The 56,684-nt window shown below is 56.0% G+C and overlaps 4 protein-coding genes and 1 long non-coding RNA gene across 8 annotated transcripts; 3 read left to right on the top strand and 2 right to left on the bottom strand.

The window, feature by feature from the left end:
* Positions 1-7,136: 7,136 nt before the first annotated feature.
* Positions 7,137-11,182, bottom strand: LOC121076337 (cytochrome P450 1A5-like). The gene is made up of 6 exons (XM_040570579.1): positions 9,706-11,182; positions 9,045-9,168; positions 8,406-8,495; positions 8,196-8,319; positions 7,869-7,955; positions 7,137-7,709 (listed from the first exon to the last, which is right to left on the bottom strand). The coding sequence occupies exons 1-6, from the start codon at positions 10,561-10,563 to the stop codon at positions 7,403-7,405; spliced, it is 1,590 nt and encodes a 529-aa protein (XP_040426513.1). The 5' UTR covers positions 10,564-11,182; the 3' UTR covers positions 7,137-7,402.
* A 1,473-nt stretch (positions 11,183-12,655) lies between these two features.
* On the top strand, positions 12,656-16,627 carry LOC121076335 (cytochrome P450 1A4-like). The gene is made up of 7 exons (XM_040570576.1): positions 12,656-12,783; positions 12,955-13,820; positions 14,292-14,421; positions 14,648-14,737; positions 14,823-14,946; positions 15,069-15,155; positions 15,762-16,627. Exons 1-7 carry the CDS (start codon positions 12,705-12,707, stop codon positions 16,066-16,068), a joined length of 1,683 nt encoding a protein of 560 aa, XP_040426510.1. The 5' UTR covers positions 12,656-12,704; the 3' UTR covers positions 16,069-16,627.
* A 1,086-nt stretch (positions 16,628-17,713) lies between these two features.
* EDC3 (enhancer of mRNA decapping 3) lies at positions 17,714-44,721 on the top strand. 3 transcript variants are annotated; one of them, XR_005823468.1, is made up of 8 exons: positions 18,077-18,460; positions 19,948-20,129; positions 21,520-21,833; positions 28,799-29,134; positions 37,800-37,953; positions 39,443-39,660; positions 40,791-41,757; positions 41,887-44,721. XR_005823468.1 is itself a non-coding variant. In XM_040570575.1 (7 exons), exons 2-7 carry the CDS (start codon positions 19,966-19,968, stop codon positions 41,123-41,125), a joined length of 1,521 nt encoding a protein of 506 aa, XP_040426509.1. In that variant the 5' UTR covers positions 17,714-17,816; positions 19,948-19,965; the 3' UTR covers positions 41,126-44,721. The 3 variants fall into 3 exon arrangements, 2 of the variants coding, with proteins under 2 accessions (XP_040426509.1, XP_040426508.1); XM_040570575.1 differs by lacking the exon at positions 18,077-18,460 and adding an exon at positions 17,714-17,816 and having other exon boundaries at positions 40,791-44,721; XM_040570574.1 differs by having other exon boundaries at positions 40,791-44,721.
* A 262-nt stretch (positions 44,722-44,983) lies between these two features.
* On the bottom strand, positions 44,984-54,700 carry CLK3 (CDC like kinase 3). 2 transcript variants are annotated; one of them, XM_040570556.1, is made up of 13 exons: positions 53,798-53,876; positions 52,829-52,977; positions 51,400-51,613; positions 49,275-49,368; positions 48,943-49,009; positions 48,116-48,232; positions 47,482-47,648; positions 47,000-47,094; positions 46,493-46,622; positions 46,304-46,386; positions 45,982-46,061; positions 45,598-45,688; positions 44,984-45,373 (listed from the first exon to the last, which is right to left on the bottom strand). In XM_040570556.1, exons 2-13 carry the CDS (start codon positions 52,975-52,977, stop codon positions 45,188-45,190), a joined length of 1,473 nt encoding a protein of 490 aa, XP_040426490.1. In that variant the 5' UTR covers positions 53,798-53,876; the 3' UTR covers positions 44,984-45,187. The 2 variants fall into 2 exon arrangements, with proteins under 2 accessions (XP_040426490.1, XP_040426491.1); XM_040570557.1 differs by lacking the exons at positions 44,984-45,373; positions 45,598-45,688; positions 45,982-46,061; ... (3 more) ...; positions 47,482-47,648; positions 49,275-49,368 and having other exon boundaries at positions 48,204-48,232; positions 53,798-54,700.
* Positions 54,701-55,016: 316 nt separating this feature from the next.
* Positions 55,017-55,676, top strand: LOC121076358. Its single transcript, XR_005823473.1, has 2 exons — positions 55,017-55,101; positions 55,266-55,676. It is a non-coding gene; the product is annotated as an uncharacterized LOC121076358 (long non-coding RNA).
* The last annotated feature ends 1,008 nt before the right edge of the window (positions 55,677-56,684 follow it).

The following is a 56,684-nucleotide window of genomic DNA, read 5'->3' as shown; positions in this document are numbered from 1 at the left end:
CCGCCTTTCATCCCTTTTTCCTTCATCTTCTCTCCCTTCTTACATCGCCTTTGGCCCCTTCTTCATCACCATCGGTCCCTTCTTATACTGTCTTTACTCCCTGCTTATGTCACCTTTGGTCCCTTCTTCATCACCTTTGGCCCCTTCATCACCTTGGCTCCCTTCTTACATCATCTTCACTCTTCCATACATCATCTTTGCTCCTCCAGACATCGTCCCCCTGTACTCTGCTCTGGTGAGGCCGCACCTCGAGTGCTGTGTTCAGCTTTGGGCCCCTCACTACCAGAAGGGCATCGAGGCCCTGGAGCGTGTCCAGAGCAGGGCTACAAAGCTGGTGAAGGGCCTGGAGCACAAGTCCTGTGAGGGGTGGCTGAGGGAGCTGGGGGGGTTTGGTCTGGAGAAGAGGAGGCTCGGGGGAGGCCTCATTGCTCCCTACAGGTACCTGAAAGGAGACCGTGGGGAGCTGGGGGCCGGCTTCTTCTCACAGATAACCGACACTAAGACCATAGGGGATGGCTGGATGCATGTACACGTGGGGGATGAGAGCAGCCCCGCAGAAAAAGGTTTGGGGGTTCTGCTCGGTGCCAGGCTGGATCTCAGTCAGCGGTGTGCCCTGGCTGCCAAAAGCCCAGCCGTGCCCTGGGGCTGCGACAGGACCCGAGGGAACGGCACGGAGCTGTGGCAGGGCAGCATTCGAAAGAAAACGAACCAAATTAAAAAAAAATCAAAGAAAATGGGCCGATTCGCAAGAAAAGATGCTTGTCACTTCCTGCCCCGTGCGGCGAGGTGCTGCGGCCATGTAGGGGCAAGCAGGAAGCCGGGGCACAGCGCTCGCAGCCCCCCGGGACCCCCCACATCCTGGGGCTCGTGTCCTCACTGGGGAGGGCACCGGGCTCTGGTGGTCACCGAGGGGGCAGGAGGGGACAGTGGGGACACGCTGGCTCTGGGGACACGGTGCTGGCAGCTCTGCCTGCAGACCAAGAATGATGCCACTGTGCCATGGGGGATTGCCGTGGATTTCCCTGCGCCGAGCACATTGTCCCCAGCGATGCTGAGCGGGTGCAGGATGGGTCCTGCTCGCCTGCATCACTTTTTCGCCACTGGTTCCTGCCCGGCCACCGAGCAGAGCGGTGCTGGGAGGAAATGAAAGCGGCTCGTGTGTCTGCCTGCACCAGAAATGCAGCCGCGGATGCAGGCACAGACCCGTGTGGGATCCTCTGCACCCTGCCCAGGGCAGAAGTGCTGCAAGAAGAGCGAGCAACTCACCTACAGACTGAAAAAAGACACAAAATCCCCAAAGGAAAGCAAGCCCGGCTGGTCCTGCAGCACCCAGAGCTCCAGGGGCGGTAGGGATGTGGGATCCAGACCCTGCCGGGTTCCCCCTCCCCAAATGAGCATCCCCCCAAAAAAAACCTCAGCGGAGGAGCCCAGCCTTTCGGGGAGGCAAGCCGCCCCGTGCTCACGCAGAGCTGGTGTGGCAGAAGCCACACGAGGGCGTTCACGTCCCAAAGCCAGCGCAGAGGGGACAGAAGTGCTCCGGGAGGGGACGAAAATGCTTCAGGAGCGCCCAAGCGATTTAGGATCCCGCACCGCACTGCCTGGTGCTGTGCCCTGCTGGCATTCAGCGCTGGCCCTCGGGGGGCTTCTCCCCCATTGCTGGCCCCCAAATCCCTCTTTGGGATTTTGCCCTCATTTCAAAGCCTCCCCTCGTTCCCAGGAGGGTTTTAATTAAACCAGAAAGGGTTGGGGACGCTGCCCCTCAGACCCCGCTCTGGTTTTGGGGACCGGCGGCGTCCCCGTCCCCCACCTTTCTCCCCTCCTTTCCTCCCCCCGTGGCTGGGGGCTTTGCTGTGGGGTTCCCCCCGTGTCAGATTTGGGGTGCAGGGAACGGGAGGAGAGGCAGGATGGGGGGCAATCCCCAAAGCCCCCCTGTCTCGGGCAGATTTGTGACGTCAGGGGACTGCCACCAGTCTCGGGGACAGGCAGCCAAAGGGAGGTGGCACAAAGGTGGGTGACACCTGGGGAATGTGCTTAATCCCCCAGCCAGGTTTCAGCACCACCTCCAGCTACTCAGCAGCTGTGGTTTTATTCCCCTTTGGCAGAAATTTGCAAGTTTGGCCATTTTTTACAGGCACCCAGGAGCTAATCCCTGTGGGGAGGTGGTTGCTGCTAACAGCTCTCCTGGGAATGAGCAAACAGCCGAGGAAAAGAAGGAGCCAGCGGCAGGAAGACTGGAAATAGGTTGGAAATATGGGATGGGCTTTTAACAAGGAGGGTCACTAAGTGTGGGAGCAAACCCTCTGTCCCCTTTCTCTCCCTCTAAAGCAGGACCCATAGTTTCCCACTGCAATTTAGCTCCTCAAAGAGTTTCCATCCCTGCTGGACATGTCCCTGTGGCTTCCAGGGACCTCCGCCGTTGCAGGGGGACCCGGAGTGGAGCTGACATTGCTCAGCCTGCTGACTCACCTTAAAACCTCCCATAAAAGCAAGTGATAAAAGCTCCCCCGGCTTATCACGGTTCCGGTTCCCATAAAGAAATCACAGCACTTGCAAGCTACCTGGGGAGTAAGCGGAGGCTTTAATTGAGGAAGATCATTAGGGAAGAGACAGAGATAGGGGATGTGTGCAATCGGGGCCGTCGTGGCAGTGATCAATGGATCTGCTTATCAGGAGCTGGCGGGGAAGGGGAGGAAGGGGAGAGTGTGTGGGTGCAGCACAGGGCACCTTGTGGGATGGGAGCTGCCACAAGTGTGTAAGGAGACATGTGTGCAAGGCCAGGCTTGTATGGCAGCTCTGCTCCCTTCCGGAGCTGCCCTGGGAGGTCTCCTTGCTGCTTGGCCTCTCTGCTCTGCTGAGCAGAAGGGATGCTGCTCCCAGCCAAATTGGGGGCTCTGGGGGCTCCCCGTGCCCCTTGGTGTCCCGTGTGGGATGCTGCCATCGAAGGGAGAAAGATGGAACCCCATAAAACTGTGTGTTTCACCTCCATCAGCGTGAAAAGGAGGGCCAGGTGGGAAGCCTGCCCAGTTTTCTCCCCTCCAACCCTCTCCCTTCCTTCCCCATCCTGGCATGGGGGTGACTTTTCTCCTTTTTCTCCTTTTTGTCCTTTTTGTCCTTTTTCTCCTTTTTCTCACCCTTTTTTTTTCCTGATCTCCAGTGCCAGGCTCTGCAGTCTGTCAGCGGTGACCCCAGGGGAGGCAATCAGAGGAGACCTTCCACCAACAAGGGGCTGTTTCACTCGGTAACGTTAATATTAATCTGCTTATCTGCCCCGGGGCTGTAAACCACTCATCTCCAAAGGGAAAAAAACCTACCTCTCTGTTCTTTATTTCTCCCTACTGATTGCAGGCCTTATCAGCAGCCACCGCCGGGACTCAGGGCAGCGGAGTCACGCGATGGCTCCAGCCAGCAGGGCTCTGGTCCTGCACCAGCGCCGGAGTCACGGGGCCAAGTCCACGGGAAGCTCCCCACCCCACGGCGTGACACGCGGCCGGGATGGCCCTGGTGGTCTTGCAAAGCACCAGGCTGAACACCGAGACACCCAGCCCCACGTCCGTGCTGGATTCGGGATGTCCCTCATGGAAAGGTGGAGCACGAGTCTATTGCCTTTACCTACACCCCTGTGGGACATAGGGGAGGTGTAATTTGGCCAACAGATCTCATGCATTGTTCTAAACTGTCCTTCCACACTTCCCCTGAGCTCAGCCCTGTCTCTCCAGATGTGGTTTGGATCTCGTGGAAGCACAGAGAGACAAAGAGCTACTCCCTTGCTTGTTTAACGGGTCTGAACACCTCCCTGCTCTTGTTGGAATCTCCCCGAGCTCTTGGGCAATCGGCTTCCCCATTTCCTTCCCTTTTGTTTTTTCTCCCTTCTTGGAAGTTTTTGTGCAACGCAGGGTTGTGTGCGTGCAATTGCCGGGGCCTGGCATTCAGACCTGGAGGGAGCTCTCATCGGCTGGGGTTTGGCATCCTGGCCCATGGGAACAGCTTCAAGAGCTGTGTGTTGCACCCCACGGTCCTTCTTGTTCCCATATCGCTGCCTGTCGGCCTTGGTGGGCCTTCTCCTCCAAAATGCTGGTCCCTGAAGAGCTTCTCCACCCCAGTTCACCTTAATGACCCCTCTCATTTTACTGAAAAACGAATCTGAGCAGCAGCAGAACCCCTGATATGTGAGGTTGTCTGGCAGACTCTCAAAGAGGCACTAAAGTGCCTTGAGTTAAACTACACTAATGCACGCAGCATGGGTAACAAACAAGAGGAGCTGGAAGCCATCATGCAGCAGGCAGGCTATGACTTGGTTGCCATCACGGAAACGTGGTGGGACCACTCTCATGACTGGAGTGCTGCAATGTCTGGCTATAGGCTCTTCAGAAGGGACAGGCAGCACAGAAGGGGTGGTGGTGTGGCTCTCTATATTAGTGATTTGATGTTGTGGAGCTTGAGGCTGGGAATGATAAGGTTGAGTCCCTATGGGTTAGGATCAGTGGGAAGGCCAACAAGGCAAGCATCCTGGTGGGGGGCTGTTATAGACCGCCGAACCAGGATGAGGAGACGGATGAGGAGTTCTACAGGCAGCTGGCAGAAGTTGCGAGATTGTCAGCGCTCGTTCTCGTGGGGGACTTCAACTTCCCAGACATATCCTGGAAGCACAACACAGCCCAGAGAAAGCAGTCTAGGAGGTTTCTGGAGAGCGTGGGAGATAGCTTCCTGATGCAGCTGGTTAGAGAGCCTACCAGGGGAGGTGCCCCGCTAGACCTTCTGTCCACAAACAGTGACGGACTGGTGGGAGATGTGGTGGTCGGGAGCTGTCTTGGGCAGAGTGACCACGAAATGGTAGAGTTCTCTATTCTTGGCGAAGTCAGGAAGGGGACCAGTAAAACCGCTGTATTGGACTTCCGGAGGGCTGACTTTGAGCTATTCAGGACACTGGTTGGCAGAGTCCCTTGGGAGGTGGTTCTGAAGGGCAGAGGAGTCCAGGAAGGCTGGGCACTCTTCAAGAAGGAAATCTTAATGGCTCAGGAGCGGTCTGTCCCCACGTGCCCAAAGACAAGCTGGCACGGAAGAAGACCGGCCTGGCTGAACAGAGAGTTGTGGCTTGAGCTTAGGAGAAAAAAGAGGGTTTATAATCTTTGGAGAAGAGGGCAGGCCACTCAGGAGGACTATAAGGATGTTGCGAGACTGTGCAGGGACAAAATTAGAAAGGCCAAAGCTCATCTGGAGCTCAATCTGGCTACTGCCATTAAAGATAACAAAAAATGTTTTTACAAATGCATCAACAAAAAAAGGAGGACTAAGGAGGAACTCCATCCTTTACTGGATGTGGGGGCAAACTTAGTTACAAAAGATGAGGAAAAGGCTGAGGTACTCAATGCCTTCTTTGCCTCAGTCTTTAGCGGCAAAACCAGTTGTTCTCTGGATACCCAGTACCCAAAGCTGGTGGAAAGGGATGGGGAGCAGGATGTGGCCCTCACTATCCACGAGGAAATGGTTGGCGACCTGCTACAGCACTTGGATGTACGCAGGTTGATGGGGCCGGATGGGATCCACCCGAGGGTACTGAGAGAACTGGCGGAGGAGCTGGCCAAGCCGCTTTCCATCATTTATCGGCAGTCCTGGCTATCAGGAGAGGTCCCAGTCGACTGGCGGCTAGCAAATGTGACGCCCATCTACAAGAAGGGCCTGAGGGTAGACCCGGGGAACTACAGGCCTGTTAGTTTGACCTCAGTGCCAGGGAAGCTCATGGAGCAGATTATCTTGAGTGTCATCACGTGGCACTTACAGGGCAACCAGGCGATCAGGCCCAGTCAGCATGGGTTTATGAAAGGCATATCCTGCTTGACGAACCTGATCTCCTTCTATGACAAAGTGACACGCTTAGTGGATGAAGGAAAGGCTGTGGATGTGGTCTACCTTGACTTCAGTAAGGCTTTTGATATGGTTTCCCACAACATTCTCCTCAAGAAACCAGCTGCTCGTGGCTTGGACTGGCGTACGCTTTGTTGGGTTAAAAACTGGCTGGATAGCTGGGCCCAAAGAGTTGTGGTGAATGGAGTCAAATCTGGTTGGAGGCCGGTCACTAGTGGAGTCCCCCAGGGCTCAGTACTGGGGCCAGTCCTCTTTAATATCTTTATCGATGATCTGGATGAGGGGATCGAGTGCACCCTCAGTAAGTCTGCAGATGACACCAAGTTAGGTGCATGTGTCGATCTGCTCGAGGGTAGGAAGGCTCTGCAGGAGGATCTGGATAGGCTGGACTGATGGGCTGAGGCCAACTGTATGAGGTTCAACAAGGCCAAGTGCCGGGTCCTGCACCTGGGGCGCAACAACCCCAAGCAGCGCTACAGGCTGGGAGATGAGTGGTTGGAAAGCTGCCTGGCAGAGAAGGACCTGGGAGTATTGGTTGACAGTCGGCTGAATATGAGCCAGCAGTGTGCTCAGGTGGCCAAGAAGGCCAACAGCATCCTGGCTTGTATAAGAAGCAGTGTGGCCAGCAGGTCTAGGGAAGTGATTGTCCCCCTGTACTCGGCCCTGGTGAGGCCGCACCTCGAGTACTGCGTTCAGTTTTGGGCCCCTCACTACAAGAAGGACATCAAGGTGCTCGAGCGAGTCCAGAGCAGGGCTACGAAGCTGGTGAGGGGTCTGGAGAACAAGTCTTACCAGGAGTGGCTGAGGGAGCTGGGATTGTTCAGCCTGGAGAAGAGGAGGCTCAGGGGCGACCTCTTCGCTCTCTATACGTACCTTAAAGGAGGATGTAGCGAGGTAGGGGTTGGTCTATTCTCCCACGTGCCTGGTGACAGGACGAAGGGGAATGGGCTAAAGTTGCGCCAGGGGAGGTTTAGGTTGGATATTAGAAAGAACTTCTTTACTGAAAGGGTTGTTAGGCACTGGAATAGGCTGCCCAGGGAAGTGGTTGAGTCACCATCCCTGGAGGTCTTTAAGAGACGTTTAGATGTTGAACTTAGTGATATGGTTTAGTGGAGGACTTGTTAGTGTTAGGTCAGAGGTTGGACTAGGTGATCTTGGAGGTCTCTTCCAACCTGGACGATTCTGTGATTCTGTGATAAACTTCCCCTGAATGAGGTCTTAGAGTGATACGACAACTCAGTTGGGCAATTAAAAACACAATGTGGACGCAAGGAAACAAGTTTAGAGGACTTGGAGAAGTATTAGTGTTTTTCCAAGACGTTTTCCCAAAATCTCCAAGATGAGCTTTGTGGTGCTAAGCCTAGATGCGATGGAATATCCAACAGCAGAAACACCAGACAATAAAAAAGGAGGAAAACGGTAGAAGGCAAACAAGATAAAAGGGATGCTTCAATGGCTTCATTTTATTGGGTGGACCTGCAAGGTTGTGCCACCCCGGGGTTGGTACGAGGGCACCCACGGCTGGGGATGAGCCTGCTGCTCAGCTCAAGCTCGCCATGGGGAAGCGCTGCTTGACCTGGAAGTGTTCGCATCGCTTATGCTTGATGACCAGTCCGTAGCGCGGCGTCATGTCCACCTTCCTGCCGTCGCGGACACTGAACTCCAGCTGCTGCAGCAAGGTGGTCAGGAAAAGGAAGACCTGCCTCCTGGCGATGAACTCCCCAATGCACCTCCTCTTCCCCAGGCCGAAGACCAGCACCTTCTCCCCATCCTCTTTGTTCACCTCAGTCCCTTTGGCATTGAGGAAACGCTCCGGGTTGAAAACGTGTGGGTTCTTCCAAAGTTTCCTGGGGTGGAGAAGGTCAGGTGCTGAGATGGAGTCTCCCGGCCACGGGTGCAGGGGGGCGCTCATGGGAGCCAGTTAAGATATCCCTGGATTTAGTAGATCCCTTACCCACCCCTTTTTCCCTTAAAGCAGGAGGCTTTCTGCCTCTGCAGGTACTCACTCATCATGGTTCACCTGCCACTGGTTGATGAACACGCAACGGCCCTTTGGGATGTAGTAGCCGTTCAGCACCGTGTCCCTGGTCGTGCTGGGTGGAGAAGAGAGGGCTGTGAGGTTTTGGAAAGCAAAAAGGCTCTTCCGCATCCTCACAGGACTCAAAGTTTGCCCACGCTGACCTGCACGGGAGTGGTGAACTCCCTGTGTCCGTGATGAAGCCATTATTGAACTAATTGATAGAATTTTCCCTGCTCTGCTGCTGGGCAGGCTGCACCACGGTGCCTCAGGTCCTCACCTTGGCAAGCCCAGCCCTTCCCCAAGCAGCACCTACCTGTGTGGGATGGTGAAGGGCAGGAAGGAAGAGTGCCTGAACATCTCCAGGATGAAGGCTTCCGTGTAGGGCAGCGTGCCTTGGTCCAACAGCCGCGGTCTCCTCTCCCGGCCGATGGTCTGATCTGCGGGAGGTGGGGAGGAGAAGCTGGTTGCGGCCAGCCCTCACCTCACAGGTCCCAGCCCCAAAAAATTGGGCTCATCAGCTCACCCAGTTCAGCCTGGATCCTCTTCTGGATGTCGGGGTACGTCACCAGGTACAAGAGGCACCAGGACAGGGCGGTTGTCACGGTGTCAAAGCCTGGGCGGAGAGGGGAGATCGTGCAGACCCCATGAGCGTCATGCACAACACGGGTTATGCATGACCCCATACGTGCTATGCTTGCTGCCAGACTGGCACGTGGATGGCTAAGAAGGGAGAAGACATCCTGGGCACACCGTAGGGCTTGGGTTTGTATCCTGTTGGAGGAAGCTTTGCTAAAAGGTTCAGTTCTCATTCGTCCTGGATCACCCTGGGGTTATGCCAGGTTTGTGCAAGATTTCAACTTCTTCGGAAGCGAGGGAGTTTCCACAGAGCTACTCAAGGGTGAATCAGGCAGCAGATGTCTCCCTCAGCCAGGAAAAGCCACCCTGACCGAGCTATCAGCTGTGCCCCTGGTGTGTTCCTGAAGCTTTCTTCCAGACCTAATATCCCACATGGTTTCTGGGGGTGTCCTAAGAAGGTCCAGAGCAGGGGGATGGGTGCTTGGACCCAAAGTGGCCACCCGGTGCTGGACAATTGGGGTCAGAGCTGTAAGGTGAGGAGCCTGAGGTGACCTGCTGTAGCTGAGGGAGCGGCGGGGCAAGATACCTGCTCCGAAGAGGTCGTTGACCAGGTTGACAATCTTCTTGTTAGGGATCCGCGCGGCGGTGCTGGCTTCTTTCTTCTGCAGGCACTGCTCGATGAGGGAGTCGGTGATGTCTCGGATGTTGTCCTGAGGGAGAGGAGAGGAGAGGAGAGGAGAGGAGAGGAGAGGAGAGCAGAGCAGAGCAGAGCAGAGCAGAGCAGAGCAGAGCAGAGCAGAGCAGAGAAGAGAAGAGAAGAGAAGAGAAGAGAAGAGAAGAGAAGAGAAGAGAAGAGAAGAGAAGAGAAGAGAAGAGAAGCCGGTGGCCAAGCAGAGCGTTGGGTTACCAACTGGAGAACATGATCTTTCAACCCCCATGGTGGTCCCTACTGATTTTGCAGCCAGTGGAAATGAGGAGGTGGCTCTGCAGGGCACCTGTGCAAGCAGCCTTGCTGACAGATCAGAGTATTGCCCAACCAACTGCTCTTAGCACACAAGGCCACCGAGGAGCATGCGTACTGGCCCGCAACACAAAGAGGTTACAGCTGGACAGGCTGTACTCCTAGATGGAACAATATCTGCAGGAACACCGATGGCCATGGCCACTCGGCTGCAGGAGGACAAACAAGTCCCCAACGCAGAATGGGACCCATCTCTGGGGCAGGCGGGGGTCCCCAAAGCTCTCACCTTGTCATACGTCTCGTAGTGCTCCTTGACAATCGCCTGCAGGAAATGGATGAGCCGCTTGTTGATGTCCTTAAAGAGATCCATGCTGCGGCTGGGCAGGTAGCGGAGCAGCGGGATGAAGTCCGAGAGGTTGCCAGCAGCCGCCACGTCCCCGAACTGCTCGCTGACGTTGACCAGGCTGAGCAGCTCCTGGTCGTTGTGGTCGTAGCGCTTGCCGAAGCACATGGCGCAGATGACGTTGGCCACCGAGACCACCAGGTAGCGGTACGGGTCGAAGCTCTGCTCCTCCTCCATCAGCTGCAGGAACTTGGTGACCAGGTAGGCGGCCTCCTTGGAGACGTGCTCCTCCAGGAGGCAGCTGGAGGACGACGTGGGGCTGGCGGCAATGGAGAAGGTCTTCAGGGCGTTCTGGGCCAGCCTGCGGCGCGCTTTCCACACATCCCCTGCGTCGGGGCTGAAGCCCAGGCTCTGCCCGTCCGTGATGTGTCGGAAGCTGGGGAGGTCGGGGCGCCCCATGAAGTCCTCCCCTTGCCTCACCAGCGCCTGCCGCAGGGTGTCCAGCCCGCTCAGCACCAGCACGGGCTGGGTGCCGATGGCCACCTCCATCACGTCCCCGTACTTCTGGCTCAGCCGCGTCAGGGCCAGGTGCGGGTCCTTCCTCAGCTCCAGCGCGTTGCCCACAACGGGGAGGCCGCGGGGGCCCGGGGGGGGCTTCAGCCCCTTGGGCACGCGGCGCCGCAGGGGCTGGGCGAGCAGCAGGAGCAGGCAGAAGACGGTGGCCGCCAGCAGGACCTCGGTGGCTGAGACACCGCCGGGGCTCCCCGCCAGCCCCATCGCAGCCTCCATCCCTGCTGCCATCTAGAAGGAGATAATGGGAAGCGAGGTGCAGAGGCAGGATTAGCACGGGGAACCCCAAACAGCCCAGGGAGAGCTATAGCATGAATTCTCCCACCCAGCTTTAAAACCTTCGACGTCCGTGCTCAGAGCCCCACACGCACATGTCCTCTCCTACCTGCAGGTCCTCAGGTCACAGAGGGCTGGGGTCCCAGCAGAGCGAGGAGAGGGGGTCCCAAACCCCCGGATGGGTTCCTCTCCTCCTGCCTCCTGCTCCACTCAAGGCTTTAAATAGGCGGCCGGGTGCTTATCTGCGGGGTCATGGCGAGGAGGACCCAAGGGACAGCTACCCATTAACAGAGGGGGCCGAGCCCCTGGAGCCAGCCCCGGAGCCCAGGGCAGATGTTCCCCAGCTCCACCACACTGGGGGGGGGGACGAGCAGGGTACCGCTGTCCCCACGGTGGCAGGACCTCGTGGCCGGGGCCAGCCTCAGGTTAACGATTGGCCAGGGTTGCGTGAGAAGTTGTTGGCATGCTTCCTGACCACGGCACGCGACTGCCGCCTGGGCTCGGCCCCACGACCCCGTCCCCCCCTCCAAAAAAAAACCCTGGCAGGGGCCATGCAGGGTCCCGGCTCAGCTGGAGGGAGTGGAGGTGTTCATTAGGTGGAGGGAATTTATTTTTCTTTTTGCCCCAAGTTTTCATCTGCTCTTTGGAAAGCACGGGGAGAATCGTGCCCAAGTGGAAGCTGAGCTAATATTTAATAAAGGCTTTCAACACCTGGCCCAAGCGGGATCATTAATAGCAGTGAGTAGGCTCATTAACGCTTGGCAGGGACAGTTACAAAACCCAGGCTGCTAAAATTCAGCCCAATAATTGCCCACGCTAACGAGAGGCACCGTGCGGACGGCTCAGACGGGAGATGCCTCCCAGCCCTGCGTGGGGAAGACGCCTGTTGAGACACAGGGGATTTGCTCAAATACATGGGAAACCCTAAAAAAAAAAAGGTTTTGGGAGGGTGAATGCCGCAATGGCGTGGTGCGGGCAGTGGGCACGGGGGATGTGGGTGCTAAAAGTGCACGACTGCAGCAGATGTGGGCCAGCTTTGGGTGTGCAAGGCGCGTGTGCACGGCGCTGTGCGGCAGCAGGAACCTATAAAGTACCTATAGACATATAGGTGTGCTGCAGGGGGACGGGACTGCGTGCCCTGCATGTCCTGTGTGCCCTGCGTGTCCCCTGCCACCGGGATGTTCCCAAGTGTGGTGGCACTGCTGAGCCCCCCCTATCCCCCTGTGGGCTGCCCCCCGGGTCCCGTGGGGGGGATACAAGTGGGACCGAGCCCCGTTACCCGCTGCGGGAGGAGGGGGGGGGGCGATCCTGCCCGGCGCCACCCTGACCCCGGGCCGGGCTCCTGGACGTGGGACCGCCGCCCTGGCCCTTTATAAGCCATTTCCCCCCCCCACACCCATAGCGTGACAACGAGTGACCGTCCCAGGTCCGTCCCGGCCCCTTCGCACGCGATGCTGTCCCCTCGCCCCCCCCGCCCCCCGACGTGACCCCAGCCCCCGTTGTCCCCGGGGGCCGGGGGGGGGACAGAGGGCACGGCGGCTTCTCACGCGAACCTGGCCAATTTTTAACCGGCAAGCCCCGGCCGTGACCCCCGGCCCCGCCGCCCCCCCCCGCGACGTGGCCCCCCGTGGACCTGCCCCGCGTCCCTCACGGGGGTCTGGGGGGGAGCCGGGCCGGATCCGGGATCCCCCTTTTAGGGCAAAGCCGGGTGGGCAGCACCGAGGGGTGAGGGACGGAGCCGGTGCGTGCCCCCCCCCCGGCGTGTTCGCGGATCCCCGTGGGGCTGCGGCTCCTTTAAGAGGCTCCCCGGTGGCGTGCCAGGGTGCCCAAACCTCCCTCCCGCTTCGCACGCGATGTCCCCCCCTTGTCACCCCCCCCCCCGGGACCTCCGTGTCCCCCCCCCCGGTGTCCCCGCAGCCCCTCGTGCCGCCCGGTGCCGTGCCGCCCGCCCGCCCCGTCGGGGCGCCCCCGGGGAGCGCCGAGGGGGGGGTCCTGTAAATCCCGGGGGGGCTGTTGGGGAGTTTGGCCGCTCGGCAGCTTTGATTAGGCTTCGGTCACGTGGGGGGAGGCGCCCCGGCCAATCGGAGCGGGAGGCGATGCATATAAAGCAGGGCCGGCGGGGCGCCCGGTACCTGGCGGCGGGATCGGGCCCCCGAAGGAGCGCTGCGCCCCGAGGTGAGCACCGCTGCGGGAGGGACCCCCCTGGAAATCCTAAAAAAAAAAAAAAAAAAAAAACAAAAAACCACCCTGACAGCATCCTGCTGGGAGCTCACACTTGTGGGGTGCAGGGGGGGCTTCTGTGGGGTCCTTGCTGCCCCTTCCCCAGTTGCCATCCTTCTCCCCAAGGATCCTCGATGGCAGCAGGGATGGAGGCTGCGATGGGGCTGGCGGGGAGCCCCGGCGGTGTCTCAGCCACCGAGGTCCTGCTGGCGGCCACCGTCTTCTGCCTGCTCCTGCTGCTCGCCCAGCCCCTGCGGCGCCGCGTGCCCAAGGGGCTGAAGCCCCCCCCGGGCCCCCGCGGCCTCCCCGTTGTGGGCAACGCGCTGGAGCTGAGGAAGGACCCGCACCTGGCCCTGACGCGGCTGAGCCAGAAGTACGGGGACGTGATGGAGGTGGCTATCGGCACCCAGCCCGTGCTGGTGCTGAGCGGGCTGGACACCCTGCGGCAGGCGCTGGTGAGGCAAGGGGAGGACTTCATGGGGCGCCCCGACCTCCCCAGCTTTAAGTACATCTCCAACGGGCAGAGCCTGGCCTTCAGCCCCGACGCAGGGGATGTGTGGAAAGCGCGCCGCAGGCTGGCCCAGAACGCCCTGAAGACCTTCTCCATTGCCGCCAGCCCCACGTCGTCCTCCAGCTGCCTCCTGGAGGAGCACGTCTCCAAGGAGGCCGCCTACCTGGTCACCAAGTTCCTGCAGCTGATGGAGGAGGAGCAGAGCTTCGACCCGTACCGCTACCTGGTGGTCTCGGTGGCCAACGTCATCTGCGCCATGTGCTTCGGCAAGCGCTACGACCACAACGACCAGGAGCTGCTCAGCCTGGTCAACGACAGCAATGAATTTGGGGACGTGGCGGCTGCTGGCAACCCCTCGGACTTCATCCCGCTGCTCCGCTACCTGCCCAGCCGCACCATGGATCTCTTTAAGGACATCAACAGACGCTTCAACTTGTTCATAGAGAAAATTGTCCAGGACCATTACGCCACCTTTAACAAGGTAAGAGCTTGGATGCTGCTCTGGGGCAAACCTTTCCCTCGCTTTGCTGCTTGTTCTCTTATTGCATTCTTTTTGTCATGGTCCCATTCGTTAAAAGCATTAAAGCATTAGAAGAGGGCACAGAAGTAGAGCTTTGTGCTTAATAAAATTGAGCTTCTGAGGAGGAAGCCCAAATCCAATTCTGCTGCTTATGGGACGTGGTAGAGCCTCTTGAGATGCTGACTTTGCTGCAGCTGGTTCCCAGTTCTCTAACGGAGCTGATCCCACCAGCTCTCCTCACCCGCCAGCTTGGCTCTGCAGCCTGTCCTCCACTGAACCCCGCTGCCCCTTGCTGGGTGCTGGACCCGGCACCCCCTGCCTCCAGCATCCCCCTTTGTGCTTGTGGGGGAAGGAAGAGTTGGTGCCTCCTGCAGCTGGGTAAGGGGAGGTTTCATCTGCCCTGGTGTCTCTGACCCCTTGGCTCTTCCCCAGGAGCACATCAGGGACATCACCGACTCGCTGATCGGGCACTGCCAGGAGAGGAAGACAACAGGGGAGGACACCCACATCCAGCTCTCCGACCAGAGCATCATCGCCATCGTCAACGACCTCTTTGGGGCAGGTGAGGCCATCTCCACGGGTGCAACCCCATCCCCTGGCCGTGCTTGGGGCTTTGGAGCTGCCACTGGGCTCACAGGCAGTCGTGATCACAGGAGGTGGCTTTTGAGGGGCAGCTGATGGGGGAAGCTCTCCAAGGCTGTGTGTCACCAGCCAACACATCCAGGGTGCTGAAATTTGTGAATATCCTGCGTTTTGGTAGCTAGATGCCTTTCTTTGTGTCCATCCAGGCTTTGACACCGTGACAACCGCCCTGTCCTGGTGCCTCATGTACGCCGCCTTTTACCCCGACATCCAGAAGAAGATCCAGGATGAGCTGGGTGAGCTGACGAGCCCATTCTTTGGAGCTGGGACCTGTGAGGTGAGGGCTGGCCCCAACCAGCTTTTCCTCCCCTCCTCCCGCAGATCAGACCATTGGCCGGGAGAGGAGACCGCGGCTGTCAGACCGAGGCACGCTGCCCTACACGGAAGCCTTCATCCTGGAGATGTTCAGGCACTCTTCCTTCCTGCCCTTCACCATCCCGCACAGGTAGGTGCTGCTTGGGGTTTTGGAGGTCCCAGCAAACAGAGCACCTCCAGAACTTGTGCTTGTTTCACCACAAAGCTGTGAGTTTCCTCTGAACCTCTCCCCTCTGCCCATATTTCTTCCAGGACGACGAAAGCCACTGCTCTGAATGGCTACTACATCCCCAAGGACACCTGCGTGTTCGTCAACCAGTGGCAGGTGAACCATGACGAGTGAGTACACCCTATTCGGGGGGCAGTCGGCTTGCTTGGGATGAAGATTGCACAGATCTGTCCTTAAGAGTCTGATCATCCTTAAAAGTCCCCGATCAAGTACTTTGGGTCAGAAGCTTTGCTCTGCAACAGGAGCATGATCTTTCCCCATGTCTGAGCGGCAGTTCCTTGGTAAGGTGCTGGAAAATCCCACAGCACGGCCAGGCTGGGACAGGTTGGGAGGTTTTAAGGGAGGATGCAAGAGGAGAAATCCCTCAGGTCTCCATCCTTCCTTTGTAAACCTTCCTTTGTAAAAGTTCCTGCCCGATTCCTGAGCTCCCATTTCAGCTGGAAGCGGAGGATCTCTCTAGATGTTACGTGCTGATTTCAATCATCCCTGGTATCTGCGTAGGCAAACACAATCAGAGGCTGAAGTGGAGGTTTCAATGGGCTGAGCTGATAGGGGCTGACATGCAGCTGGCATTTTGGGTGGGGAACAGAGGCCACAGCAGGCTGCCAATGTTTTAGGGTGGCGAAATGAGAAAACATTGCAACACTCCTCGCAAAGAGGACTCTCTTCGCCTGCCGTCCCCAGCGGCTTGCTCAGGTCTCTCCGTTCCGCTGCAGAAAGCTCTGGCAGGACCCCTCCGCCTTCAAGCCCGAGCGGTTCCTCAACGCAGCCGGGACTGAGATCAACAGGACGGAGAGCGACAAAGTGCTGACGTTCGGCCTGGGGAGGAGGCGCTGCATCGGCGAGTCCATCGGCCGCTGGGAGGTTTTCCTCTTCCTCACCACCTTGCTGCAGCAGCTGGAGTTCAGCCTGGCCCCGGGCGAGGCGGTGGACATCACCCCTCAGTACGGGCTGACCATGAAGTACAAGAAGTGTGAGCGCTTCCAGATAAAGAGGCGCTTCCTCTCCAACGGCTCACCGTGAGGCAGCGAAAAATAAAGGCAATAAATGACTTTTTGGGTCGGGCGCCTCCCCTTGTGCTCCCGGCGTGGAGCTGCTCCCATTGCCGCCTTGCTTCACTGCAGGCATCCTTGTCCCTCGTTGTGCTCAGGCTGAAGAGGAATTTGCACAATGAATCCCTGAGCGTTTGCACCCCGCAGATGCCCTAATGACTGGAAATGTGTAATTTAGGTCGTGCTGCTCACAGGTCATGGTGTTAGCTGCCTCCGAAGGAGAAGCCTCCTGGGCAATACCAAATGAACGAGAGCAAGGGACACAAAGCAATGACAGGCACAGTAAAACGCTTCTGGACTATGTATTTGCTGCTTCAACTAGTATTTTTTTAACAATATATCAGTATATTCTGACTAATAAAAAGAGGAACAGTTTGAGGACTGCAGGAGATGCATGGAGCAAGTCTTCCTGGCACACGGAGCAGGAATTTGTGCTGCTTTGTGCTGTTTTCTGGGGGCTGCATGGAAATGCATCCATCTGCAGAGAGAAATGGCGTGGGATTTCTAACCCAATAAATGCTTTTATGAAAGTTTCTTCCTCTTTGCTGCTTTTATTCCCCTTGGGGGTAGGACAGGGTCACACAAATCACATCTCCGTCCTTAAAGATCTAACAGGGCTGTGTTGAATTCTTCTGGGGGGAACGAAATGGGACGTTCACACGAAGGAGAGCTTCATTGTCCTTGGGGGTACCTGACCTAGGTGAGAAAAGACCTTTGAGATCAAGTCCAACCATCAACCTGACCTGTGTCCCGTCACCAAGCCCTGCCCCGTAGTGCCACATTTGAAGGATGAGGTCCCCTCCTGGTGTGTACGGAGAGGGCTGGGGTATCGATGGTGGTGCGTTTCCCTAAAAGCCCATTGCAGTGGTCTTCTCCACCCCATAAAGCAGCAAAGGGACCATGGGTGCTCCTGGTGCCCCCCAACTGCTCTGAGCTTCTTGGGTGCCTCTTAAAGTGATGATAAACACACAACGGCCACACAAACAATGAGCAGCTTTGTGTGTTTCAGGGATTTTTGTAAATTTTTTAAAAAGCGATCACAGTTGGCACATCACAACCTGAATCCAGGCCCTGTGTGGGAAGAAAATACTGAACAAAAAAAAAATCATGTTTGCCTCACTGCATCCTCTAAGACAAGCCTTCCTCCTGTTGTGACCTCTCTTGTGGAGATCACGGGGGTGAGGTGGAGCTGTCATGGAGATGGAAGAGGTATCATGCAGGCGTTACAGAGATGGTGGAGGTGTCATGGAGGTGGTGGAGGTGTTATGGAGGTATTATGGAGATGGTGGATGTGTTGTGAAGGTATTAAGGAGGTGGTGGACGTGTTATGGAGGTGGTGGAGGTGTCACGCAGGTATCATGGAGGTATTATGGGATGGTGGGGGTGCCATGGAGGTACTGTGGGGGTGCCACGGAGGCAGCACTGAGGTACCACTGAGGCACCTGGAGGTGTGACGCAGCAGGTGACGTAGCAGCCCCACCCCGCCCCACCCCGCGCATGCGCCCCTCAGCGCTCGGCGCCGCACCTTGTGCCCGCAGCCCGCGCACGCGCACCCCGACCGTCCCCCCGCGGCGCGCATGCGCCACGCTTCATTCCTCCACGCCTCTCTGTGGTCTCCCGCCGGCGGCTAGAGCGGCGCGGAGGGGCGGGGCAGGAAGTGACGCAGCGGGCGGGCGGCGCGGAGGCGGAGGGGCGGCGGGCGGTGAGCGGCGGCCGCAGGTGAGGCGGGGCGGGCCGGGGGGGCCGGGAGGGGCCCGGGAGGGGCCGGGCCTGGCACGGAGCCGCCGGGAGCCGAGGCCGCGGCGCCGGGACCCGCGCGGGACCGCTCCGGTGGCGGTCGGGGCCTGGGGGGAGCGGCCGGGGGCGCCGCGGCCTGGTCCCGGGCCTGGTCCCGGCCTCCTGAGGGCCCCGGCTCGGCCCCTCGCGGCCCGGGCTCGCCCCCTGCGGCTCACGCAGCCCCTGGGGCCGCCCCTCGGGCCCGCCGGGTCTCGGCCCGCTGGGGCCCGCGTCCCCGCGGCGCGGCGAGCAGCCCCGTGCGGAGCCAGCGCTGCGAAGGGCTTGTTTTAAAGCGCTCCGGCTGGAGTGGTGCGATAACGGGCTGCTCGGGCAGGCTGCGCCGTTGGGCTTCTTGAAAAACCCTCCGGAATCACGGGTGTCGCTAATAGCCGCTCAAAAGGGGCTGAGGGGGGCTGCGAGGGGCGTGCAAACAGGAATGCAGAATGTGCAGGTGTTGGAGGGGAGGTTCGGCTTTGCAGGCGGGGGTGAACAAACGAACACCTTCCTATTTCCTACCTGCGAGCGAGCGAGTCATTCGCTGGCTGCGTGGCTCTGTCCCTCTCCAAGTGACCAAGTACAAGAGCGAGGTGCGCTGAGGCAGTTCCCCTCCTTTGGGTTTGTTTGCAGGCAAACAGAGGGATCTGTTCGTTTGTGTATTTGTAAAGGGACGGGGCCTTCTCAGAAGGGGTCCCTTTGAGGTGGTGGTGTGCACTGAAATCTTTGCCTCCTTTTCAAAGAGATGTAAAAAGCAGGGAGGGGAAGGAGGTTTTAGCTGTGCCGCAGGCTCTCTGGGATGCATTATCGGTGTTCTGCGAGTACTTCTTATCAGCCGTCATCGCAGAACCCAGGTGGTGTTGTCCTGGGTTAACATAAATACACAGAAATGGGGAGGGGAGGAGGCTGGTCCTGAGAAACGTGTCCCTTAGTGACCAGATCCATGTTTGTTTCTCCTTGGAGCCTCCCTTACGCCTCCTGAAAGCTGGGGGAAGGGAGTTCTTATTGTTCCTGGTGGCATGCACGTGTTCTAGCTCTCTGTAGGTAGTTTTTTTTGTATCTTTTTCTTTTCCGTGAAGCTCAGGACAGAAAGGGCTTGAAGAGAACCGAAAAGTCTCCCGCAGAAGTGCGCTTTAGGTGCTGTTCGTCCTGGGTCGTGTCCCGCACTTCCTACCCCTGTGTGCCCCCTAACTGAGTGAATTCCCAGCGTGATCCATCTTCCGGGGGGTGACGGCACGAAAGGCAAATAACGTGCAGTGGCTGTTTTCTCCCGTGAGCCTGTCAGCTCCCCTGTGCCGCTGTGGTGCCAGCGAGGCTGTCACCTTCCCGGGGCTGTGTCTGCAGAGAGAAATCCCCGACCAAACGCCGCGCTTGGCGGCTCCGAGGTGTGCTGGTGCAAGTCCAGTCAAGCGTCAAATCTGCGAGGGAATTACACGGGGCTGAGGGTGTAACAAAACAAAAAGTGCGTCTCCTTGTTTCCGGTGTCCTTGCAGGGCTCGGTGCGGGTGCTGGAAAGCAGCGTGGCTTTGTTCAGCCGTCACATTGTGACAGCAATGCTAATCCTGGCCCTGGAGAGCACGAAGACTGCTGTGCTGGGCTCCAGCGCTGTTTTCTTACCCCCCTCTGCACCTGTCTGTGCTCTTTAAGGTGTTGGTTTTAGTTTGGAGGTGCTGAGGTCAGCATCCCCGCTGTTAAGTGTTCGCAAAAGCTGTTCTGCTCTGCTGTTTGCACACCAAAGCTTTACAGAGGGAAGAGAAAATTCCCTGGTTGAAGCTCCAGAGAGAACACACCCAGGCAAAACTCGGTGCTCTGTTTGGAAGCTGTTAGCCTTGAAATCCGTTACCAAACTATTTCTTCAGTTATGCAAACAGCGATAGGGCTTCCAAACGTGCAGGCAGGGCCCTGCGCAGGGGTTTAACGTGTTGCTGTGTGTGGATGTTATTTGCAGCCCACAAAGAAGAGAGGAGCTGACGAAGCCGGAGCCTGGGTGGGAGGGAGCGTGGCGGGCCGGGGGATGCAGCTGGTGCTGATTCGGGTTGTCGTTCCCTCCTCTTACGGCCAGGCCCGCGTCTCTTTGCAGCAATCGAGTCCCAGGATCATGGCTACGGACTGGCTGGGGAGCATCGTGTCCATCAACTGTGGAGAAAGCCTGGGGGTCTACCAGGGGCGAGTGTCTGCTGTGGACCAGGTCAGCCAGACCATCTCCCTGACCCGGCCCTTCCACAATGGGGTCAAGTGCCTCGTGCCAGAAGTCACCTTCAGGTTGGTGTCGGCATTTCTCCTGCGTTTTCCAGTCTGGGTGGATATTTTGGGTCGTTTTCCCCCAGAAACGTGCTCTTCGCCTTAAGTCTCCTTACGGGTACCGAGCAGCTTCAGATGAGAAGCGCCACTGGTGTTTCTCTTGGCCTGTGTGCAGAAGATTGCTGGTTTTTGGTCTCCGCTCTGGGTTGCAAGCGCTGTGAGGATCCGTGTGAGCGTGTACGAATATATTTGTGTGTGTGATTTCTGCGTATTCTGTGTGTGTGTGCACTCTTTGAGTAGTTGAGGGGTTGGCTCGCTCTTGATGCTTTGCCCTCAGCAACACGTGTTATTGAAGTGCATCAGGGGAAAGCAGAGGGGGGTCTCACTTAAAATGATGGCCAGCACAGTTAAATTCCACGCAGTGGTTAAATCCAGAGCCATCTTGTGTTCTTTGCTCCGTGCAGACAGGGAATGGTTTGGAACCAGGGCACTGGGTCAGTGCAGTGCTGTCGTGGCTCTCCTGAGTCCCTTCCCACCAGCTCCTGCTAACGCTGTGCTCAAAAAAAGAATAAATAAGAGTCACTTGGCACTGGACGCTTTCCTGTTACCTCTGCAACTTTCGTATCACGATAGCTAAGTGCCTGAGTCACCGATTTAAAAATAAGACCAAGTGCTGACTGCAGGGAATCATTTTCTCCTAGAAAACTCTGATTTTTTAAGAGACTGTGGGAAGGATGATTCTTTCGGGGCTCTTACTAACTTCCAGGCTGTTAGTTTTATATCCCGATTGGATGCAAACTTCACAAGGTTAAATTGAACACCCTAACTTCTGGTTCGTGTCTTGCAGTCAGTGCGGATGGAGGAGGTCTCCGTAACCACTTCTTTGTTTCACTTTGGCTCGTGCTCAGTGCTGCGTTGGTTTTTTTTTATCCTCTGTCTTGAGAAACAGCGAGCACATCCTTGTCTGAGCATGAATAGCACTAATTTAAGGAGAGTTTTTTGTAGGAAAGGATTAAAAGTAGTAGCACCCTCCAGGCTGAGGTTAATTATAATAGCTAGAAACTGCTGAATTAACGCAGACTTTCTCAAAGATCTGTGCTGGCTGCTTTCATTTTCTGCTTGACCAATCCCTGTTTCAGCTAGGGACAGAACCTACACCAAATCCAGGTGCAGTTTAGAAATACTTGAGATTTTATTTAAAGTTCATATAGTTTCAGGCGAATATTTTGATGTCTGGAGCGTAGCCTGTGTTTGAGTATTAAAAGGTTTTTTTCCCCTTCGTTTTATTGGCAGTGGCACCCAAAACCCACTGGGTAGTGCCGCATGATTTCCTTTCAAGGCTGTTTTTTGAAAAGTACCCTGACCACCAAGTTCCTGAATGTCTGTTTTTCTGTTCCTTTTGGTTTTTTAGGGCAGGTGACATTACTGAGCTGAAGATTCTGGAGATCCCGGGCCCGGGGGACAGCAGGTCGTGCGGGGATCTGCAGCAGACAGAACTGGGCATCCCGGGGGTCGGCTGCCAGGTGGGGCCCAGCCAGAACGGCACCGGCAAGATGTTGAAGAAGCCCATCTCCAGCAGCGCCCCGCAGAACATCCCCAGGAGGACGGACGTGAAGAACCAGGACATCATCATCTCCCCCCAGCAGCAGTGCTCCAAGAGCTACATGGATCGGCACGTGGAAACCCTGACTCAGTCCAAAGGCTTTCGGCGTAGGCACAATTCCTGTGAGTATGTGTTCTGCGTTCTGCAGCTCTCCTCTCCGCCCGGGTCACTGCCGCAACACGTGCCCCGGTTCAGCAAAACCATTTCAGACGGTTCTGGAAACTTGCGTTTGTTTCCTCTTGTACGTGTGCTGCCGCCTGAAGGGCTGAGTTTTACAAGTATAGGTCTTCCGAGGGTCTTCCACGTGTCTCAAGTTGTACAATTAGGTGATGTAACCTCTGCCAGAACCTGGTGGGAGCGTTCAGGCAGCGCCATTAAAACGTGCAGCACCTGCCTCACAAACAGGGGTGTGTGTACCGCACAACAAGCCCCTGTACGGCGATACAAAACGCTTCACTGGGTGAGAGTCGTCAGCTGAAGCAGGCTGTTGGGGCTGACCTGTCATTTCTGGCTTGCTTTGGTTATTTTTTATTTATTTTGTTTACAAAAGACGTTCTGTTTCTGTAAGCTTGCAGCTACCTTACCAAAAGGCCAGCAGGGAACGTTGTACAGAGCTGCTTCTCTGCTGTCCCCGTTGCCATTGCACTGCTGCTAAGAGTTCTTTGGAGGCAGATGCTCTCTGCCCTTCCTTGCTGTTGTTTCCAAGTGAAACACCTTTCCTGCTGGACGCGGAAGTCGCTGCTGCTCAGCTGAATAGCGAGAGCAGGGAACTTCAACTCGGGTGTGCTTAGCGCTTGCCCTGACCAACGTGGAGGAACAGCTGAAAGCGGCTGGTCCCAGTGGAGGCCAGATCCCTGTCTATCATAATACTTTATCAGCTAAAATTCGAGCGCAGGATTGTCTCCTTGGCTTCTGTGGGGTGTTGGCAGTGCTGTTTGCAGGGTGCGGGCCTGCAGTGAGCCTGGTTCACAGGCCGGGAGGGCTGCAGCGGAATTCACGGTGCCGTGATTTGCCCGTAAAGGCCGGTGTTACTTAGGCTGCACGCAGGCATGGTGCTCGTTGTTTCAGAAGCGTGTCTGTCCAAACTAACCTTCAGAATCATACAGGTAAGAGGGAACCACGTACGTGACTCTATTTATTAGGTTCAGGAGCGTTTTGGATCTGATGTTGGTTGCGTTGTGGGAATTTGACGAGCTTCCCACAGCCAACCTGAGTATAAACTCTTTTCCCCTCTTGAGGGCTGTTGAAGGAAAGCCTCTGAACTTTGAAATGCTGCAGACTGTTCTGTGTCTCTCTTGTGAGCGTGGTAGAACAAAGGGATGTTCACAAAAACTCTCCTCTTGCCGGCGTTGCTGAGAACTACCAGCCTTTATGTTTAGGGCATGTAAGACAAGATTTAAAAAGAGTAACTCCTCCGTGTTCTCCCCCGCTCTACATCCGTGTATAATCTAGTCTCACCCTTTTCTTCCCTCACTGCTGGCGTGAGGTTCAGAGGCTGGGCTGAAAAGAACAGGGAACCTGCTGCAGGAGTCCGGGAGGCAACAGGGAAAAGATGTATGGGCACAGGGTGGAAAGGAGGCTGTTGTTTATCAGTGGGACTGCAGTTCTACCGCGTCACTGCTCTGTAACTCTTTGCCCACCCCTGTTTCAGTCTGCTGAAGAGCAGCCCTGCTTGAGCGTGCAAAGAGCAACACGCTGGTGTTTTCTTTGCTGCAGCGTTTCTCAGAGAAGTGTGGTTGACGCCTGTTTACGTAAAAAGCCAATAATTCTTCAACCATTTCTTTGTCAAAGTGAATTTTCAAATCTAATTAGCGGAGATCTCACCCCGTGCATTAATCTGCTTCATCAGCATCAAAGGTTGCAAAATGTAGAACCGAATAATGCTAGTTCGTATGAGTTCCTCGTTCCACTTGTGTTTCCTGATTTGAAAACGGCCCAGTTGCCAGCCTGTTTTTCCTCTAAAAGGAACTAGAAACAACTGATGATGTTGCAAAGCTTTTCTATTTAAAGCCTGCACAACCGTGACCTATCACAACAGCCCCCTACGAGTCGTTACAAACGGTATTTGCTGTGCTGCGTTGGTTAAAAAACACAAATTAACGCGCTCTAATGAGGATGATGTAAGGATAGGATCAGCACGTCTCAAAGCCAGGCATCCGTTATTTTTATTTCTGTTCATAAAGCCCCAGCCAGCTCTCACGCTGTGCCACGGCTGGCTACGTTCGCTTTTTTTTGCCCTCAGAGCCCCCTGGGCTGCAATTATTGAAACATCAGTATACATCTAGTGTAGTTCCATGGCTTAAATGTTGAAGCATTAGTATATATCAAGCGTATTTCCATTATTTAATTCTTTCCCTTGCCTTTTTTTTTGTTTTGTCTTGAAAAGAAATAAAAGCAAGGTGAGCGGGGCCAATTAAACAGCGAGATCAAAGGCTGCGCCTTATCTGGAGAAGTTCTTGGGCCTCTGGAAGTTTGCCTCCCCCACCAACAGCTCTCGTTTTCTGAAACAGCTGCAGCTCTTCTGATTTCTGTTAATTTAATCCGTTTACAAGGTTGAACAGCCTTTTGTTTTTAAAGTATTTTTTAGAAGGACAATTTCTTCAGTTTCTTATTCCCTTCCGTTTTAAAGTGATTGCCAGACAGGGTTGGTAGGAGGAGGAAGGCCAGAAAGGCGGGGGGTGGGGGGGCGAAGACATGTTTTGAGGAAAAACTCTTTTCAAACTACAGTGCCAGCTACCAGGCTATCTGAAGTAACTCCTGCTTTGCTTTCTTCTTGCTGGACAGAGCCCGTGGCCGGAGTACCTCGCTTAGCACTGTTCAGGCAGCATCTGGTAGGTGTGGGGGGAGCAGCGAGCCTTTCAAACCGCTTCAGCACACCAGCAGCTCGCATCAGTTTTACAGAAGCCCGACAGCAGGTCAGATTTTCTCTTACAGGCTTTGTTTGAAACAGGTTGAACAAGGCGCGGATCGTAAATGAGGTAGAAAATTGAACTCTTCCTCTCTGCAGTGTGTGTGGCGAGCAAGGCAAGCGATGCCTGAAAGTCTCCAGCGGGGAGCAGAAGAGGTGGTGGCTGCAGGAATCGAGGGAAGGCCGGGCTGAGATGTCAGCCCGACCTGAAGCTGTGTGGTGCCTGGGCTGGATGCTGACCTCTTGATGCCCTTTAGCGTGCTAAGTCAGGGACAAAGTTCCCCCTTCGGAGCACTTGTGTGACAGAAATCAATAAACAACAAATAGCAGCCCAGATTACACAACAATGGATTATGCGCCCTGCTGGCACGGGGCTTGTTCATGCCAGGGCTGGCGGTAAAAGCTCCCGCAGGGATCTCGCAGGAAGGCAGCCAACTCGCTAGAGACTTTACGTTTGCTTGTGTGCTATACATAAAAGTGTTTCTTTTTTTTTTTCCAATGAGAAAAAGCTTGGGAAGTATTGTTTATCTTTCGAGGAAGGCGCTTTTCTGCGCAGTGCCGAGCTGCCAGCTCGATGGGGAGCCATGTGCTGTTCTCCTTAGCAAGCCGTGCACAGATCAAGGAGCTGGGCTGGGAGCTCTGGGTTTCGGTAGCCCTGGAAGGCAGTGGATCCTCCTGCTGGCCTTCTCTCTCATATTTTTTGAGTTTTCCCCCGCTCTGCGGGGTAACGCAGCCCGTCGGGTGGGTCAGCAGGATTGCGGGGTTGGCACCCGCTGGATTAGCGAGCTGCCCGGGACAATGCCAGCACATCTTGATTTGATGAGGTATGGTCTTGGCTCCCAGTCGTGGTGTCTGCAGGGAGCCCGGGAGCTTTCCAGCCATTGTTCTTCCAGCTTTCCTAACGCGGCGTTTTATCCTGTCAGCATTCGCACGCTGCTCGCATCAGCTGCTTCTCTCCCCTGGGCCCATCGCGTGGCGATGCTGCCGGCCCCTCGTTTTGTTTCGCAGGTCAGCTGAGGGGAGAGCGGAGCTGTTTGCAGAAGAACCTGGCAGCGAGTGTAAAACTCTTGTTGGGGAACAGGAGCAGAGTTGCCAAAACATTTGAGAGCCGCACAAGAGGCAGGCTTGTTTTCCCATTGTGCTCAGAGCAGGCTCCAGCTTCTTCATCTGAACTTTGAGTCCCTCGCCTATTGCTTCGCCTGGCAGTCAGTGAAGTGCTTGGAGGACTCGGCCAGTTGTGTAGGTCTGGGCTTTTGTTTCTCGTGCCGCTGTTAGCGGCGGTGTTAGTTGTGGTCCCTTCGTGTGGTGGTGGCTGCCAGCTCCAGCCCAAGCTGTGTGCAACTTCGGAGTGCTCTGTGTGCCACCTTTGGTTTGGGAATCCTTCGGGGCTACTGAAAAGCTTTCCCTTTCTCAAAGCTGTACGTGTGAATGACTGGTCGCAGCTCTGGGGCTGAAACCCTCCTTGCCAGGAGGCCTCACCCTTTCCCTCCCAAGTTGTGTGTAGTTGCTAGCAATCCTTGACTTCTGTCCTTCGGTGGCTTCTTGACAGAAGGTGCGTTACAGAAGTCTGGTCTCACCCAGTTGTTTATAAAAAATTCCAAAGTCCCGAGCAGCTTGAAAATCACTGCGTCTGAAAATGAGCTGCCTGCTGTAATTAGTAATAATTTCAAATAATTATAAATAGGCTCCAGAAAGGGAGTTCTGACAAAGTGTGGTGACGCTGACCGCGTGACGCCGCAGCGCTGGTTTCGGTTGCCCCAGCGTGCACAGAAGAAATGTTTCCTACTGGCCCTCGTGCTGAGAGCAGCAGCTTTGAAGCGGCTTTGTGCTACGGCTGGTGGAGTCTGTGACACGGGGAGGTTAGCCTAAATCCTGCAGGCAGGCCGCAGGAAAGCGGTCACTGGGAAGGGATTTGGTCCCTTTCTTTACAGGGAAGAAGGACTCCACAAAGCCGTTGGGAGGTTGGGGTCTTGTCACCCTCGTTTCAAGGTGTGAAGTACTGGCCTCTGGCTTGGCTGCTTTTTCAGTTGTTGCTGGGCTCGTGAATTACCGCGCGATTGGAGACGGAGCTGCAGCAGCTTTGGAAGGGAGTGCTTGAGAGCGTTGAGGTCTATTTTGTTCAGCTCAGGTACTGGAGACGCTCTGCCGGCCGTTTCAAAGAGCTTCCCTGCTGCGGGGGCTGGGAGAGCTTTTGGGCACCTCAACAGCAGAAACAAGTGACGTGCTGCCTAAAATAGGGGGAAAATTAACCAGGAGGGAAAATCCGTCCTGAGACAAAGCTTTCCTAATAGAGAATAAAGCCAGTTATGTGTTCCACGCTGCACCGTGACTTTCTAGGGATAAGTTAGACCTGGTGTTAGGGGAGCTCATGGTGAGCTCTGGCAAATTTGTTTTACAGCGTGACAAAGTCCTCGATAAGCACCCGAGAGTCCCAGGCGAGGCCACCTTCCAGGAAGGGGTTCCCAGCTCTGGGCTGCAGAGCCCCTGCTGGGTAGGGAAAGTGGAGGGAGCTGCTTTTTATGGCCTCTTCTCTAGAGGGTTTGGGTAATTGTAAGTGTTCTGAGCTAACTGCTGCAATTTAAGTTGTGTAATTGAGCTACTGAATAACTTTGTGGTAGAGAAATGAGTTCTGTTCGTTAACTTGGCCAAAATCGGCACGTTGGTCTCCAACAGACCGGTGCCTGCCCTGGTTCTGAAACGGGTGAGTGCTCCTGCAGGAGCTGAGGCGAGGCTCCTTTGCTGTCCAGGTGACCGATGGAGCAGAGCACTTCACGCCTGGGAAATGGGGGGAAGTGGGAGCTGAGATTTGGTGGGCCGCTTGTGGCTGCTCCGCCCGGCTGGCCCGGGGTTACAAATAAACCTTTCTAGACAGGGAGAGAAAGCAGTCTGCCAAGACCAAGCTGGACCTGTCTGCGCTTCTGAGGCTAACAGGTAACTCTGTGGGACACCACGAAGCTTTTGCATATTGCAGGTCTTTTGGGGTTGATTTCTAAATATCCTCAGATGACTTGAAGTTCTTCCTGCGCCCTCTCATTGATTGCCAATAACGTGTAAAACAAAAAAAGTTGCTTTTTCAGCCAGAGATGTGTGCAGGGTGATGGACGAGAGGCACGTGTCATCGTGGTGACTTGGTGGTAGTTTGTGTGTGTGTTAGCAAACAGGTTCTGTCTGCAAGCTCATTTGTATAAATAACATTCAGGGATGAAAAATCTCTCCTAAAACATGAGAAACGTTTTAGGGAAGCGAGCGCTTCTGGTGTGCTAACAGTTACTCCATCTGTTGGGCAGTGGAGGTGGTAACTGTAATTGCTGAAATCGTCCTGAAATATTTTCTAGTGTCTGCAGGTTTAACAGTGGGTATAACTAACAGGTTGACATTGTCTGGTCTTGACTGCGTATGGGTGACCTGCGGAACAATGTAAGATATAAATAACGGGGTATGTCAGCCTTGTGACTGCGTTTGGGTTTGTACCATCCCTCAGAATGAGACTTCTTCAACTTCGTGTGAGAGAAATCAGGCTGTCACAGTTACACAGATTGGAAATAATTCCCCTTAAACATGTGATATGATGAATAAGGAGAAAAATGCAGTATGGAGGAGGGAAAGGACTCCATCGTGGCTTACAGAAATACACACCTACTGCTGGCAAATGAGAAGGAAATATTTACTTTCAGGGGTCCTCCATCAGCAGGTGGCTTACCTGTTTCGGAAGAAAACACCCATGGTAGCCTCTGAAATTTAGGGAAGTTCCATGACGGTCTCGGGCCACGTGCCTGCACAAACACAAGCCCAGTGCAGTGGGAATAGTGCAGTTCTAGACCAGGGCTTGCTCAATACCTTAGCACTAGTATAACACTCTCTTGCATTAAATGAGCAGAAATGTTTATCTTGCTACTGGGGTCGAGCTTGTTTTTCCTGCCGTTGCCAGAGGAAAGTCCCTGAAATCTCTTTCCTGGTGCCTCGTGTTGTGTTTTCTGTTGGCATTACTCACGCCCAGATAAGCTAAAGATGAGGCCTGCGGGTTTTTTGGGAAACAAGAATCCCTCGAGTCAATAGACACCAAACGTGAGCTTTCCTCTTACAAAATTTCCTGAGAAAGCAGACAAGCAAACATGGCTTTTTCCATTGATGACACTTTTTCCATTTGTATATTTTCAACTTGCCTTTATTTTTGTTTAGGGTCGTCCAGCAGCCGCCATCCAAACCAGGTGACTCCGAAGAAGAGCGGCCTGAAAAACGGGCAGATGAAGAGCAAAGATGATGAGTGCTTCGGGGACGACATCGATGAAATCCCAGACACGGATTTTGATTTTGAAGGGAACCTGGCCCTTTTCGACAAGGCAGCCGTGTTTGAAGAGATTGAGACTTACGAGCGGAGGAGCGGCACCCGTTCCCGTGGCACCCCAAGCGAAAAGCCGGCTCGCTATCGGCACGACGAGAACATCCTGGAGTCGGAGCCCATAGTCTACAGACGGATTGTCGTACCCCAGAACGCTAACAAAGAGTTCTGCACTGGTATGCCAGATCCCTTACTGATAAGGATGCAAACTCTGCAGCTTTGCTGGGGCACACGTGGTGGATTGTTTTTCCCCCGGGGGTGTCTGTCAGCTTAACGTGGTACGAGCGGGGGCATCCCTGTACGTAAGGTCGGATCTGTGCCTTGCGTCTCCGTACAACCTTTAGTTGCCATATTTCTGAGATCAGAAGTATTCAGATAGGGCAACAAGGTAAGTTGTTTGCAGGGAGGGACAAAGCTGGAGGTTGCATTAAAAAGAACAGAAGCCAAAGTGGAACCACTTGAATCTGTGCTTTGATTTCGGTGGCGTGACAAACGTGCGTGGACTTGATCGCTGGCTTCTGGGAGGGAGGGCTCTTCTTGGGGTTCCAGGGTATGGGAGCGTGTCGTAATTCCTGCTCTTCTGGTAGAAGGCAGGGGACTTCAGGTGGTTCTGGTGCTGCTTGGGTAGCAGTTAGAGACTTCTGTGTGGTTATAAGGAACTTTAAATGTCTTTGGCATGAAAAGAAATGGTTCTGGCTCTTCCCGTCCATATTTCGAACCGCTCGTGTACAAATAGCTTTTTATGGGGGTTTTGGTTCCCCCTTGCCTCTACTTCGTGTGCGTTGTTGCTGTGTGAAAGAACCAGAGCCTGCAAGCCTGATTTATGCAGAAGGGTTTATGCATGAGGGTTTGACTATTAGGAATCTTTGTATATACGTACGCGTGCCATGAGGCGTAGCGTATTCACTTCATGCTGCTCTTTACGTATGTTCCCTGTGACTTGAGTCTAGGCGTGGTACCCTGCCTCCAGCTTGCATCCTTTTCAGCACTTGCAAAATGTAGGAGTAAAGGAGGTTCAGCATCCCAGCAACGTTTCTTCTCCACATCAGAATAAAATCAACTTTCAGGTCTCTTTGTAGAGAGACACTAAACTGCTGCACCCTGGTGGTCTGCCCGCTGGGCACGAGGGTAGCCGGGTCCTTGGCCTGTCATTCCTTCTGCTCTGTCATGCCTTCTCTTCTCAGAAACTCCAGTGGGGTGCGAAGCGCTTGATGGAAGGAAGCCGATACGTTTACAGTGACTGGCTGCTGTTCAATTAAAAGATGTCAGTTTTTAATGGTTCTGCTGTACAGCGGTATCCTGGTTTTCCATTTGCGTCCTCTGTTTCCCTGTTGATCCATTCTGATCCAGGTAAAAATGTCCTGGGTCAGTTCGAGCTCGTGCGACTTGGTGTTCTGATTCCAGCAGCTTCTTAAGGACAAGTGAAAGACCAGAGGAAGCGTGTGGTGAGATATTCCCCTGAGCGCTCTCTTTGACGATTTTAAGACTTCCTGAAGCAGAAGTGATATTTTAGTATTAAGAGCTTTTGATGACTTTTTTTCTTCTGCTTAATTTAACTTATTCCTCTTTGAGCCTGTGCAAGCTGTCAGTGTTGCTGCAGCATCCTGCGGCACGAAGCTCCCGCAGTTGGCTGCGTACTGCGTGAGTAAGTACTTCTTCCTTTTTGTGCGAGCTTTTCTTGGTGGTAAACTTGCTGCTTGTCAGTTCATCTTCCAGCTGGCATGTTCCAGAGGAGACAGGGCCTCTGTGTGGGTCTGAAACAAAAGCTACCCGAGCGTTAGCTGCCAGTTTGAGAAGTACAGCTGATGCAGTATTCTAGAAGTACGGCTCCTGGAGGAGAAGTGTTGTGCAACAACCGGTAAGCACCAGGATGTAATTCAGGAGATGGAAATGAAATTGTTTGCTAAACTGCCTTGTCCTTTCCTATGGAAGGTCCTGGCTCTGTTTGCAGCCCGCTGAAAGGGCTGCTGTCGGCTTGGTTTGCTCTTGGCAGGTCTGCCCAGGGAGGGTGGCAAACCCCTCTCCTCTGTAGTTGCGGGGTCTCGCCCGCCTCATTAGCTCCTGGGGGGTGCTGAGGCCCCCAGGTGGCGTTCTGGATTTGTTTGGAGGAAAAGCCATCGTGTTGCACGAGGGGCATTGCCAACCCCTGTTCCCTGCCGCCTGTGCTGAGCAGGGCACGGTCCCAGTCCTGCGAGCGGTGCGAGAAGGGTCCCACGGCTGCGTATCTCGAGGTGTTGTTCCCACAGAGGGCGACTTCCTTTGTGTCAGCGGAGGAAGTTTACTTCTGCTTCGGAAATGCTAACGGCTGTCTAGCGAAAGCTCTTGCAAACAGCTGTAGCTTGCCTGCCGCTGCCAGCCTTCGGCCGAGCGCCCTTTGTAGCCAGAAGGACAGAGGGATAGTCAGTGTGCTTGGGCAGTGATGGGCTGCCACTTGGAAAGCCCAGATCTCTTTGTTTAGCAGCTGGCAGGAGGGTGCTGAGCTACAGGCAGGCTGCCTCTCTCAGCGGCTCAGAGAGCAGCAGCTGCTGAAATTAGCTGAGAGTGCCAATCGCCCTGAATGCCGTTATTTTGGATATATCTGTCACAGGATTTCTTCTTATTATTCTGAGTTCTCTTTGTAGAGTTGTTTTTAGACTCCTATAGGGATCTCTGCAAAAACAAAACACAACAAAAGACACGTTTCCTAGCTATAGGGGAAATAAGTACTTTATATTTCTTCCCTAGGCCAGTCTTGGAGATGAGTGTCTTAAAAGAGCTCCGGCCGACAGACTAATCGTTCTGTCTGCTGTAATCACGCAGAGTGATGCTGCTTGGTGATTGACAGCGAGCTAATATCCAGCTCTCGTCACCGTGGGAGAGAGAGGAGAAAGGTCTGGGGGATCCTCGCACGCTCTTTTATGCTGTGTTTCCATGGAGCTCGGAAATAACCAGAACCGTGCAGCAGGAAAACCAGCAAAGTGCTGGTGCCCGTCCTCCAAAAGCCTAATCTGCAGGGCTCCCAGTCTGCGTGGTGGCTGCCGGCTGAAAGAAGCCCAGCCGTGTGGGATGTAAGCAAAGCTTGACAGGCACTTGAGTCCCTCTAGATGCTGTTCTGAGAGCTAATTTTGTGGTGCCAGGCAGTCAAGTGTGTGTGCTAGTATGTGTTCGGAAGTAGAACAGTAAGTCGTTAGGTCTTCTGAGGCTTTTGGCTCAAATTCAGCACTGAAGGTTGGATGAAAGCGGCTTGGGTTTGTGTTTCTTTGGGTCCCTTTGCGATTTTTCTTTCTTAACCTCAGAAAGGTTAACACGGTTATCCCTGACAGCCTGCAGTTCAGCTGTCCTCAGCGAACAAGAACTTGGGAAAGGTAGTTTTTCTTCCCTCCTTTTGGTTGCTGTCTGTTCACGATATTTTGTGCCTGAAATGATCCTGGAAATGCTGAGGGCTGCTTGGTCCTTCAGTGGATCCCCTCTTCGCAGGCCGTGTGCCATCCTCTGTGGCCTGAAACCTCTGTCTGGCCGAGACAAAGCATGGTCAAACTGGAGTCTGAACACGGAGCCAGAGGCCTGCTTTCCTTGCTGCCGCCTGCTTTCCTGGCGAGGGAAGGACGAGTCGTGCAGGGAGAATGGCAAGAATGGGCACGAGAGGGCCGATGTGGATTCCTGATTCAGCACACCCCCAGCTTCAGCAGCGTGCTGTAGGCTACCTCGGCGTTCCCACGGTGCGAAAGGCTTTGGGGTTTGCCCTGCTGACTCGAGAAGGTGATGCTGGGACGGACAGAAAGAGGGGGAGCAGTGCTGGCTGTCTGCCCGGAGGTCTGGAGCCACAGGGAAAGGATTACGGTGGAGAGAATGGGAATAAAGGTGGGGATCTGCTCTGAACATAATGACAGCTGGAAGCTGAGAGCTTGGCAGTTCTCTGGTCGTGACCGACTCGTGCCCGTTCCTGGGGGCTCCACGTGTGACTTGCTCCCCGGTATTTCACTGCTCTGTCCTCTCTGGGGCTGGGGCCTGATATCTGTCTCTCTGTTTACCATTATGCCACCTTGAAAAGGGGAAGTGCAACTGTTTAACAAAAGTCTGCCTCCCTGGCAAGGCCAGTTGGTGATGCTTTTGTGAGGTGTGAGCTGTCTTTTCTGCTCCTGGAGCTGTCTAGCTAGAGAGCTGAAACGTGGGCTGCCAGGGGCCTCTCTGTCCTTCTGCTGGCTGCCAGCACTGACACTAGCTGTGGGGTCAGCTCCCCCAGCCGTAGCCACAAAGCCGGCGTTCTGTGGGTGTGTTGGAGCTCAGAGGAGTTCCTGGCAGGATGGGGTATCCCGGTTCACCATCGGTGACTCTGTAATCTCAGGCATATTGGGCTCTCTGAACTTTCCTTTCGCACTTTCTCTCTTCTTCCCTCTTAACCGTGTTTAATCACTGCTAGCACGTGCCACGTGCGTGCTGTGGGTTCCAGTTCGCGGTGATTAAACTGAATCAAAATCTCCCTTGTCTCCCATCAAGCTGGGCTGAAATCCTTACACCCCACAAGACCCCATCTTCCTGCTTTCGCACAGGTGCACGCAGTGGGCTTGTACCCGAAGCCTGGCTTTGCGGGCAGTGGATGTTGCTGAAACAGCACCTTCCGGGGCATGCCGGGATCAGTAGAGGATGGCCGTGTGCCAGGTGGAGGAGGTATTCCTTTCTTTCCCTGCAGTGCTGGTGAGGCTTTGTCCAGAGCAGGCTTTCTTCTAGCTAACGCTGGTGGTGTGGAATGTGAGCTGTTGCCATCGCAGTGCCTCTTCTGGAAAGTGAGCGGGATTTGTTTCCAGCTCAGCTGCAAGAGAAACTTGAGCTATCAGTTTGTCAAGTTCAAGCTCAAATACCAGGCCAAGAGTTGATATTTGTTTCTCTGTGCTTTCCCTAACCACGCTTCAAGCCTGTCCTTCAAGAAACTCCTTTTCCACGCAGTAAGGAGATGGAGGAAGAAAATGCGTGCGGCGGGGCAGATCGGTGCAGCGGGGCCGGGCTCCGGAGCTGAGGCTGGTTCTGTCCTGTGTGGTGACAGAGGCAGCGTGGCTTTTCTTGTGCCACGTCCTTTCTCTTAGCTTTTAGCTCTTCAGGCTGTGGATGGCTGTCTTAGAGACTGCGGATCGTGAATGTGTGTAGTGTTTCGGGATCTCTGAGTAGGGTGCAGGTGAAGTTAACTTCATCCAACCGCAGGACAAAGCAAAGCAGTTGTGGGGCAAAGCTTCTGCTCAGCCCAAGTGGATTGTGCGTTGATGCTGGAAGAGGTTACGTTGGGATGGCAGCCAAAGCTTCCACAGAATTTGTCTTAATTAAAAATGATGACGATTTAAAAAAATCAATGTAGCCCTTAAGGTTGTGGGGGAAATGATTCCCGTTTGGAATAATGTGTGGGGCAAGTAACTGTGTTTTCCCGAGTCCGCAGACAGGTGGCTCCAGCCTCGCAGCCAGCGTGGGGCAGCAAACAAACCAGGAATATCCCGTCTGCCCCAAGTGCACACGGGCTGTACCCACCTCGTGTCGCTGCTGCTTAGCCCTGCTGGCACGGGGGTGGTTTTCCTCCAGCCGGCGTGCGCGTAGCGTGGCGTGGGGGAGCTTGAGGAGGTAACTTGTTCGTGCTCAGGGCAGAGCGTGCCCCGTAAGCCGAGTGCACTTCGTGTTTCATCAGGCCTCAGCAATACCCTGCGTGTCACAAAACTGTTTAGTCTTTATCTTTCTTCCAGGCAGCTGTAAAATACATTTATTTAATATTAAAAGGCCTGGGCTAATTTATTTTATTACCTTCATTACCAAACAATAAAGATGCACTGTCCAACCCAAACATAATTAAAGTTGGCAGGAGTTCAGTTCTGTTGCAGCCGTGTTATTGTTTGTGGGTTTACACGTCGCCTCCTTGATTGCTTTCTGCCCGAGTTTATTTAACTCCCTCGGCCGGGTTCTGATAAGCCAGTCTGACTGGTCGGCCCTTGCGTGAGTGCAGAGAAGGGAAGTTCTCCTGGCATTGGAGCCTGCTCCTGAGAGGGAGCAATTAGGACAAAGTGTAGCGCAGGCTAAATGCAAGTCCGTCCCGCGCCAGTAAGCCCCTTTGCATTAACCCACTGGGCACTGGGTTTCCTCCGGCTGGTGGGGGCTGTGAAACCTCGTGGTGCCAGGGGAGGGATGTAGGGAGAGGTGCGAGTGGCTGGAGAGGAGGAGCTGGAGATGGTCGCGCTGCACCAGGTAGGGAAGGACCAAAAGCTGGCCCCTCCACCTCCTCGCGCAAAGTTTGAGCAGGGAATTGGAAGGCTCCCCTCTGGGGGTCCCTCGCTTCGTGTCAGCAGAGGATGTGCCTCGCCAAACTCCCGGGCGACACCCTGACCTCGGGTGGCTCGTTCCGAGCCCTCCCTCCGGCTTGACGAACACGGCCCGGGGAAGGAGCGAAAATGTGAATGGGAACGAGCCCGAGCTGAGCCTTGCGTGACTCCGGAGGCTAAGAGGGCGTGTGAACGGCGGGCAGGTGCGTGACTGGTGTGACAGGCTTAGGATTATTAGTGGCTTATGACTCCAAACGTTCGGCGGCTGCTATCAGGAGTCTGAAATGACTTTGATAATGTGCATGCTTGCATGTGTGCTGCATGTAATAAAAGATTATTAGCAGAGGTAGCTTAATCGGCTGTTAGCATGCGAGGTCAAGTGTTTGAACACGTTTGGTCCCTCCGTGGCTGCGGAGCCCTCAGCTGGCGAGCTCAGAGACGAAAGCCGGAGGGATTCAGCAGAGCAGCTAGGCTGGATCTACTGTTATCTCGCAGGAGTACCCGTGACGTGGCCGCCACACGCTCCGAAAACCTCAGGATGCACAGAACCTGCCGTTGCTGCGGCAGCTCGGCTTAGTGGTTTGTGACCAGCGCCCCGAGGAAACGTGGCAGTACAAATGAGAATCCTTTGCAATTAAAAATGCGCGTTGCCTTTCTCATTTGAATGTGGCGATTGCTTGTTACCACTGGTTCTCATGCTCTTTTTCTGCAAAGGAGCCCGAGCCTGCGAGTAACTGTTAGGTTTCCTCTCAGCGGATGTGCGCGCTGTGGCTGTTCTCCTTTGAACTCGTATCGCTGCAGAGCATTTCCACTGGGCCTTTATTATTGCTGTGACTCCGCTCAGCTCTTCTCTCTGAAACGTGAGCAAGGAAGTCTTGCAAAGAATTTCCAGCAAAGCGAGGCTGAAACAGCTTTCTGCCTTCGCTTTTGTAAACAACCAGCACCGTAACGCAGTCCAGGGCACCAAAAATGCCAGTAAGGTCCCAGTTAGTGCTGATTTGATAGGGTGAGCAGCTGGTGATGCTCTGCTGTTTGCCTGAGCTGCAGCAGAAGTCTGAGTCCTGAACCCTTTTCCACCCATTGTGCCCGTCCCCCTGCACCTTTCCTGCCTGTCCCGCGGAGCAGGAGCTACCAGCCTATTTCCCGGTAAATCCAGAGCCCTCGCTCAGCTGGACGCCGCTGGGGTTGCTCGTTTGGCTCAGAGCAGTGCTCGTGAGTGACCCGGGCAGACAGAGCCATGGGGTCGTCTTTCTGGCAGCTGTGTGTTCCTCCTGCACGTGGAGGAGCTGAGCTGCACGTCTCCCTAGCTGGGAGGCGGTCGAGGACCTCCGGACCTTGTGGGAGGATGTGTAAGAGGAAGAACAGCCTGTATTTCTGATCCCACATAGGGGCTAGTTGTCAAACACGGGGTGAAACAGCTTGGGTATCAACTGCTTCGGAGAAAAGTTGGATGGAAGAGGTGGTATCTGAGGCTGAAGATATTCAGGGATGTCGTGCTGGCTGCAGCAGCGATTTTCTCACCCAACACTTAGCTTTTGCACTCTTTTCTCCACATAACTGAAAATAGCTACTCAGGGTTCCTTGTCCTCTGCTACTGAGCACGCCACCAAGCAAGTGCTGTGGCTCCCCTCCGAGCAAGCTGCTTTCTAGAGGCAAGGAGTCCTCTATATTTATTTCCAGGGGAGTTTACTGCAGGGATGATTTGTGAAGTCGATGCCAGGCTGGTCTGCTTGGAGAAGGAGCATGTAAAGAATTGGCCAGAGGAGTTGTTCAGGTTTGTTTTTCACCTGCTGCTTCCCCACGCCTTTTGGCTGTGGAAGTGAGCAGGAGCGGCTGTATTCTTCTGTAGGCGCTGTTCTCAGTGCTTGACAAAACCTTCCTTGTCTGTCTGTCTCCTGAGCCGTGTGCTGGAGCAGTTCCTGGCTCGCAGACGCAGCTCTCAAATGTCTGAGAAGCGTTTTTCCCTAGCCCCCATTCCTTCAGCTGCGTCGCTCCCCTGCCGGATCGTGATTTTGTGCCTGCAGCCGGCCGTTGGGACACGGCACAGCCGCCGCGGTGGGGACAGCGCCTGGGGGACGTTTGTTCTCTTGTGGTGTGTGTGTTTGGGGCAGGGTGTTCGGAGCCGATGGGGGTCGAGGAAGCAGCTGGTCGCTGTAGCACATCTGAGCTTCTTTGGTGGGAGTGTCTGGTTCGCGGCGTCTGTGACCGAGAGGAGGCTGCTTCTGCCACTGACCTTGCAGGAGATAACTGCGTCTGTTCTCAGTCCTCTAGCGGCTCCTGGCTGAGCAAGGGAAGCACGTCCTGAATCGGAGACCTGCAGAGTCCCTTCCCAAGTGCCTGGGGGTGAGCTGGGCTTCAGGGAAGCAGCTGGTGGTGTATCCCGGGGGGTAACGGTCAGCTCCCTCTGTCTGCAGCCGCAAGGTGGGGTTCGTGGGATGGCCTCAGAAGGAGCCTGCAGTGCTGAAGCCTTTTCTAAGTGCTGTCATATAAAATCTTACCAGACTGCGCCGTCCTGGAGAATGTCTCTGATCATGTCTTTGTCTTCCTCCCTCCCCTCTCTGAATCCTAGACTCTGGGCTGGTGGTTCCGAGCGTGTCGTACGAGCTGCACAAAAAGCTGCTCTCGGTGGCCGAGAAGCACGGGCTGACTCTGGAGCGCAGGCTGGAGATGACGGGAGTGTGCGCAAGTCAGATGGCGCTCAGCCTCCTCGGGGGCCCCAACAGGTAAAGCTCTTCCCGTGAGCTCCCCGGGGATTTGCCCTCTCTAAGCAGAGCTCGCTTCTGTTACCTTGCTCTTCTAAGTGGGGGCAACGTAAAAGAGACTGAGAGGTTACTTGGGAGGTGAATGTGATGTGGCTGCCACCTGTCCCTTGTGCTGGCCCTGCGGCTGGAGGCAGCTGTCTCCTGTCTGCTTCCTTGAAAGAAAAACCTCACCCAGATGCCGTGCAGACCTTCTGTGGTACCTCACACGTCAGCTCGTTTCCCAGGGATCACGCAAACAAGTGTGAGGCTCAGGCTCCTGAAACGGGAGGAAGCCTTGCAGTAGGTTTTCATGTTCTCATTCCCCCTATTTTTTTTTCATATTCAGCCTCTCTAGGAAGGGACTGGTTGATTTTTACCATCTTGGATGGGTGACTTACTAAGTAAGGGCTTCCTTTTGTCTCCTTTGTCCTGGAAATAGAAGTCTCTTGCGCCAAAGATGAAGCAGAGCTGATGTTTTTTCTCTCCATTTAATGAGCATTTTTTCAGGGAACTTAGCTTTGCACCAATGTAACCCAAGGCTGTTGAAACCATTTCAGAACTTCAGTGAGCTGGCCTTTTTTTTTTTTTTTTTTGCAAATAACTAGACTTTTCCTTTGTTTAATGGCATCAGTAAAACAAACGTTGGCTAGTGAGAACGAGCTGTTCAGCTCTTCACAATGCTGAGTTGGCTTTTAGGCATCTGCGAATATCCTGCCCTTTTGGAGTGCCCGGTTTGGTGGCAGGTTTGGAGTGTGTTTGCTGCTCTTTGCACGAGTGATGTGCTGACTGAAAAAGGTCTGTTCTGTGCCTGCACTTACAGATTTGTTGGTGTGGGCAGGCACTCACACGTGTGTTCTTATGTTGTTGGTAGGTGCTCTGAATGATTTGTTCTTAAAACAGAAGGTAAGCCCGAACAGTCTCAGTCTTCTGGTCATGCAGCAGCACATTACTTGCAGCCCAGGACACAACTGTTTGATTTAAAGCAGTCAGGGGTGACCTCCCAGGCAGCGCTGACCCTCTCAGTTGGAAAGTCTTGTGCAGAACTGCTCCAGCCCTCGTGCTGGTTTTGGAGCGCTCCCTGTTTTCCACACTGCATCAAACTACTGCAGTTCTTACAACGTCCTTCAAAATCAGCGGGATGGAAGGGGGAAAAGAAGCCTCCTAAAAGCGAAAAGGCACCAAATTCAAGCTTGCTATGTGGCTAGTGAAAATGCATTGTCAAAGCAGGGAACAAGCTGGCTGTGTGATAAGCCAGGCGAGGCTGGGACTGCTCTCCGCTGCGGGCGCAGAGAGGCCTTGGAGGGAACCTGCGAGCAGAACAGCTCTCTGGTGTCAGCACTACAAAAGGATGTGGGTTCCTTTTTCTTCCGAGGCAACGGAAGGCTTGTAAAACACCTGTTGATTTGCATCTTGCAGGATGAAGGTGGGAGATCCTTGGGTTTATTGACGTTTCCCTTCGGTCTCCCCTCAGGCTGAACCCGAAGAACGTGCACCAGCGGCCCACGGTCGCCCTGCTGTGCGGCCCCCACGTCAAGGGGGCGCAGGGCATCAGCTGCGGGCGGCACCTCTCCAATCACGACGTCCACGTCATCCTCTTCCTGCCCAACTTCGTCAAGATGCTGGAGTCCGTCACCAACGAGCTGAACCTCTTCAGCAAGACGCAAGGCCAGCAGGTCTCCAGCGTCAAAGGTAAGCGAGGGGCAGAGCTGCTCTCCAGCCCAGCGCCGTGTGCTGAGCTCGGCGCTGCCCGCCCGAGCCAGCGGCACCATCTAGCGGCCCCGCAGGGCAGCAGAGGCTCGAGAGGTCCGACAGTGGAGCAGTTGTGCTGATACAGATGTCTGTACGAACACAAGAGCTGCTGTATGGGTCTGAGTCAGACCAGCCATTCTCCTAGGATAAGGCTCGCCTTGTTCAGCAGGTCGAAGCTGCAAGTAGATGAGCATCCAACTGCTGTTTCATACCAAGCACACATCCTCGCTGAGCTGTGAGGGTGCTGGTTTGGAATGCACCACACAATACGGCGATGCTCTGCCTTCTGTGAGCCAGCTGGCTTTTGGTTGGCACTCCACCAGCATTATTTTCAGACCTAGCGCTTTCTAAATTTTTTTCAAACCTAGCTCTTTTAAACTTTGGGGGAGAAACAAGCCTGGGAATTAGGGCACTGCACAATGCTTTGTGCTGCAGCAGGGTGGGGGGCTGTGCGGTGCTGGTGGAGCTGTGTGCCCGTTATAATAAAATAGCAGTCCTTGCACCGAGTGCTTCATGAAGAGAGAATGCAGCAGGTGAGTGCAGCGAGACCAACAGATCCCGGTGGGGCAGGGCAAGGCCTGCAGCTCCCAAGTTGCCATTCCATAGCAAATCTAATCAACGTGCTCCAGAGCAATACACGTTTTTTTTCCAATTGTGCGGGCTAGAAATGGCTTTTTTTTGGCGGAGAAAGTCATCCCCTGCTTCCCTGGGCTGCCTGGGCTGGAGAAGCCAGCTCAGTGGTGCCATCTGGGGCAGGTCTGCTGAACTGCTGGCCGCTCAGTGAGGTTTTGTTTTGGTATCTGAAAGGCTGTCGATGTTCTCCAGCACGTTCAAGAGCTTTTAAATATTGATGTCAGTGTCTCCTGCAGAAGGACAGCAATAACAACCCATGGGGCCAGACTGCATGCAGCAAGCCTGTGGGTGCTGGAGGCAAAAAGGAGAAGTCTGCTGGCAGCAGAGGAGGAAAAGGGAAGGAAAAGGAAAGAGAAGAAAAAGGAGGGAAAGCACCGAGCCTTGGATCGTGTTTTCAGGCCGGTCCTCGGTGCTCACAGTGCTTGTATTTCTTTCAGATCTCCCAGATACCCCTGTTGACCTAGTGATCAACTGCCTGGATTGTCACGAAAACGCCTTTCTGAGAGATCAGCCTTGGTACAAAGCAGTTGTGGACTGGGCCAACCAGAACCGGGCGCCCGTCCTCAGCATAGACCCTCCGATAAACGAAATGGAGCAGGGCATCGATGCCAAGTGGTCGCTGGCCTTGGGGCTGCCCCTGCCGCTGGGCGAGAGGGCAGGGCGCGTGTACCTCTGTGACATTGGCATTCCCCAGAAGGTCTTTCAGGAGGTGGGAATAAACTACCACTCGCCCTTCGGCTGCAAATTCGTCATTCCCCTGCACTCCACTTAGAGCCCATCCAGCCACGCGGATCTGAAGGGAGAGAAGAGAGAAGGATGTCTGTCAAATAAGCTGTCTGGTGGATCCTGACTAGTAAACTCGTGACGCCTTAAGGATGTGAAGTTCTGGAGAGTTTCCTTCCAGAAGAAAAGTTGTGTATTTAAAAAAATAGTCATAAAGTGAAAGAAAAAAAGAAGGAAGCAAACGTTCCTGCAAAGCCGTCTTCATTCTCTTGTGCCATTGTGTGAAGGAACACGCAGGAAGGTGGTGCCTGTCCCTGGCCAAGGCAGCTGATGCTGATGCTGCCCAGGCCTGGCCAGGGGTCTGTTGGAGGGGCTGTTTGAGAGGGTCTGGTACAAGCAGTGGGTAGTTTGGAGGCTTGAGATGTATTTCCCAGTCCTTCTGGGCGGAGAGACCCAGCAGGGTGTCCTGCTGGGAACAGCGCCCCTTGGTTGTGTAGAAATAACCCTTTGTTGCAGTCATACCGGGAGGGAGGAGTTGGTTTTGCTCGGTTCTTTTGGATGCCCCCCCTCTGTTTTTTGTCCATGAAGGCAGCTGTAGCTCGCTGGCCCTCCTGGACCTCCACTCCTCGAGGAGAGAATTCGCTCTTCAGAAAGCTTGTGCCAGGAGCCAGAGGCTCTCAGGTGGCACGTGGTCCAGGAACACCCGTATCCTCAGCTGGGTTTTACTCATGCCCTCTGGCTTTTTGTTTGTTTGGGGAGCGAGGTGTGGTTTGGAAAATAGTTTTTCTATTTTTTTTCTTTCTGGCACAGCGATTGTCTGAATTGGGGGAGGCACGGTGAAGCAGGGAAGCATTGCTCTGCCTGTTCCGTGGTGTACGTGCAGGTGATGTTTGGATGAGCTCCCTGTTCGTGCTCTCCGTGCACCCGTAGCTGACCCAGGGGAGGCGCTGGACCTGGGGTGACACAGGAGGTGCGGTGAGGTGAGGTGAGCTGTGTCTGCATGCTCCTGGTGCCGTAGGCATGGACAGGAGGTGAAGCTCTGCCATCCTCCTGGACCCTTTCCTGTCCCCAAAGCTTCTGCTGGTCCTCAACCTGCCGCAGAGCCTGTTGGCAGCACTGGAGAACTTCAGAGCTTCAGATGGTGCCTTTCCTCTGGGGCGGCCGGCTTCCATCTCGGGCTGAAGCGTGGGGACAGCTGCCCCGTGCGGGGCAACGGCAGCGCAGTCGGGGCTGTGCTCGTTTGGGTGGCAGGCAGGCAGCCTCCTACCTGCCGCACGTCGACCCCTGCGTGCTGCGAGTCCGCAGGTCAGGCACTTGCGTTTGCCTTTTATCTGCCTTAGAACAAAGGCTGAGTGTGTCGGAGGAGGGAGGAGGAGACTTCCCTGGCGGAGCGGCAGCAGCGGAGCCGTTAATTTGCCTGCAAGTGCCAGTGTGACCCTGGGTACGGGGCGAGGGAGCTGCTTCCAAAGGTGCTGGGGTCCATCAGGGCCGGTCACTTTGAGAGCCACTTCCTAGGGGCACAGGAGCAGGTGATGCCGAAGTGGCAGAACTTGAGCAAGCAGGGCAGAAGCTTGGCTGGGCAGGGAGCTTCTAGAGCTGAGGTGGGAAAGGGAAGGGTTTGGCCACTGGAAGTGAGGTCGAGCAACACGGCAGGACTACAGGGGTGCTGTTCCCCAGTGCGGGGAGAAAACTTGTGCAGCCAGAACTCGGTGTGAGCTGAAGCTGGCCGGTACTGTGGGGGCATCAAAAAGGGCTTTCTAAACAGCACGAGGAGGACCAGAGACAGCTGGTCTGTTCCTGGGTGAGGATGGGCACCTCAGACAGGGACGGAGACAAAGCAGAGACATTTAATGCCTTCCTTGCTCTGTCTTCAACACCGATGCTGGGCTCTGGGTCCCCAGCTGCCCTCAGCTGGAGGTCTGTGACTGCGGGAAGGATAAACCCCCAGCCCACCCTGAGCAGGATCCGCTGCTCCAGCTGCATGTACGCAAGTCCACGGCCCGATGGGATTCAGCCCAGGGTGCTCAGAGAGCTGGCTGGTGTCGCTGGGAGACCTCTCTGGATTATTTTTTTCAATGGTCTTGAGAATCTGGAGAGGTCCCAGTCGACTGGAGGCTGGCAAATGTTGTCAGCACTGGTAAGAAGGCAGGCCCTGGTAATTGCAGGGCTGCCAGGCTCACTTCAGTGCCTTGTAAAGTCATGGAAAAGGTTACTCTGGAGCTAGTGAAAAATGCTTGAAAGACAATTTTACTCCCTTTTAGGGCCAGTTCTCTGTAATGCTCTTACAAATGACCTGGGCACGAGTCTCAGCTGCATACTGAGTAAGTTTGCAGGTGACCCTGAGTTAGGAGGTGCTGCTGCCTCCCTTGAGGGTGGAGAAGCCTTGTGGAGAGCTCTTGATTTGTTTGAGGCCTGGGCAAACGAAGTGGAACAAGAGCACAAAATCAGCTGCAGCTTCCCCTGCCACATCTACCTCAGCAGGACCCAGGCTCTGCCCCTCTTGGTGTCCGGACCCCTGTTCCTAAAGCATCTTTCCGCACCGTGTTCAGCCTGGGCTGCAATGGCATTTACCAGGCTGGGGCTCTGCTCAGCTGCCTTGGGAGGGGGCGGCCGTGGGGCTGGCTAGGTGAAATACAAGTGCAAGGCTTCTCTCTGCCTCTTTGCTTCCTCAGCTCATCTTTAACCAGGCAGGGGAGCAGCATCTGGGTTTAAAACGTGGGCGATCAGCTGCTGGCTGTTGCTTCAGTACAGGGTTAGTCCTCATCCCCTCATTTTTCACTTTCCTTCCTCGAGACGCTGGGTAGGAGACCCTGCTCTTTAAATTCCTGCTTTTCTTGACTCTTTGGGGTTTGGCTGTTGAACTGCAGATTGTACCCGTGGCGCAGTAACAGCGTAGAAGATATTCAGGGCTTAATCCCAGGGGCCTTTTCTGCCTCTGCACAGCCGTGCCACTGGCTGAAGCTACAAGAACCAGGTAAAGACACCTGTGCGGGTTTGGCAGCTGGACCCAGCTCTGTTCTCACTGCAGTGTGGTTTGGGGAGCACTGAGGCCCTGCGCATGGCCAGCCGTGCAGCAGTAGGGCTCCCCACCTTTAAGAAAAAAAAAAGGAATAGGTAGAAGGGGAGGGCATGAGCCCTGCTGTAAGGAAAAAGCTTCCTCATCCCTACCTGTGTGGTGTGTAGGGGGCAGAGCAGGGAGCCGGGGCTGTGTTGTGCACAGCTGCCCTTTACATTGCGCTCCCCTTCTGAAGGGGAGAGATGTGGCTGTTGGGCTGTACGTTATCTCAGCTGGCTTACTTGAGGAAGGAAGTATGGGCCTTGCCCACACAAAATGCATCTTATTTACAGGGGTGTACTCTTCTGGAACACCCTGCAGCACCCAGAGGGGCTGGGTCCCTTGGTTGCCCCTTCCCTCACATTGCTGGAGTAATTCAAAGAATGCACCACGCTTCTTAAATCTCTTTGAGATCGTTTCTGTCCCCGCGCAGGAGCTGCCCGTGAGTGCTGCTCTGCTCACTAACACGTGAAGATCACTGCCCGGTGTCACCGCTCCGTATTCCATTTGTGCCCTAACGTTTGTAATGACTAATTCCTGCCTCTGCGGGGGGATGCCCTGAAATAAAGTGTAACTGTTCATGTGTGCTACTCCTGTGCAGCTCTTCATTTGTCTGCTGGCATGCTGGAGCCCGACCCCCACAGGCACAGCAAGCCTTCCTGCTGCTCGACACTGCTCAGAGGCACAAGGGCAGGGACCAGGGAGTTCAGTCCCCGCCCCCTTACTTTTTGCCTTCCACTGAAGCAAAGTATCCTGCTGCCTAGTTTCCTGACTATTTTTCAACAGCTCCATCTTCTGCACGGAAAGGAGAGCTGGGAGTAAGCGAGCCCTCCACCCTGCCTACAAGGGAAGTATGAAACAATAAGAAACACTTTATTTTAACTTTACAACATATAAATAGACGAATCTGTGCTTTCCAACGGAGCTGTTCTTCCCCTTCCCTGCCCAGGGTTCGTGTCACAGTGCCCCTCTGAACTCTGAGAGGGGTGGAGCTGAGCTGCAGAGGTGAGACTGAGCTTGTCTGTACCAACCCAGCCCCTGTCACCTCCCCGGCTGTCATCTGCTCAGGTTCCGGCTGGCGGTGCGACCGCACAGCATCCGCTCCTCTGCAGAGAGGCCCGCAAAGAAGGGATGCAGGAGGGCTTCCGAAAACGTGATCCTCTGGGAAGGGTCGAACTCAAGCATCCTTCTCATCAAGTCGAAGAGCTGCACGTGCTCCAGCGAGTCATGCAGCATGTATGTCTGAAACAGAAGGGCAGGCGAGATGCATCTAGGCTCCAGTACAACAGGGAGCATGCCCCAGCCCCCAGTTCTGTGACGTACAGCGAGGCTGTGGCTGTTTTGACCTCACCCCCAGCAGAGATAATTCCCTTCCTGACCCCTGTGGATCTCAGGAAGGGCGCCCCGGACCAGTTCAGCCTCTCAGCGCAGCCGGCACCCCCTCAGAGCTGCCCTCTGCCACCTACCCGCAGGGGCTTGCAGTTCTCTTGGACGTATCTCCCATCGGACGTGTTCTCATCCCATACCAGGTTCCCATTGTGGAAGTATTTCTGCTTCCTGGAGAGGAGGAAAGGTGTTCACACGGCTGAACCGGAGAGCTCACCCCCACGGCCAGAGGAAGAGCAGCAGCCCGTGAGACTCGATGACAATTAATACTATAAACTCTGCCCTCCATAAGCAGCTGAACCATTGCCCCTAAAACCAGTCATCAGGCTCAAAACCCAAACTTCCAGCAAGTTCCCTGTGGTTATACAGGTTAGACCTGGTGTGCAAACACAACTGGCATCCTGACTCGTTAGCCACCACAACCAGTTAACCTGCGCGCTGACGGTGCAGTTACAGGCTCTTACCGCGTTCTGTGGATCATGTGAGGGGGAAGGGGCCCAAGGATTTTCTCCATCATGACCAGATGCTCACGGTTCTCATGGGTCTGCAAAGGAAAAGAGCAGCAGCGCACTGCTTCAGAGCTTGGAGAGCTGGTGACAACAGTCTGTCACAACAGGTAGAGAGGACAAGAGAGAAGCCGGGAATGGTGCAGGCCCTGTCCAGCTCTGCTTCCTCTCCTGCTTTTACTATTCTTTCATTTCCCCTCCCTTTACCTAATTCTAGCCTTTTTAGACAGTAAGCAGTCTTAGTTTGGCCAAAGAACACGATGCCTTTTGCAAGTCATACCTGGAAGAGCGTGAAGCCTCGGTAGTACTCAAACAAGATGCAGCCGGTACTCCAGACATCACACGGCTGTGCCCAGCCCAGCTCTGCAGAGAGAGTAAAGCTAGCTCTGTGCGCCCAGCAACCCCCACCACGCTTCCTTCCACCAGTTCCGTGGTGGAACGGAGCCTCCTGCCACCCCGCGGTGCTCACCGAGAATCACTTCGGGGGGACGGTAGTGCCGGGTGGCCACGATCGTGGTGTGGTGCTCGTGGTCGAAGGTGGCGCTTCCGAAGTCGGCCACGCGGATGCTCGTGTTCCGGATGGACTTCTCCTCGCAGCTCTGCAAGCAAAAGAGAAGGCCTCAGAGCTTTTAACAGCTGGTTCGGGATTAGGGTAGGCTCTGACAGGAGCCCTCTGTCCCCAGAAGTGCCATGTCCACGCTGTTAATCAGAAGGATCCCAAGTGGGAAGCTCTGAGCTATTCACATCCCGTGTCCGTGTTCAGGACAGCAGCTGAACTGCGGCTGTGGGCTGGAGCCACTGAAGCAGAGCCTTAAGGCTCTTAAAAGGCAGGGAGGAAAGAAGGGGCCGAGCTTCCAGTTTGTTCTTGCCAAACAGGCTTGTGAGGCACGCCCAGAAGATGGAAGATCCAGCTTCCGCAGCGCGGGAGCAGGCGGCCGTTCCTGCTTTAGTCACCTCTCTCTCAGCCATAACCCACCTTTTTCTCGTTGTACAGAGTGTCAAAGTCGGAGTTGACAAACAAGATGTTTTCTGGCTTGAGGTCAGTGTGAGTCAGCTGGTTGTCGTGTAGAACTGCACGGGGGGAAGAGGAGAGGGGAAAAAACATGTAAGAACCAGACACTGGAGCACCAAGTCCATGTACTGGACACCCTGACGCAAGCCAACTCCTTGCCTCCCTCCCAGTCCATTCCGGAGAGGCAAAGCCTAGCGGTGACTACATATTTCTGACAGAGAAGGCACAAGAGAGCTCACAAGCCTCTCCTCCATTCCTTTCACATGGAAAAGAAAGCAAATCTAAAGACTACTCCACAGAAATCATCGTATCTTATCTTTTTAGAAGCTTCAGAAGAGGAAGCTAGGACGTTCAGGTCCTACTATAGGTTAAAACAACCCAAAAAAGCACGCACTGAAGAACAAGCAGCTGCTGGCAACCCCAAAGGCTGGCCCTGGGTAACTTACATCTCAAGGCATGGCAGAGCTGGTAGGCCATGTGCCGGATCTGAGGGAGAGGGTATGGCTGGAAATTATTCTCTTTCAGGAACTCAAAAGTGTTCTTGCCGAGAAGCTCAAAGGCGATGCACATGTGGCCGTGGAAATTGAACCAGTCCGACATCAGGACACACAAGCTAGGCAGAGAGAACGGCACGAGGATTAACCGTCGTTCAGAGACTCGACAGAACAGTAATTCTCCCAGTTTTTGGTGAACAAAAGCCCTGAGCCGGCTGACCTGGAAGCACAGCAATCCCTCCATTTACGCTGGAGAGAAAACTCCTGCCCACTTTGCTCACCCAGCTCAAACGGGGGCTCTTTTTGTAAAGCAGGACAAGGCAGCAAGTGGCTGTCAGTAATTCTGGTCAATTTTTCCTCCCTGTGACTTAACATAGCAGTTGTTAAGCACACGAGTGTTTGGTAGAACCAGGGCCAGGCTCTCTTCTTCCAGAACGCAGAGGCATGACACAGGTTTTCCCCACAGAGGAGGCGAGCAGCAGGTACATCCAGTCCTCAGCTCTGGGCGGCTTTGGACCTCGTTCAAGCAGGCTGCTCGTCTCTGAGGACGTGGTACTGGCTGCCTGGGAGCTTCGCAGCAACTTACAATTTGTTCTCCTTGTCCTTCTCCTTGATTTTCTTCAGGACGTTAATTTCCAGCCTGGCTGCTTCTCGGTACTTCCCAACATTTTTTATGATTTTCAGTGCCACCTGGGATTTGCCTCTGCAAGGGAAGAGACAAAGGAGTCAGAGAAAAAGCCGGTATCACCTGCACACACATCCCACAGGGCACTGCAGGAGCCTGTAGGATGACGAGGAGTTTCCCAAGGGTATATTCAGACCACGTTCCCACTGGCTTCACTTAGCTCAGCCGTGCCGTGTTGCATGTGCAGTGCTGCGAGCAGGTGTGTGGCAATCTAATAAATAAAACCAGGCAGAGGAAGGAGACAGCCGTCAGCAAGCTCGGGACGAGGGAGTGATAGTGCAGGGAAAACAAAGAGGCGGCCTGGGTAAGAGATTAGCCGTTCTGCCCTTGTCCCGACCTTGACAAGTGATTAAATACCTGCACGGATCTGAAGTGAAAGGCTGCTGCTCAAGTGACACTCCAACGAGAGCGCTGCGGACACGCCACGTCCCGACCCAGCAGCCCCCGAGCAGCCACACCGCCTCTCTCCGACCGTGCCAGGGAGTTCTGGAGGGGCAGGGGTCCCGGTGGCTCCCGCCCTCAGCTGCCCCCGGGGCGCAGAGCCAGACGGGAGGGTGGGAAGGGACAGGGGTCAGGTGTAATCATGGGAGAGGAGGCAAAAAAGAAGCACCCTGGCAGATTAAGAGGCCACCTCCCCGTCCGGCTGGCCCGTCCCGAAGCCCTCAGCCGCTGAGCGAGCGCAAATCCTGCCGCGACAGAGGAGTGAGGGGGAAGCGAGGGCTGCCCACCTGGCGTGGTCGACGCACTCCACAACTTTGCCGAAAGTGCCTTCGCCGAGGCTGCCGACGATTTCATCTAGGAGAGAAAAGAGGAGCGGGTGTGAGCCTTGGAGGCCGGGCGAGAGCTGGGGTCCTGCAATTTCACAGCAATAACACGTCAAAACAAAAACGTCTCTCACTGCTACGCTCGTTAAAGCTCACGTGTCTATTGTCTGCCTCAGGCAATTTACTGGTGAGTCCATTATAAGCAATAAACACTAGAGACCCCTCCAGTACAGAGAGAGATCTCGTCTAACACGGGATAGGAAGTAGAGGTAAAGTTTTACGAAAGGTGGCTGTACATCGCTCTTGAAGCCAATCGCCGGTCCTGCACACCAGGTGGCCTTCCTTGTCATCTTCCACGCTCCTGCTGCGCTTACTGCTCTGCTGGCTTCTCTGCACACACCGCCCCCCGGCACGGCATACGGCCAAGCGCGCACAGCGGGCAGTCCCCAGTGGCAGATTGTGTTGTCATTCAAAGGTGGAGAGACGGTGGTGCGTCGGTGGGTGGGTTTTCCAGATGCCAGCATTTCATAAGGCACACGGCATATATAACGATAGGGATATTGCAAGGGACACGTCAAGACACAAACCGACTTCAAAACAGAAAAGTAATCAACAGCTACAGGTACGTTTAGAACACCCTCTGTTAGCTGCAGCGCCTGGTGCCGCCGCCAAACGCCCCCCTCTTCTCTGCGGGGCGGCAGCCGGGGGGCTCCGGTCTCGGGCTTGGCCCCCGGGGTGCCCCGGGGCAGCAGCGTCCTCAGCAGCACCGGAGGCTGCCCCCGGAGGCGCGGGAAGGAGGGCTCGGCCAGAAGAACGCCCTTTTCTCCGCCGGCAAACGTGACGAAGGCTGGCCGAGCTGGCAGCTTGGACGAGCCGTCCAGCAGAAGCCAGAGCAGCAGCTCTGCCCCTGTCACTGCGCTGTGCTCCCTCGGCTAACGGGTCCCCGGTCCCCCAGGGCCGCATCCTGCTGCTCCCGGCAGGACCGACAGCGCTGCTCCTCCACCGGTGCGCCCGGCTGCGAGCGGACCCAGCGCTGCACCTTCTCCTCGGGGTGCAGTCTGAAGCCTGCGAGAACTTGAGGGACGGGTCAAGCGAGTCCCCAGGGAGCGTTTCGCTCCCCTTCAAGCTTCCACTAAGGACACGAGGTCACGTTCACCCCTGCTACCGCCAGCTTCTACTGGAAAACCAGCCCAGCGGTCCCGCAAGGACCGGGGTCCGCAGAGCGAGCTGTCCTGATCCCTGGTCTTTTCCATTTAGCCCTAAAAGTGGCGAAGGAAATGCAAACAAAGCTCTGCGTTTCCACGCCTGACTTGCTATCAGGCTTCTCCTCTGCACCCCCTGGCCCCCACCTGGTCCAAAATAACGAGCTCCGAACCCCGGCAGGTAAGCTGAGCCAGAAGGAGGCGGAGGGGAGAGCTGGGACAGCTGCGAGCCTCGAAAGGATCCCGCTCAGGCCACCCAAACCCAGCGCACCGGGTCACCGCACGCACACACGCAAACCACACCGGAGCGTTTTAGTCGTAACCCTGCCCCTGAGACCTAAGTGAAAATGTCAGTGGGGAAGGAAGGCAAGGAGAGCAGCAGGCCGCCAGAGCTCCCACGCCACGCAGGGATCAGGACCCGGTCCCTGTGCTGGGACAGTATCTGAAGGGAACCAAGTGGTGCAGCGTGGCAAAATCTTCCCTCGCTGCAGAGAAGGAGCGAGGCAGACGCTCGGGCCCACACCTCGCAACGCCCCCGGGCTGCTCCGGGCCCTGGGATGAGCCCCCCCACCCCGCACCGAGCGTTCCCTGATAACCCTCGGACCGTCTCTGGCAAGGAACGCCGCGATTCCTTACAGTCAGGTGGAAAAGCGACGTTTTCAGAGAAGGTGCAGTTCCGGGACACTTGCACGGAACCAGGCAAGGAGGACACGGGCGTGGTTTTGGAAGCTGGGAGCCGAGCGCAGGGGGACAGGGGCTGGTAACCACAGCGCTCACGGCTCACACGAGGCCCGACGGGGCTGGCTGATCCCACGCGGGACGGGGCACAAAGCACCCAGCACCTGCCAGGAGCGCTCCGAACCCTCGCTGCCTGCCAGACCCCCCCGAGCAGCACCGGTCCGCAGGTCCTCGCCGCGCGGAGACCTGCACGGGGACACCGCAGCCTGGCTGTCACCGCGTCACCTGTGTGCCGCCTGGAGCCTTCGCTCACCCCCCCGGCCGTGAAGGACGCAGCTTCGCGCCCTCACCTACTGCAGCTACGGGGGCAGGGCCACCGAAAGCACCGGCTACAGCCTCTCCCGGCGTCCCACCGCGCACCCCACGTGACGAAACAAACAAACGGGGGGCAGAGGTACTCACCCGGAGCGCTCCGAGCTGAAAGGAGGGAAGGAGGGTTAGGGCCCCACCCGACCCCGCGCTCGTTCCGGCTGCTACTCACCGAGGAGGCGCTGCTACAAGACCTGGTCCTGCGCTTCCGGCAGCGGTGCTGGTGCTGCTTGGCGCGGTGCTGCTCCCGGCCCCGGGAGCGCCGGCAGTTCCGCGCGCGGGGCGGGCAGCAGTCCTCCCCGCAGGACGGGCTCCGCTCCTCGAACCTGCAGGCGTCACTGTCCCGCCTGTCCCGGTACCTCCTGCGGTGCGGCGTCCTGTCCCGGCTGCGGCACAGGCAACGCGTCAGAGTCGGAGCGGCAGGAGGACGGCGCGCCGCCCCGCTGCCAGGCCCCCCCGGCTGGCCCCGCGTAGCCAAGTTGCTCGGGGAAACAGAAGAGTTTTGCCAGAGGAAAGATCGCGCGGCGTTCCCACGTTTCGAGGAACCAGGGGGAAACCAGGCGCCTGCTTAGGGCCGGGCCCGAGCTGCCCACTTCACGGAGCCTCCCCCAGCACCCGCGGGTGCTTTCCTAGCACCGTTTCTCCTGCCCCAGGAAGGCCTCTCGGTACTTTTTTAATGAGTGAGGAGCCAAGCCAGCGGCGGTGCCCGAACCATCGCCCCAGCAGGGATGGGAGTCCCCAGACACCCGGCCTTCGGTGCCCGTGTGCCTCCGGTGATCGCTACCACGAGCCGGGAGGAGAATTTGGCCTCTGCTCTACAGATAAACCCTGCGGCTCCCACAGCGAGCCCTGCTGCCGAGTGAGAAGCCACCTTTTAGGCAGAAAACGTCACAACGCAGAAAAAAACCACAGCACGCTGGCTGACAAAAACCACAAAACGTGACCAAAGCAGCGTTTCGGGCACGCGCCTGGCCAGGCTGCTGCTGCCCCAGCTGACGGCGACCAAGCCCTTGTCGCAGCTGCTTCCCGCTGCAAAAAGCAGCTTTTTTGGTTTGTTTGCTTCCCCTCTGCTTTGGCAACGACTGGCTTTCTTGCTGACAGCTCGACAGGACGCAGATGCGCACGGGGTGGCTCATTTCAGCTTGGGTCAGGAACCAAATTTCACTCTGCCTTGCCTGCTAAATTATCCACAACGAAAAAAAAAAAAAAACACACCAAAAAATAACACTTTTCTGTTCCAACAGCAACACTCAGCTCCGAGCCCACCTGTGTGAAACCTCAGTCTGAACTTTTAAGGTACAGAAGACTCAGAAATAACAGCCCGAAGGACTGGAGGGTACCGAGGAACCCACAAGAGGCTCGCAGCCTGAGGACAGATGGGCAAAAAGGTTCTCACCCGGCAGCTGACTGCTTTCACCCACATCCCACCTACATAATCCACTAATCAAAAAAACGGGGAAAGCCAGTTGTGGGCACAATTTGTTTGCTTCGTTAAACAAAAGCCAGACCCGGAACCGGAGCGAGCCCAGGGAACAATTAAGGCATCCCCTTCCCGCTGCGCCCGCTCTGGGGCGAGGACCAGACCCCCTGCGACCCCTCACCTTCTGGATCGCGACCTCCTGGCCGGGTCCCTGCGGGGCGGGCAGCGCAGCCTGCCCTCGGGGGCCCTGCTCCGGGACCGCCGCCGCTTCCACCGCTGGCCCCAGCAGGGCTCCTGCTCCGGGGACCGGTACCGCCTGCAGTGATGCATCTGCAGGCACACACAGAGCCAGCTCAGCTCCCGGCCCCTTACACTGGCCCCGAGCCCCCTCAGGGTGCCGCCAGACTCCCTTTAGGGTACCCGTAGGCCCGCTTAAGCCACCCCCAGACCCCCTCAGGGTGCCCCTAGAACCCCTCAGGCCTCCCTCAGAGCCTTTTGGGGCACCTGCAGACCCCCCAGACCTCCCCCAGACCCCTTTACGGCACCCCATGACTCCCTTAGGCTGCCCTCAGGCCCCTTTAGAACGCCCGAAGCCCCTTTAGGTCACCCCCAGGACCCTAAAACCACCCCCAGACCCCCTTAGGGTGCCCAGAGGCTCCTTTAGGACACTCAAAGGCCCCCTTAAGCCACCCCCTGACCCCTTTAGGCCTCTCCCAGAGCTCTTAAACCTCCCCCAGACCCCTTTAGGGCGCTCCATGACCCCTTAGGCTGCCCCCAGCCCCCCCAAACCGCCCCCAGCCCCCTCAGCGTGCCCCCAGCCCCCTTAAACCGCCCCCAAACCCCCTTAGGGCGCCCCCTGACCCCTTCAGGCCTCCCCCAGAGCCCTTTGGGGCACCCCCAGACCCCCCAAACCTCCCCCAGACCCCTTAGGGCGCCCCACGACCCCCTTAGCCTGCACCCGGACCCCTTCAGGACACCCAGAGCCCCGTTAGGTCACCCCCAGGACCCTAGAACCACCCCCAGGCCCCCTCAGGGCGCCCCATGACCCCGTGAGGCCGCCCCCAGCCCCCCCGAACCTCACCCAGCCCCCTCAGGCCGCCCCCAGCCCCCCTCGGACCCCTCCAGGCCTCCCCCGGCCCCCCCCGCTCACCGCCGCCGGGCCCCGCAGCGCCCCCGGGTACGGCCCGGCCCGGCCCGGCCCCCCGCAGCCCTCCGCGCGCTTCCGCTTCCGCCGCGGCCGCCCCGCGCCGCTCTGGCCGCCCCTCTCGTTGGCCCGGAGGTTAACCCCTTGCGCGCCGCGGGGGAGGCGAGGGGGAGGCTCCCAGGGCCTCGCGGCCTCCGCGGCCCGGAAACGGGAGCCCCGCGGGGCGGGGACCGCGGAGCCGCTTGGGCTTCGTGCCCCTCCTTCGTCTCCTCGCCACCTGCTTGGGTTCGGGCAGAGGAGCGGGTGCCGCGGGTGCCACCGGCGTGGCCTCCGGCCGGGCGGAGGCCGGCCTCCGCGCCCCCGCGCCTCCGCGCAGCTCTGCCTGCGCTCCCCGGGGTCCCAGCCCTGCTCCTCCGGCCCGGGGACCCCCCGCAGCACCGCGGGGCGAGGAGCAGGAGAGGCCCCGAACGAGGCCGGCGGCCTCCGAGCGGAGCGAGCGGCCCCCTGGGCCTCCGAAGGGGCGGCCGCGTCCCGCCGAGCGGCTCTGGTGGTGCTGAGCATGGCCCAAGCCGGCCTCGAGGCCGATCGCCTGCACCACGGCGGGCGGCGAGGGCGGCTCCCGCTGCCGCAGGGGAGCCGAGGAGGCCGCGCTCGCTCCAGCCGGGGCCGTGGCCTCCTGCGGGCTCGGTCTCCTCCGTGTCGGTGTGCTGGGACAGGCGGGTAACAATGGAACGGAACGGGACGGGAGGCAGCGCCCTGCCCCGGGCACACCGGGGGGCCTCGAGGCAGCCAAAGGAGGCCAGCCTGACCTCCACGGGGCTCCTGAAAGCCACCAGAAAGCCCCCTGCTATTTCTTTCTTTTTTTTTTTTTACTGGAAATACCAAAAGAGCCCTGCACCCCCTTCCCATGGCAGCAAAAGGCGGAGGGAAAGGCGCTGCCTCCGCCGGTGCGGTGCCTGGACGGCTGGGAGCAGAGCCATCCTGAAGGGGCAGCAGGGCCTTGGAAATTTTGGGGCCAAAAGGGCTGGAAACCAGCTTCTGTCCAACTTCGGAACCGTCACAGCTTGCTCAGCACATTTAGTGAGAGCGCAGCCCGGCAGGCAGAGCAGCGCGCGGTTAAAGCTGCTGCAGCCGTCAGCAGGACAAACCACGGGCAGATGTAAAGGATTTGCCTGCTCAGACCCCCCCCCACGCGGCTGGTTGTGTGTCGCCACGTGTAAACCTTCTGACGGCGCGAGGCACGGCTGGCTCGGTCCCCCCGCGAAGCAGCGCGGCCCCAAATCACGCTCGCAGGGTCACGGTGTGAAGAGGTAGAAGTTTATTGGAATATAAACATTCAGATAACGTGTAAGATAGAAAAAACCCAACAACAACATATACAGACACTTGTTGGAAGGAGACGTTGAGGTATTTATCCACCGCCTAGGCTATCACATTTCTTTTTTTTTTTATTTTATTTATTCCTTTTAAATAGGTAAGAAAACTAGTAGCAAGGCTGCTGCAGCTGTTTGGTGAGAACAATCCGATCTGAATCCGCTTGGAGCGCGCACGCGGCGGCCAGAAGGACGCGGTGTAAACGCCCTCACGTGCGCCGGGGGGGACGAGCGGCAGCGCAGCCTCCCCCGGCCTCTTCCCCCGTCCCCGAGCCTCTGCCCTCGCCTCCCCACAGCAAGCTGGGGGAGGCCGAGCAGGTTGGTTTTAATCCCCACCCGCTCCGAAACAGGAGCGTCTTAGCAGCTGGGGGCTTTTTCTTTTACTCTTTTCTTCTTTTTTCTTTTTTTTTTGGCTGCTCGCTGTGAAACCTTCGCTGGTCTGGAGCTCGAAGAGAAGCAGACGCACTGCCGAGCAGAACGCTCCCCGCGAGGAACGGTCCTGCCCGCAGTGTCAAAACCCCTGAGTACTATACAATCCAACACGCTTGAGTGAAATGAATCGGAGCCGGGGGGGAGGCCGAGCCTCCGCCCTCGCCCGGCCTCCCCCTGCCCCCCCCCCTCCTCCACCCCCTCGCCGCTGCTGGTTTCTCTAACCCCGTCCCCGCAGCCTGGCAGCTCAGTAGGAGACCTGGAGCTCGGCGAAACGCGCGTTAAGCCGGGCGCCAGAATCAAACCCAGGCCAGGGGAAGGGTTCCTCTTCACAGTCTGAGTGGTCCTCGTCAGCGCGGAGCGACGGAGGACCAGGTATGGTTGCAGCTTATTTTACTGAGGTATCTGTTACGCATCCCGACTTGTTTCTTTCCCTGAATCGGATACAAAATAATCTGTTAGTCCCTGTCTATTTCCAGTCTAGTTGTGTAAAGCTTATAAACATTAATACTCTAGTAGTGTCAAAGCTGTTTAGCAGTTCAGTGATTCGAGTGCCTTTCTGTGCAAGAAAACACAATGTTAGCATGTGATACATAAGCAAAAACACCCATTACTAACCTCTGCTCCCCAGGACCAGAGAAGAAAGCATAAGGAAAAGCCAAAAGTCCCCCAGTCCCACTCTTAGGAAACAGCCCCCAAACCCACCCCCCACCACCAAAAAAAAAAAAAAAAACTAACCAAAAGAAAAAAAAGGAAAAAAAAAAAAAGAACAGTCTGAATGAGTCAGAGTCTGGAGAATCCTCTCTGAGTGGAGACAATGAAATGCCTCAGAGGTGTGCGGCCAAAGAGCAGCTCTGCTTCCCCACTGAAAGCAAGCGGAGGTGGGACATCGTGGAGCAGAATCCATCCCAGGACATGCGCCTTCGCTGTCGCTCCCTCCCTCCCCGCGCAGATAACTCGAGCCGTGTTACATAAACTGGCATCCAGAGAGCGGGGGCCTCTCGCGAGCGGGAGCTCCTGCCTGTGGTCGTACAGCCTCGCCCAAGGGATGGGGCCATCCCTGCACCTGGGCTTCAAACAAGGAGAAAACC

Source organism: Cygnus olor, chromosome 11, assembly GCF_009769625.2.
Source record: "Cygnus olor isolate bCygOlo1 chromosome 11, bCygOlo1.pri.v2, whole genome shotgun sequence".
In the NCBI taxonomy this organism is placed as follows: Eukaryota; Metazoa; Chordata; class Aves; order Anseriformes; family Anatidae; genus Cygnus; species Cygnus olor.
Note: the sequence above shows the minus strand (reverse complement) of the source record. Positions and strands in the feature narration are given on the sequence as shown.

Bases quoted from the DNA above. Each gene is read 5' to 3' on its own strand.
- EDC3 (XM_040570574.1), top strand. From the start codon at position 18,317: ATGTGCAGGTGTTGGAGGGGAGGTTCGGCTTTGCAGGCGGGGGTGAAC. The intron at 18,461-19,947 runs GTGCGCTGAGGC...GTCTCTTTGCAG, and splicing joins TGACCAAGTACAAGAGCGAG to CAATCGAGTCCCAGGATCAT. The intron at 39,661-40,790 runs GTAAGCGAGGGG...TATTTCTTTCAG, and splicing joins GCAGGTCTCCAGCGTCAAAG to ATCTCCCAGATACCCCTGTT.
- LOC121076337 (XM_040570579.1), bottom strand. From the start codon at position 10,563: ATGGCAGCAGGGATGGAGGCTGCGATGGGGCTGGCGGGGAGCCCCGGC. The intron at 9,169-9,705 runs GTGAGAGCTTTG...CCTCTCCCTCAG, and splicing joins ACTACGAGACGTATGACAAG to GACAACATCCGAGACATCAC. The intron at 7,956-8,195 runs GTAGGTGCTGCT...TTCTCCACCCAG, and splicing joins CCCTTCACCATCCCACACAG to CACGACCAGGGACACGGTGC.
- CLK3 (XM_040570556.1), bottom strand. From the start codon at position 52,977: ATGCATCACTGCAGGCGGTACCGGTCCCCGGAGCAGGAGCCCTGCTGG. The intron at 49,369-51,399 runs GTGAGTAGCAGC...CGGTGTGTGCAG, and splicing joins CTTGTAGCAGCGCCTCCTCG to AGAAGCCAGCAGAGCAGTAA. The intron at 45,689-45,981 runs GTAAGAGCCTGT...CCTCCTCTCCAG, and splicing joins CACATGATCCACAGAACGCG to GAAGCAGAAATACTTCCACA.
- LOC121076335 (XM_040570576.1), top strand. From the start codon at position 12,705: ATGCATATAAAGCAGGGCCGGCGGGGCGCCCGGTACCTGGCGGCGGGA. The intron at 12,784-12,954 runs GTGAGCACCGCT...CTTCTCCCCAAG, and splicing joins AAGGAGCGCTGCGCCCCGAG to GATCCTCGATGGCAGCAGGG. The intron at 14,738-14,822 runs GTGAGCTGACGA...CTCCTCCCGCAG, and splicing joins GAAGATCCAGGATGAGCTGG to ATCAGACCATTGGCCGGGAG.